Raw genomic sequence first — 72089 nt, 5'->3', positions numbered from 1 at the left:
CTGACCTGTGAGGTTTTGTGAGGTTTTTCCTGGGTTTTTTTGGTTTTTTTTTTTTGGTTTTTTTTTTTTTTTTTGGTTGTTGTTGTTGGGGTTTTTTTGGTTGTTTTTTTTTGGGTTTTTTTTTTTGTTTGTTTTGTTTTGTTTTGTTTTGTTTTTTTAAATTTATTTTATCCTCACCCTGCCTTGCTGAGGAAAGGGAATGATAGAGTGACTTGATGGGCACATGTTATCCAGCTGGGATCAACCCACCACAACGAAACAGGCACAAATCTTGTCCAGCTTGCAAGTCACAGACTCAGCCCTCCTTTTAGGCCGGTGCCCACGCATGTTTCGGATGCTTACTGCACAGATCTGACTGTGATAAGGAGTTTTCTTCTTCCAGCTTTTGGAAAGGAGCATGAAAACCAAACCCTAACCATCTACAGAGGCAGTTGAACCATGCTGCCACTATCATTCTTTTCTCTACAGCACTTCAGTGCACAGCAGGTACTTGAAACCCATAGTTTCAAGCACCCCATATGAACCCTGTACGAACTTGTTGACCTGGATTTTATAGTTTCAGTAAACAGAACCACATTAAGGAGGAAGGAGTCCAAGGTTTTATGTAAAGTTCTGCTAGATATGCCTTATCTGTGACGGGAAAGTTCTGTGACTTTCCCATCTTTCAGGTCTCACTCTCAATTTCAGCATTTCTTTAGGTCTTGTGATCTTATTTCTTATTTGGTTTAATGTTTTCTTCAAGCTACTACCTGTTTTCTTGCATTTTTATTTCCAGCTGGGGAATTCATCAGGTGTGTCAATAGACCATTACAATAGACAGAGAAGACTGTTTAGTTGTAGCCATACCTGTGCTTTTTTTTTGTTTTTCTTTTCATTTGTAGAGATTGAAGAAGGATGTTGAAATTTAATCAGTCTAAAAGCAGCCCTTCCTCCTTCCCCTTCTCCTTCTCCTTTCTCATTTCTTCTTCCTCTCCTCCTCCTGTCTTTCTCCCTTTTGTTCCACCTTTCCTCCCTTCCTCTCTTTTTTTTTTCCTTCTCTTCTTCCTTATCTGTAGAACCACTATGGAATTCAGTAAGATTTCTGAACTGATTGTAACTATATAACTAGATGTTAATAGAATTGTTCTTCTGTGTAAGGGCAAATAAAAGAGACATTGAAAGAGAAAATTTCCATGGAAACAATATCTCAGTAGCAATGAAAAATATTTCTCACCACAACATGCTAAAAATAACTTCACAAATAACTTCATAAAATTGGACTTTTTTATTGATAGTATGGCAGGAAAAACCATAATACTTTTCAGCTGGAGGATAATATGTTGCATTCTGAGTTCTGCATCACTAATTCTTTAATAGGATAACTTTGCATTTCCCAACCTGCTTTTTAAAGTCTATTCTGATGTTAGTTATTTCTATTCATCTAGACAGAGGGATTACAAAGCAAAGCGGGCTATAACGTGTTCTTGGTTCCTTGCCACTTCCCAAATTCTGCATTGTGGTTCTTTCATAGCAATCTTAAGATCAATTCTCCTGGGAAAGAGCAAGCAGCTTGTATCTGCACATTCTTCACTATTGCAAGGAAGTGATGTCTTCTTTTACCCTACTTACAATTTTTATGGAAAGGTTGATTGACAGTTCCTCTACAAGCTACAATAGAGCAGTTAAATTGGATAAGCAGTCCTTTGTGAGAACTCTCATTGTACCATATATTTTGCTTCTTCTATCATTGGACTTGTGAAATTCCCCTTGGGATCTCAGTTTTATGTTCGTATCTCCAATAGTCATGTACATCCTTGGTTTTTGGTTTCTTTTTCTTCTGCATTTAATTTTCAAGTACAAATATAAAAGCATATATCTGTGATGATTTGTGTCACTAATATTGCAAGTTGTACACAACTGGATTGCAGTCTGCAACTCTGTTTTTTCTGTAAGGGTTGTATGGTTGTACTTGTTTTCCCCTGGTGCTTCATTATTTCAGTGAAGTAAAATTTCAGTGGAATTATCTGTATAGGTGGTTTGTGTAGCTAACTGAAACATTGTAGCCATAGAGTGTCGGGTTCGGCTGTCTGTCTCTGCCCCGACACGGGTAGTGTGGTTCTTGGGTGGCACGCGTTTTAAAGGACGAGTCTGGACTCTTCAGCTTTTCGGTCTTCGGGTTGTTTATTATTTCTTATCTACAAAATTTTCTGTCTGCCCAACAGAGGTCTGATCTGCAAGCAGTCACAGGCACTCTCTGACCACCCACGGGGCGGTCAAGTCTTTTTATACTAATATCTACGTACATAATATTTACCTTTATTTCCCAATGCTTTTCACCCATGTTAGCAAGTGCACCTTCACCATAAACCAATCCCCAAATGCCAACATCACCACAGGAGATGGAGGACAAGAAGAAGGAAGAAGAAGGACAAGACACGCCCTGATCCCTCCATCTTGTCTCCATAACCCCCCTGTACCCAAAACCTTAAAGTCTATATTTCACTTTCTAAATGTGTCCCTTTTACACCTTTTACTCTAAAGTGATTCTCTTGTCCTCAAACTCTTGTTATTTCTGTGGATGGATCAAAATCAAGCCACCAGACACTCTTGGCAACATTCCAGGATTTTCGAGACCCCCAAGGGTTCTCCTGGCATCTCTGGACATCAGGAATGATGTGCTGAGATCCCACAATAGAGGAAGGAGTTAGTTTCTATGGAATAAAGTAGAACTGTAAAGATTATTTGATCAACAGATTTGTGCAGCAGGGCTTTGCGATCATCTGATGGGTCCTGTCTGACAAGGACTGAAAGGTTTAGAACAGAAAGAGCTAAAGTAAATACAAACACCTTTTCTTTTATTTTCGTCAGCCTATTTAAACAGAGATTTTCTGCTAGAGCAGTTTGAAGGAAGAGGAAATGTTCCTGTCTTGTTGCTGACTGCTGGGTCTTCAGGGTTTTTGAATGTATGGGCTTAGAAGTCCCATATGTAGGCCTGCTACTTATATAGCAACCTCTGGCTATGTTTGTTTTCTCCTTTGAGCAGGCAAAATTATGAGCTTGTAAGGGTCATGCAGAAGGGCAATTGCCCATAATTATTTTCTGTTTGTTTGTCTGTTTTTCTGAGAAATGTGTGTTTAAGCTTATAGTGGTAGTTGGAACTGGGTCTTACATAGAGATATCTGGGTTTTGGCTCTTGGAGGAAATGTTATAGTTGGTTTATGTTCTTAACTGGGAAAGACTGGATTCCACCCAGATGGTGGAAGTTTCAAAATGGGAGTCCCTAACTGCATCTCCTCAGTTACATGAGAGTGTCTACAACTGGGCACTTTATTGGGTGCTATAGTGGAGAACAATACAGATTGTGCTCTTATGGTATTTTCTCTGTCAAGGACCTGCTCCTCTGTGGCTATTTGTGAGCCACTCCCAAGAAGAAGCCTGTTACTAACTTAAGTGCCTTAAGAAATGACCTGCAGAAAATTAGGGAACCTTTTACAATTCAAATATGTAAATACCTAAGCACAAACAATGCCTTTAGGAAGTTAGGGTTAATAGACCAAGACTACATAGTCTTCTCCAGTCATATGATGGTAAAGCAAATTTAATGTTCTTTTGAAATTATGGGAAAAAATAGTTTGAGATGTAAGATGGGACACACAATAATGAAATAATGATTACTTTGTCATATTGATAAAAAAATTATTCTAAAGGTCAATGTATTTTTTTCTTCAACATTTTATCCACCTATGTAGTAACACTTGCTTTTGGATCAGTACAACTAAAAGTTGAATATCTGTGACATATTCATGTACTGGTGGGAAAGAATAGACCTAGAATTTGTATCCTGAAGAAGAAATTGAGATAGAACTCTGAAATGAAAGTTTGACTGAATTAAGAGATTGGAGGTTTAGTACATTCTCTTATTTACAACTTTCAGATGGAATGAAGTGAACACAAGAGCTGAGATCATTGAAAAGGACCAATAGTGAGGTGAAAAGAAAATTAAACCAGTTTTAAATGGAATTTTTAGGTTAGGTAAGGACAGGCCGAAACCTTGTTAGCCATACTGCACAGGGTCTCATGGCTGACAAAATAGATAGGGTCAGGACTCATCCATCTTGTCAGTCTGAAATGCCTTTAGTCTACTAATGGCCTTTTCTGTAAGAGTAAATTCTTTTTAAAAATAGTCTTAATATGCAGGTTGGGGGGTTTGATGTAAATATGTTCTAATTAGGTATATATGCATTGATTAAATGACTTTAATTTCTTTGTGCTTTGAAGTTTTGTGGCAATCTCATTGGTGATCATGCTTAAAAAGACTTGCTTTGAGTAGACCATCTTCTCCGCACAGTGGATAAAAAATACCGTGATCTTCAGCATCTGCAGTCAGAACTCCTTTTAAATGGATTTTGGAATGTCAGATTGAACATACCCTCCTGCCTGTGATCCAAAGCAGTCACCCATGTGAAAGGTTTTCAGCCTCTATTTGTTTGTGCTCTTGGCTCCACTGGCAGTGTAGGTTTTGCACAGATGATTTAGGCTGACTGTCAATAAGTTTGCTGCTGTTAAAGATGCTGGTAGCAGCTTAAACAGAATGTGTAGACCATAACTTGGAAACCTTCAATTTAAGAAACTGCTACATGACAGTTACCCTATTTGAAATATTAAATAGTATGTAGGATGACAGACTTGAAATGGGCTTGTAGTAATGAGCATCTTATGCAATAATTATCTTAACTAGATCCCTTTCTTTGTGTTACCTGAGCCTAGATCCAGAAAAGCATATATTTATGTGTGTCTTCACTGATTGTTCATTTGACTCCACTGGTGACTACCAGCCAAGATCTAGTAGCCATTTGCATTGCATGTACCTAAGGTTTACTCTAGCAGAGTCTAGCTTGATTCTGTAAGATGTGAATGTCCTCCAAGGGGTTAACCTTGCTCCTGTGGAGTTTGGAAAGTGGATCAATGCTGAAGGGCTATTTGTGGACTGCAAATGTAGGTGCTTAATTCCAAAACATGGAAATTCGAACTGGCCATTGCCTGTCACCCATATTGTCTGTTCTAACCAGCAGAATTCTGCAAGTGGGCATAGGTCTGACCTGAGTGTGCCCAGAGATACTGACAAACTCACAGACTGAAAGGGTCACTAGAATACATAAATTAGAAATTGACTCCCAAATCATCTAACCCACTGCATATATTCAGAGACTGTGACTGAAGAAAACCTGCCCTAAACCCCAACTGTGATGATGAGTCTCCTTTAACAGCTAACCTGATGGTTAAACCTCTCACCTGTTAGATAGGGCACATGACTCTGGTTTCCTTTTTTAGGAGATTCAACCCTCTACTTTCTGGTGAAATATGAACCCCTGAGGTATTTGGTATTCAGTTCTTGTAGCCTCTTCTGATGAAAACTAAGGAAAAAAGTCATTCTGTGGAAACACAGTGTTCATCTAAGTGAGGCCATATCCAGGGTGTACATCCAGCAGCACTGGTGGATGCCTGAACATATGCTGGGACTCTCCTCCCAGGCTGATAAGGAGGGCTCTTTCTACTTGAGCTGCTTCATTTTTTCAATTAATCAATTCTCTCACAAAGGATATGAGACTTTATTTGTCCTGTGTTTCCCAGAAGTGGTTTTCTTCTGTTCTTGCAATGGCAAGAGGATTTTAATTTTTTTTTTAAGTGTTATGGAATGTTACTGTCATTTGGGATAGGTTGGTTGTTTTCCTTGTGTTTATATAAATAAGTGATCAGTGTTTCATTCAAAGCCAAAACAAACCTGAGAAGACAGTCCAATCTAAATGAAAGGATTGCAGGCACTATTAACTCTTCTCCAATGTGGTACCAGATGTTGCTTGAGGGAGTGGGTCAAACACTGCCAGAGATGTAGCTCTCCTCAGCACAAGGAAATGCTGCAAACTGGTCCCAGTGCTGCTAACAATTGTTTTGGTCCTCAGGTGCTGGCAGCATTTAGAGCCTTGGGGTAAACAAACCTGCCAGCACTTTCAACACTGTTATCTACTTAGAGCAGACCTAATCAACACTGCTTAAAATGCTAAAGGTCTTCTGTGCTCTCTACTATAGCTTCCAGCTTTACTGAGGAGACAAATCAGTCAAGACTTTAGATTTTGACATGGTTTAGAGCCTTTGCAGCTTACAGAGTGTAGTAACACATTTAACTACTCCTTAAGAGCTGGGATGATGGTGAGAACCACAGGAGGCTTGGAAGGGATGTAAGGGGTGTCATGTGGTGGGCCCTGAAGAAAACCTGATCATAATCTTTATCCAGGCAGAAGGCTACTATTTGGGAATTGCCATCAGTCATCATCAATGATGTAACACAAATCTTCTGTTACAGCGCAATAAAAATGATTATACATATTCTTTTCAATGAAAAGTTAGTAAATGAGCTGCTCTTCCTAATTTTAAAGTAGATAATGAACCAGACTGTATCCATATAGCCTTGTGGATTTCAGTTGTAGCGGAACACACTTGCACAGTTTTAAAACATAAATAACTCTATTAATATATTTGTATTCCCTGTGTCAAAGTCTTAGCTTCTGTGACATAAATCTGTACAACATTTTGATCTGTAAATCCTCTCACATGGTGATTTGCACTGTAAACCACAGGTTTTTTTTTCAATATGCAATGTACTGCAAAGTGGAAAAAATCTTTTTAAGAATCAGAGATAAATAAAAATATGTTATAAAGTGCAACTGGAAAACTGCATGGGGCCTTCTATTGTGCCTTATATGACATAAAAATATATTTTAACCCAGGATAATAAGGACACAAAGCTTGGTGAAGGCCCTTGGCTATTTTGTTAATACCTTGGCTGTCTGATTTGCTATGTTTGCTTTGGTTTTTATGCTACTTTAACTGATTATTTATTATCTTTTAATATTAATATATTAATAAATTTTATTTTAAGCTTTTGTTTTCTTTATGTTATTTGTATACCTTTCACACTATATTTTGTCATATTATTATCAGAATGTAAACTTTAAAGGTTTGACTGGAATTTTTTCTAGCTTGTTAAGAGAGATTCTTGGGGAAATTCTCATTTCACTTCAACTGGCATTTCTCTTTCAAGTTTGGGATAACATTGCTAAAAATGGAGATTTAGTCTACACAGAAATTATTGTCACTGACCTTTTGTATTGCTACTCCGCCAAGTTCAGAGTACTGCAGAGTTGCCTTTTTTTCTTTTCAAGTTTAATTTGTTGCTAAGTTCTCACCACCATATTTGGTGCCATTGTTTCACTTATTCTTTGTACTTTTGTTTTCTGACTAGATTTAGAGCAATGATTGAAAACAGAAAAGTTCTAAGCATGCTTTGTGGGGTACTAAAGCAGTATTTAATTTCTGGCAACATATTGTAGGTATTATCTCAGCTGTATTTCAAAAATACTTAATATGGGTAGGAGGAAGGAAGATGAGAAAGAGGCACTCTTGCTCTCCCTTACATGGTTGTAGAAGACAGACAAGGTTATGGAAGGAGCAAATAACATCTCTTTTATAGACTATTCAAAGATTTTTGTGAGACCACAGGGTAGCTGTTGTCTATTTGCTCATCCTGAAATAGATGTTGGAAAACAATGGAGAAGTGGGAAAAAGGTCACTAGCTGGTCTGATGAATTAATATTTTACCTGCAAAAACATGCACCAGTTGACTTCCCCTCCTCCTTTACTGGCACAGCAGCTTATCTCAGGAAGATGCTGTGAGTAGCAGAATGTTTCCACAAAAAACCTCAAGCACCCAGAAGGTTAAGTAATTGGTTTGTTCTTCCATGTTTTGCAAAAAATAAAAAATAAAAAAAGCCCTAAGCATGGTTCCAAACATGCAGGTCTTCCAAAGGTAAGCTTTAGACAGTACAGATGATGGAAGAAGTTCAGGAGGAGGAAGGTGTGAACAAAAACTGGGTAAGGCAGTAAGGCTGCAGTGAGGTACTGAGTTTTAGATATGGCTTGAAAGAAAGAAAGATGCTTGGCTGAGTGAGGTAGGAAACATTAAAGAAAGTAAAATTTGAAAGAGGCAGAAAGATAAAAGAAATTAAGAAAGAAACCAAAGCTGAGTGTAGTAAAACTTGAAGTTTTACTGTTCTTCAATTCAATAATACACTTATTATTTATTACACTTATTGGGTTTTTACCCTTTCAGAATGTCCATCTCTTCAGTTATCTGGCTTTTCAGGGTCTTTCTCCAGAATTATTTCATTTTGAAATGAGTTATGTACTAAACATTAGTTTCAATATATTTGTGTTTAAAGCCACTAGGCAGTACCAATTCTAATTCCTCTTTTCTCTATCCTGATAGTGGAAGAGAAGGTAAAAGCAATTTTTTTTCTGTTTGTTCATGAAGCCAAAATGAACAAGGTTGAGATCTGAGACTTGTGACTCAGAACCTGAATAGCAACTACTTTTTAGCTGGGAGAAAAAAAATACATTGATCTGAGACTTGGCTTGGCAGGTTTTACATTTTCATTAAATATTGATATTCAAACATCATCTTTGTTTACACTGCATGCTGCTTCCTCTAGGTTTTAAACAAGGTGGAATTTTGCAGATAGTGTTGAAGTCAGAAGTTCATAGCAACTTATTTATATGTGATAGGAGTTTGTCAGTGGCTTGTGAACAATATGGAGATATTCTGGTATTGTTAATGACACCTCAAAGCTGCGGGGTTCTTGATATCAGATTTCTGACTTCAGTCACCTTAGAGAAGCTTCTAATTAAATCATAGCCCAATAAATAATCTGCATAAATGTCATGCTATGTGTGATCAATGCACTAGGGTGCAATCACTAAGGACATCAACATTTGAAATGGAATTAATCTGCAGTCTTGTTCTAGTTGTTTGTATTGTGTTTGCTTTCCAGTGAAACATGTTCTATAGTTCTTAGGTTTGGTTTTCCTGTTTTCAATAGATTAATAAATTTGCCTTTGTATTTTCATCAGGGCCTAGGGAAAGGCAGAAGGAAGGCTAAGAGGAAACAATTTCAAGGTGTTTAGAGGTACCATTTTTAGCTATTGTGAAGATAAGCAAGGTCCTGCTTGTGTGTTTAGGTTCCCAAATCAGGGTCAGATCCTGCCTTGAGGCTGTTACAGCAACTAAGTTGGCTGCTGTTGGCTTTTGCTTCCCTGTGGATGGATGTGCAGGAACTGCACAACCGAAGTCACTTGTAACATGACTGCAAGCAGATCTCACTTGGGGTGCAATGGAAAGGGGAAGAGCTACCTCAATTGTACTTCTCCCTTTTTCTTCTAATAAAATCACAAGAGAGACAATTAAATCAGCACTTTTTCACTTCTCAGTGATATCAGTACCCTGTGAGTTCATGGGAACATAAAGTTCAGGATACCTCCACACTCAGCGATTCGAGAGGCAGTGCATGTGTCATGGTGATAAAGTTTGCATGTTGCAGAACCACATAAATGTACACTGCCAAACAAAGAAGTTTGGCAGTGTACATTTATGTGGTTCTGACTGCCACAGAGATGAGAGCATGGAGCTCATGAATACCTACTTCAAAGATATATGACACTAAAAGCAGGTTAGAAGGCATAAGCGTGTATAACTCCATTTAATATCTTCCCATAGCCGCCCACTTGGAGCTCTTCTTGCTTGCACTGTGTGCCTACAATAATTTTGGCTTACCCTATTGTCATCTGCAGTGCTAGAGCCCCCTGTGTCATATCACATATAGCTATTTCTTATATACAGAGGATCCTGGCAGACATTATCCGCTTACTAAAAGGAAGCTCGTTGAATCTGCTGCAGTTTCAAGTTACTGAGTACCACCCAGATTATACAACTGAGAAACACCCAGATTATTCAATCACAGCCTCCTACCACCCTCCTTTCAGAAGGCACTCCAATTGCTCCAGCCATCATCCACATTCTGCACTCTACTAGACTGGATCCACTACTTTTCCCTAAGAGGGCAAAACTCATCCAAGATACAGAGATATCTGTTAAGCAAGCTTGATGGACTATTAGAATAATTTATCAAAGGAGACAGTGGATTTTCTGTTCAGCTCTTACAGACTGTTTTTCTATTTCATAGACATGAAAGTAGTCCAATCAGAAGCTCTATCCAGAAATTAGTTGGATTAAAATTGATGACCTAGATTAACACGGTGAATATATTTGTTTTGTAAACAGAGTCCATGCAATAATCTGCTTATATCTAGCTGCAAAGAATAGGTTGGCATCAATGTAATTTAAATAAAATAAATCTAAGCATAAATGCAAACTGCAAAGATCATCCCTGAAGTCGGTACACCTATTCTGGTGTAAACTGGCACAGGTTTGCAGTGAATCACAAGCAAGTCATAAATACTGTTCTAAAATGAAAGTAGTCATATGGAATATTGATATCAAAAGCAAGGAGTAAAGGTGAATTAGTATTACCAGCTCATTTTGTTTACCACAGCAATGACTGGCTGTGGAGGGAAAAAATTACTTGATAGTTTATCATGAGTAAGTTTTTCCATTGTATCTTTTATGCCCACACGCAGCAATCGAAGATGCAATGAGTTGTAAAATGGTTTCTGAGATTGCATCCACTGGCAGGCTCAGGGCAGGGGTTGGTGTGTACCTGCTGCTGCCTGGGGCTGAGCTCTGCAGGGAGGGATGCCAGGACACCCCACCGTCCCAGGGCTGCTCCTGCTCTGGGCTCCAGACTGGACATTAGGACCCATCACCAGCACCAAATCTGTTTACAGTGCTAACAGAGGCCTAGCATTTGAATGCCAATTGTGTCAGCCAGCAGATCTGAGGAAAGCAGGAGAAAGAAGGCTGAGTGAAGCCTGGGTATTCTGTAGTAGGAAAAATGACAATAAATTAACTATCTTGCACAGGAGTCACAGAAATCTGGGCATCTGAACAAAGAAGGAATGGGTTGTTGAGCCAGTCTTTCCACTGGACAAAATAACTGGTATAGATAATGCCCTGAAGACAACCACCATCCCTTCCACTTTGTGTCCATTTTTTTGAAGGTACTTGATATTTGTCTAAAAGGGGGAGAGGGAAAGGCAGGATGAGAGCTGGGACATCATTCTGAGCAGACAAATCTAGCTTGTCTGTCATCGATTCCATGTGCTTGGTTTATTTGCATGCTAGCCTTCAGCTCTAGGTTCATTAATTAGTTGTTTGTTTGGGCTTTTTTCCCCCATTTTGTTTGACACTGCTGAGAGATATCTTGCATCTGTTTCTTAAGTTGAATGTTTTGTGGGGAGAGAATCCTCTCTGACTGCACGTAACATGCAAACTCAGCAGCTCAGCTTTTCTTCTTCTCATGCTTTCCTGAAACGTCAGACAGCAACATTCAGATCTGTACAATGACAGGGCAGGATCAGCCTAAAAGAGACACAATTCTAGTTTCTTTCCAGCTGGTTGACCAAGTTTTTGGTCACTTTTAACAGTAAGTTAAACCACATTTCTGTAAGTGTATGAGAATTTTGCCACCCTGACAAGAGTAGGTATGGAAATTAATGTACAAAGCCAGCTTGACCACTACTCTTCAACAATGTAAAACTGTTTGATTAATCTGGGTTTACACTGCTTCATATTGCCAAATAAAATAAAGCTAGATTTGATAAAAACTAATACATAAGATAATAATTTAAAATTTATAACAGGACACATTTTCCCATATTATCTGATTGTCTGCATGTTTCCCTACTGTTAAGAATACATCCTAAGACATGTGATAACAATGGGAATTTCAGTTACTGTGTGCATTACTGAAGAGATCATATGATTTTGTTTAGACTTGAGAGAAAAGAGTGGTGAGGAAGCAGTGCTAGATTCAAGAGATTATAAAAAATGTATTTATAGCAGTTATGTTTGACTGGCATAAGCTGTGTAATTACTCAATGCCCAAGGGGAGCACTCCTCTTTTCTGGCATGATTTACCTATCATAATAAAGGCCATGAAGAAAGAAATGGGACTTGAGCTGACACAGAATTGTGAGTTTGAGTGACCTCTGAATGTTCAATGTGGCTTTGTCTACAACAGTACACAATAAGTCATATATAAATTAATATAATTTCTGGATTGCAATAAGTTCTGTGATGTCTACCCTCAGACATAAAGTGCACAGTTTGTGGCCTCTGCAGGGTAGCATGGAGGAGAGGAGAGGCAGCTGGGTATAAAATAAGGCCACAGTGCATGATCATAAGCAAAAAAAAAATTCAAGTTACTAAGACTTCAGTGGCTTTAATGGCTTTTTTAGTCTTGAGCACTTTGCTAGAAAGAATAGAGAAAACATGCATTGACTGAGAATTCATTTTGCAGATGTGTGAACTCTTTTCTGCAAAATGCTGTTTGATCAGTTTTGACCGCACCTTTCCTGTCTTCTAAAAAAAGCTGAAAACATAAATGAGGAATTGTGGTTAGAAACTGACAACACTTATTTGGTTGCATGGTTACAGGCTGCGAGCATATAATGTCTGTTAGGGTAAATGGATTTACATTATTATCAGCTCTCAGTGTTTTGTGAGGTTGTTTCTATGTACAGTTTCTAGAAGCTGTTGTGTAGGTGAACAGAGACTTAAACTACAATTAGTGTTTTGCTGAACAACTGCTGAGTTTAATCAAAAAGGAAAAGGAATGACTGAAATAGTAAGTAAAGTTCTATATGTTGCAAATGAGAATAATGTTTACATCTTACTGTAATTTCTTTGGAGCATTAATGGGATTTGGCTCTGCATTTTTTGAGGGGAAAAGGGAATGAAACATGTCTTAAAGTAGCAATTGCAGAACATAAACTGTGCACGACTGTCCCTGAATATTCTTAGTATCTTGAACCTTGACAACAGGGCAGATTTACCATATCTTTAGAGCATGCCTGGCCTTTAGGTTAACCTGGTTTGGATGAGCTTAGCATTCAGGATACATGGTACAGCTGCTTCCACTTACAAATATTTCACAATATGAAAATAAAGTAAGTACCTTCAAAAAAATGGACACAAAGAGCAATATCAGAAGTCTGGCATTTGAAATGCAGTGTAGGCTCAGGTATCTATACTAAATAGAATAAATTAAAATAAATAATATAAAAATAGACCAGTATGACCTGAACAGGATCCTCAAATTATTAATGAACCTAAGTTTCCTGGAAAAAGTCCCATGCAGGGACATGCAGTTTGGTAGTTAACATAATATCCTGTGAGAGGGAAGGGGCTACTCAGCTTCAGCTCCCCATTGGGTACATTGCAGGAATAAAAAGTAATGTAAAATTCAGAAAGTTTCCTGGAAACAGATGATATAGTAATCCTTCAAACAATATGCTGTTGATTTAGAAACAAAATGGAGCAGCAGCTGAAATGAAAGTGAGGGAACAGGACAAATGTCACAGACACTGTTGTGTAAATCCTAATGGTATTTCCAGATTGTTCTTACCCTCACTGCAGTCACTGATAAGTTTGTTGGTTGCTCTCAGAAGGATGAATAGAAGCAGTTGGGGTGTGTGTAAGTGCCAAACCTGTCTATCAGAACTTTACTTTTACAGTGGCTTTGATTTGTAAGGGTTCAAACTATACCAAGCCTCACTAGATCCCTAAAATTAATTTGTTTGCAGGGAAAAGGTTGACTCATTATCCAGTGGTCATGATGTGTTCAACCATACAGCTACCAGCCTTGGGATGAAGACATCTATCTATTCAATCTGTCTGCAGAGAGAGTAACAACATGGCACTATTCTAGAACTGTCCTCTCATTCTTACTAGCACAGTAAATGAAGCATAAGATTTTTCTCAGACAGTCCTAAAAGGGCATTTTTGCAGCAGACCATTGTACTGTGCAAACTGGTGTAACACTCATTCACTGAAATAGAAATTGGCTGATTTATGGAGAAGGTGTCATTTGAAAATCTTCTTGCAGAAGTCTGCACTGCTGCAAAACTCTTGGGTAAAAATGCAACCAGGCCAATAGAAAGAAAAAAAGCCAAAACATTTTAAGATTATTACATTAATTTTGCAAAGTATCAATGTACATACTGCTAAAATGAGTTGTAAAAGATGGGCTAATGACAAAATGATGTATTAGATGATGGAATTAAAACCAGGTGCTTGCTGCATTAAGAACACTTGATAGTTCAACATCATCATCTATATATTTATCAGCATAGTGATGGAGATGGCATGTAATTTGCTTCTGAAAGTACTCTCCTGCAATCCTTGGGTCTTCAAAAGCCATTAAAGCAAATTAGCCACAAAAATCTAGAGATCAAAAATAGGCTGCCAAATAGCTGGGCATGGATTTTCAAGCCCATAGGTATAGTAAAACCAGATAAAAATCTTAATGTGTCCCTGCAGTTGCAATCCATGGCAAACATCAAGTCTGGCAATGATGATAGTATAATTGAAACCTATGCAAAAAATCTATATCTTTAATAGACATTACACATTAAGTTCAGTAACAGTTAATGTTTTCTTTTTTTTTTAAGTGGCAAAAGAGTTTTGTTTGTTTGGTTGTTTTTTTGAGGCAATACAGCTGTTACTGGTAGTCAGCAGAAATTGGATGTAGTTTAGAAAAGTTTTGTCTGCTTAATCTAGCTCTGGTATATATAAGCATGCATGTCTGTAGAGTCTGCAATGTTAAAGACAAGAAAAACATTTGGCAGAGAGGAGTTATCTGAAAGGGAGGTTACAGACTGCATAATGTTGGTAAAGAAAGCTCACACTGTTTATGTCTGCACCATATGGCCCATGTGTTTATGAAGTAGTTCAATACTTATCTCATTCCTACCCAACATTCTCTTCCTCTTATTCTCATCTTCATTTCCTTGTTTATGGATGAGACAAGCATGAGAACTGGAGTTTCATATGAAGCTATAATTCCCCTTACTGTTTTTTTTTACTATTGTTTTTGCAATAGTCAGCATCTTAACTACTCAGAAATGTATACAATCTTTAAACATATGAACAGAAATTCCTTAAGCCCTGTTGATAATTGAGTTAATTGGAAGTATGGTAAAAGGGAATAGGACCACTTGTGCCTAAAAAATTAATCCAGAGGAACAAAAAATGTTCAACCACTGGATTGAGTTGATGGTGAGCAGTTGGATGTTAAATGGTCAAGAGTGAAGTTTAATAAAACCATCATCCAGCTGAAGAGGGACACTGATTCAACCAAATCATGTTTGGTTTATTTGCTGCTAGCTTGGCTGATGATATCGGTAGCCAGCCAGAGAAATAATGAAATCCTGTTGCTGCTGCATTACTGTCCTTGCCTAAGAACTACTGTTTATATTTACTATCTCTACCCCATTTTATATCAGATAATTAAGACATACAAGCAGAAACTGTTTCATATTATCCTTGTGTAATCCCACAGGCCTCCCCTGGCACTACTAATGCTGTTGAGAGAGGCAGTATTGGAAGCACCAGAAAGATGGAAACCTGTGCTTTTAAACCTACACATGCATACCTGTTTTCACATTTGCATATACATTCTGGCATATATGAGAAGATGGATCAGGCTGACAGCCTGATTTAGCAGCATCAAACTGTTAAAGATTGAGGATGAGCCAGTGGAATGACCTGCTTGAAAGGAAGGCCATCAGCATCCTGGATTGTGCTAACTGCAGCACAGGCAGTAGATGGAACTGATTATTCTCGTTTACTTGTGAGACTACCTCTAGATATTTCATCCAGTTTTAGGCCTCCCAATACAGGAAAGTCATAATGAGCAAGTTCAGCAGAGGACCACCAAGTTGGTTGGGGCTGGAGGGTCTGACCTGTGAGAAGAGACTAGGGAACCAAGGCTAGTTCAGCCTACTCAAAAGAAGATTTCAGGCAAACCTAGCAGCTGCCTTCCACTCCCACAGTGCTCTGTACCTACAGAGTATCAAGAAGACAGAGCCAGGCTATACATGGGAGTGCATGGTGGGTGGACAAAAAACAGTGGCTGTTTATCAAGGGTTTCTACCTAATAAGTATTTTTTTTTTTTGCCATGTGGACAGTCAAGCAGTGGTTACCTACAGAGGTTGTGCAGTCTCCATCCTTTGAGGTTTCCAAGGCCTGACTAGATATAAGGCTCTGAGTAATGCAGTCTGATCTCAAAGGTGAATCCATTTTGAGTGAGTGTTTGGACTATAGACTTTCTGAGATCCCTTTCAACCAGACTTATTCAGTGATTTTATGATTCTTTGATTCTACATGGATAAACACATTTCCTACACTGAACTCTAAATTAAGCCCTACTTCATCAAAGGAAAAATGGGAGACTATTCTGCCATTATTTGTGCTCTGGCTGTGATTACAAAAGTAAGATGTTTCTCAGAGGAAATTTCTCTCTGAACAAACATCTATATCTGTGTGCTTCTTGCTTCACTAAACAGGTAAGAGTGATGTTAAGTGCTCAAGGTTGCTCAATGGGTCTGTGGCAGAGGGAGATAACTCAGATCTCTTGGGTCCCACTCTATTTTGAATTTAGTTGTGAAGACATGGTCCTCACAAGTTTTCAGTTCTCTTATTCAGTAATATACACACTTGTGCCCAAAACACCCCATTGAAAACAATCTTTAATTAAAGCTGCTGTTTTAATAGAAAAGGCTTTCATTTTTCTTTTTTTTGAAAAATACATAAACTGGTTCAGCAATAGGATCAAATCGTGTTCTATTTTAGAGAAGGGCTAACTTGTGCCAATCATTTATATATTCTCATCTCTGATAGTCATAGTATCATAAACGTGCTTTCAATTTATTCTAGCTCTGGGTGAGAATCACATCATGTGTAGGTACAAACACATAGAAAAGACTGTTCTGCCTGTGGAGAGTTTTCATGATCAGCTAGATGGCTGATTATTAGAGACATATGACATCCATATTTCAACTAAGCTTTAAATTCATGAGCTGACATTCCTTAGAGATGTCCCTACACAGAGGTCTTTGGGTTGATACATGCTAACCTCTGTTCAGTTTTAAAACCCACCCAAAGCCAAATGTAACAAATGCAACAAAGCAGAAGTGCAATTGTTCCTTGTTTGTTAGCTGAGTCCTCTTCAATGATATGAACCACCTGTCTCTTCACTGGACCTCCAGTAATACTCTACAGTCTTCCAATTTTCCCATTCTGGTATGGAATTAGTTCCTTCAGCTATCCTCAAGTCAGCGCCTGATTACCTGACAACTATGCCTGTCCATTTTACTTTCACCAGGGAAATAGCAGATGGCATTGATAGAATTTTGACCATTTCTATTCTGCCTGGAATCTGTACAAGTTCTTCCTCCCAAACTGTTGGCCTGTTGAGATGAAGAAAACCATAGTTTGTCATTGTTTCTTTTTCTTCTTCTCATTGCAGCTGATCCAGAACACCTTCTCTTCTATTGTCTTGCCCATTGCCGCAGAATGAGTTTTCTTCTATTTGCCTCATCAGGTATTTGCTCCCATTATTTTAAAACCTATCACAGAAGTACAGAGCTCAGAATAATCTAATTACCTTATCAAGCATTCCATGTTGAGCCCCATGCTATTCTATTGAGGTGACTACTGTCAACTAAAATAGGTAGTAGGTTAATGCTGGCTTAAACACAAGTTTTTACAGTGCAATAGAGGTGCTCTGCTAATATATGTTATGTCATTCAACTTCCAAAATACCTGACGTGATCTTTCTTTTCTTTTTCAATTTGAAGATTGGCTGCTACCCAAACTGAAGAGAACAGCGGTAATAATAACTTTTGTTACAATACTTTATGGCTTCTGTCTTAGAAATGTACAATCATTTTGGAGAGCTATGCTAAAGAATTTCACCATTTACTTTGCTTTAAGTGCAAAATAAGGTCAAATTTGCAATTTCATATGCAAAATGGTTGATTTGATTAACCACTCATGCAACAAGTATTTAGGCAAAATAAAACTTGCTATTTAGAGGTGGTTTTTTTTGTGTATATCGACTTTTTCATGACAGGAGTGATATTGTTGTCTTGGTTTTGTAACTGAAGACTTACACTTGAAATTCAAATTAATTAAAGATAATCTGTAACAGAATCATACTATGTTAAAAGACCAAGAAAAGTAAGAAATTATTAGAATCGTCCTGGAGATTACTTTGATAACCTGGGTGGAGGAAGGGGAGGGAAGAAGAAGAGAGAGAGGGGGTTTTGTTTACATGGAATTATAGGCATTGAAGATGCCTATAATTGCCCCCATTGTGGCAGTGTAGCTAAAAACTCTGGTGTGGCTCTTAACAGTAGAAATAGATCCCATTGCCATGGAGGCTCTACCACCTTGGTGCTCGTGCAAGCAACTTCTACTGGAATAATGTATCCATTTCATGTGTCCAGAAGTCAAGAGAAGTCAAGAGAAGGAAACTGAGAAGAAGTGAAAGGAGCAATTATTGGGAGGACGATAAATGTGTTAGCAAGGCAGTTTTCGGTAGACACCTTGTCTGCATTTGAAGTAAAACATGTTCAGTTCTGAATTAATGAACATGTCGATTTTGGGGTTTGTGGGTTTCTTTTTGTGTTGTTTTGTTTTGTTTTTTTAGAAAAGATAATTAGATATCAGAATAATTTACCAAGGTGGATTCTTCATCACTAAAGCTTAAATAGAAAGTAGTTTGTTTGGTTTTGTTATTGTTTTTAGACATGCTGTAATTAAACCAGGAACAACTTGGGAAAAGTCCTGTAGCCTGTCAGGGATCAGAAATATCAGCCATTACACTTGGCAGACTGCTAGACAATTCCTAGCTTGCATAAGTTCTTATTATACTAAGGAGAAATATGGGAGTAGAGAAGGATGCTAATCCTGTTCCTACTCAGCTCACAGGGGTGATAGAACTGAAGAATAAGAAGAGACATCAGCCCCTAATTTCTTTTGCTACAAAAGCTATGGCAAGTATTAATATTTCATCATGGGTCTGAGTGACATTGCATGTATTTTTCTCAGAAGAAAAATTCTTGTTAACCAATGAGTGGAACTTTCAACTTTTCTTAAAACAGAAAAACCAACATCTTCCTAATCTTCTCCTTTCAAAGAGACATTTGAAAACAATGCAGTTTCACCCTGAAGGCTAAGAAAGTGATAGATAAAAGTATGCACATACATAATTAAAAAAAATAGTTGCGGCTTTTTTTTCGAGAGAAGCGATTCATAAATTTTACATGCTTGAGGTTGGTAGTGCTGTCACTAACACAGTTGATTAATACACTGATCTGGGTGCTAGACAAGTGCTTCTTCATCTGTAGAGAATGCAGAAAAGAGCAGATGCCACCCAGTTCAGATCACATGGGCAGGATATTGCTGCGGCACAACAAAGTAGTCTTTAGTCCTGAAATCACTTCAGATTCTTGGTAAGAGGGGGTTTTTCGGAGCTTTTTGGTTTGGGGTTTTTTTTAATGCCTGTGAAAATCATTCAATTGTGAGTTACAGTACAAGGCTCCAAAAAAGGTTTCTAAATCAGGTTGAGTCTTCAAAGAGCCCATAACAGTAAGAGACAAAGGCAGATTCTCACAGAAGGGACAGGCTCCTTCCAGCACTGCCCGCTGCCTTACACCACCTCCTGTCCTTACCGGTGTTGGCTTCACCGAGGGCTTGCCATAAAAGCTTACATGACAGCACTCATTAAGTCTGACTGGCTCCAAAAATATTCACTGCCTCTTTGCTTCTTATGCTCCAACCTGGACCCATAAATTAAGGCAATGGCTTCCTAAGGCTGTTTAGTAATTTAACAAGGAGCCAGTTCTTTGGAATGTAGGCTCCTCCAATGAGTTAGGGACCTATGAGGTATACGTGTCAATTAATAGTGTCACTTAATTAATAGTCAAGATAAACTAATGATGACTCACTGAGGTGACAGGGCACTGAGTTTTAATGCTGTATAACTCACAATAATAATTTCATATATTGTTGTTTCTTTTTTATTTCTCCATATTATCTTTGATTGTAAATATGTAATTTAAAAACTTAAAGACATTTCAAAGATTTTTTCTAGGCAGGTATAGCAATTTAATTAAATTTTACTTTCCTGACTTGTTAATTTCCAAATGTTTTTCTGAATGTTTTGGAGTTATTTGCATGCTTGTTTTGTTTGAGCAGATATTTTTAGTTCTTGTCCATTGTGGGTAGGCTCTGTCTTGATATACTTAGAGTTGTATATAGTTGTATGGTCAATTTATTTTGTACCATTACTTTCATATATATATATAATCATTAGTTAGTAATTGAAAACTAATTTATGTTTTAACTGGAAAAGTGTGATTCCTAAAAAGCAGTCCAACTAGAAGATAGCTTGAGACCTGCAAGTTGATAATATCGACATGAGTTAGTCAAAGTAAGTAAATCAACTTCTGTGTAAAGTACAATACAATATTTTTAACATATGTTAAATCTCAAAGTAGATCCTTAGGCAGCCAAGCTTGTGAAAAAGCTGTGAGGGGAGAAGCAGTGGACATACACAGAGCAGTAATTATATGATTTTCCATCTTGCTTAAAGGTCAGGTCCCTGACCTCATGTCCAGTCGCTCCAAGGTTTTCAAGCAGTGCAAGACAATGAGGAATCTGCTCTTAGTGCAATCTAATCCCTGTTATTACAGACTCCTACTCCCTTCTCCTTACAGCCAGAAAATTCTAAATTGTGAATAGACAGCTTCTACAGCACTCATATCCATTATTCTGCCTAAAGAGCTGTCTTAATTGGAGATTTGGATTATGAGGAAATCTGAGCTTCACCTTATGGATTCATCCCATTCTGGGCTGATGGAGTGGTCCTCATGAATCTGCTGTATTCTTGGGCAGCCAGAGGAACTAGCTGCCCAAGGTGATCCCAGACTGAGGAAGATCAAAATGGAGATATAAGAGCCTGTTCTTGTCTAAACCACAATCACAAAGACCTGAAAGTTCTTCAGGAATATGGAAATATCTGAATTGCATCCCCTGGAAGCATTCAAACTTGGACAGTTCTTGCATGCTAAGGCAAGATGCCAGAGGAGAGCCTTGAAGTCAGCGCACCTTTTGTTAAGGAGTACTATAAAGTATCGGTTTATGCAAGGAGTGTGCAAGGAGTATTATAAAGTATCGGTTTTGCCAGTGCTGTCTTCTGCCTGGAAATGGTGCCACTTACATTTCTGCCCCTAATCCCAGGTTCTCCCATCCTTTCATGATTGCAGCCACAGGTGAAAGCATCCTCTGATACTTCCTTCTTAGCAACACCTGCAGATCTGGATTTCTATGACTTTTAATACCCGTTTGTTGTCCCTGGCTCTACTACTGTGGACAACTTACTCCTTTACCTGTATGTAGAACTTGTCCCAGCTATAGTGCTATTGAATATATTATAATTCCTTAAGTAATTCTAGACCAGTTGAAAAAGCAGTCAACATCCCCCTAGTATGCCATATTCCATCGCTACTGCTTTTCCACCCTTTTTCTCATGAGGTTTTTAATATTATGTAAGCAGAAATTGAATGCTTTTGGTACCAACTAACCTTGATATTACCTAGACTAATGTTGCTTCATTCCTTCTGTTTCTATGGTTTTCTCCACATAATTGAAATTAAGGGTCTGTGCTTATTATTGCTGACAAACAAAGATCCCTCGTCCTCTATTCATGTTGTAAAGGTTAGCCTAATGACTTCATGAGAAAAAGAATTAAGGTAGCTGTGTGGGAAGAATTGGTTCAGAGTGAGAAATCTCAGTATCCTGGAGACAAAAAGGATTCCTCATATTCCATACTGCATAGAATTCTTGTTTCAAGATCTCTTCCAAGGCTTCAACATACACAGTGTTCTCAGGAATATATGTTTGAATTGCCCATGTAATTGTGCTCTGACCACAGAAAATATGTTAAATGACTGTGAGAAGCCCTTCTTTAACCTTGTATCTTAACACGGCACAAAGGCAGCTTTTCAATGTAGAAGACACATGAGCTTTTATCCAGAAATGTCAAAGCTTTATTTTGAAATATATATTTCTTTCCTATACTGGTGTCTTAAGTGCTGGATGGAATTCATACTGGCAGAATTGTTTGTAAATGTGTGTATATGCATATTAAGATATCCACATGCTTTTGAGTAATGGTGGAATTATAAACCTTGATACAAAGGAGGCTAAAAAAGGATTTTGATGTATCTGAGGAACTACTGGAATGTTAAATTCAAAGTTAAAATTTTCCAATACTAGCCTAGTTTTTAAAATTAAGTTCTTTGTGATATTATTGGTCTGTCATTAATATGGAGCTAAAGTGTTATGAACAAACAAAACTTTAAAATTGGAAGAATGATGCTGTTTGTAATTTTGAGGTAACTACTTTCAGATCCTTAAATAGATCTATTTTTTGAGAGTAGATCTTCATCACTTTATGGAAAACTGTCATCTGTAAAACTTTTCAGTGTGGGTATCAAAACACTGAGGTACATGAAACATCAGGTTATGCTCGGTTACATACTAGTGCCCAGAAAATTATTGCAAATAAGACTGTCTTATTGCAAATAATCTTGCTTATGCAGCATTTCATTTTGTAGTAACAGCAAACATTTCTAAAGCATGTTATTTATGTTCTTCTTTTTTACAGACTTTTTGGTAAGATTTTGTATTGATTCTAATCCGTTGATTGAATTTAGATCACTTTATTCTTATACCTTTGTTAGAAAGTATACCCACTTTCACAAAGAGGTAAAGCCATATCCAGGCTGAAATATTTGCAGAACACTTGAGGGAATTAATTATCCCACCACACTGAACTCGACTGACTGAGGTGAAGCAAATGGAAAACTCCCACATCTGGAAAGTTTAAAGAAGCAGAAATTTAAATGCTTGGGTTTATTTGCATTTGACCCATGCTTAGAATTTGCCACTGTAATTGAACATGTGACAGCCATGAAGTGTGCTAGCTGACTTCTGAGCATTGCTGCTATAATAAGCACTGTTCTGTTTCATGGCCAAATTCTCTTCATCAACAGAACATTTTAAAAGTTTCAACTGAAAAATTGCAGCAGCTTTCATGTTGGAAAAATTTTAGTAAGATGCTGGTTTTAGACAGCTTCATATTTCCTGGCAAGCAAGTAAAGCAGGTTGAAAAATTTTCCTCTTGGAAAATGTGGCTTTGCTGAAATAAGAACTTTCTGTGAGAAAATGTCAATTTCAATGCATATTTTTTATATTACAATTTGGGTAATCAAAACAAAGCCCTCCATGTTTCAAAGTGACAGTTTGAAACAAAGATACTTTTCTGTTCCAAATAATTGCTTGAATTAAAACAAACAAACAAAATAACAGGTCAAGTTGCTCAGGAAATTTTATTCCAATCAGAGGTCTGGTAACTTTTCACTTTGACATTTTCATTTTGAAACTTCTTATAGTTTTCATCCTAGGTTCTGGGTTTTTTTTGTTTTGGTGGGGTTTTTTTGGTTTTGGTTTTTTTTTTTTTTTTTTTTTTTTTTTTTGTTTTTTGTTTTTTTTTTTTGATACTCCAATTTTTCATCCTGTCTTGAAGTAGAAACTAATTTTCTATGGAACAAAATTTTGTTTCCTAGCTAGTTCTGCAAGAGACCAATCAATCTAAGATTTTCCACGGGAATAAGGGAGGAATACTTCATAAACATATGAATGTCAGTTACAATTACCTGACTGATCTCCCAAGCTGTTTTTGAAATAGATCAGGAGAAAACAATGTCATTATCAGATGTGATGTACCTCAGACTTTGTGCTCCTCAGACTATCCTGACGAGCAACATTACACATGGGAGGCTGTTTTAGATTTTCTTTTGTCTGGGTTATACAGACAAGCCCTTCAGAAAATATCTGGTTTTGAATCACTTCAGAAACCTTCCTCAGGTCTGTCACTAATGTCTGTGAGAACTGGGGACAATCTTTTCACGTGAGAAGAATATAAAGACCTCACCAACCCTTTTTGTTACCAAACTAATGCCATCCTGCATGACTGCAGCCCTTTAGTCTGATTTCTTTTTCTTGTTTAATGAAATTGTATTTGTTAGCATGTGTAGTCAAGGATCTAACAATCTGAAAAGTCATACCTGAGGAACGACCTCTCTCTTGATTTCCACTTTGCCTAGGAAATAACTTTTGTTCACTACAAGCCCTTCACAGCCACCTTCTATCATTTATTATAACTAATGATCTACTCAACAAAAAATTGTAAACCATACCTGAAGAACATTGCAGATGGCTAGTTGAATTACTATAATGGCTAGAGATGATCAAGAATTTTGTAGGAAATAAAGGATTCTCTAAACAGAGATTTTACTTGTCATGATCACTGCTATCTAGACTTCACTATCTGGCTCCCAGAAAGATGAGATTATTTTTCACTTGAGTTTTAGTCTCTGATGTTCTGAATATCTAGATATGCTGAAAAGTGTTTCTCTAAAAATAATACATCCATCTCACATATTTTGGGAAGATTAATCAGCAAAACTTGTGAATCCAACTAATTATGTCATAGTTTATAATTTTGACTTGGTGGCAGCAGATCAGCACCATTTTCTCTAGGAAATAACATTTAAAAAATATGTTTTGCAATGCAGAAGTGGTGCTAGAAACAGTATCAGTAAGCCTCGAATTTACTCTGTGATGTGGAGTACTGGAAGTTTTTGGAGAAGAAAATAAATCTGTGTTTGTTTCTGAAGGTCATACAGTTAAAAAGATGTATAATGCCATAAACAGCTTGTTTCAGAACAAGAATTTTCATTGCAGAAGATATGTGGTATTTTCCTCATTCTTTTCTGATTCATTCTGAGGGTAGACTTTACTGCATCATCTAAAAAGGGTGTTATTAGGCATAAATAACAAGGGACTGGTTCCTTAATAACAGAATAAAAATCTACAGTTTGATTAGCCAATCTGTGTTTCACAGAATGAATCAGAAAGCAGGATGATTCCTTGCAGATAGAACATCTTAAGAAAGGATTTTTGGAACAGCTCGTGGGACTAAGATTAAATGTCTTATACACACATACATGCCCATGCATCTTGGATATATCCCAAGATCTAGGATGTAATCACTGGAAAAGATTCAGCTTTCCCAAAATATTATAAATGGAAGTAAATAAATGCCCTGATGGTCAAGGGAAGGTAGCCTTGTGTAAGTTTTGCACTTTACAGCACTGCGGTTATCAGTGCTTGGCTAGGCAATAATTAGCATAGCTGTCTCTCAGTGATGGAATTTATACCTGGACACAACCCTCCACTGAGTTCATGGATGTTTTATTTCAGTTCCATCAGGGCTGACAACAGTCATGTGTTTTAAATTGTTGTCTCAGACTGGGCTGGTCAAGACACTTCCTCAGCAGTGATGTTTCAGAAAACTGAATCTGCAGAAATCAAAATGTAGGACAGAGTTCTTTATGAGACCTTATTCCTAAATCATATATCTGCTATGATTCTGTGAGGATTTTTATTCTACTTCTGGCATAAAAAATGCTCAGTTTCTTATAACATTGGAATGTTTGGATCTGCTTTGATTCATTAGCATTACATGAGGAAAGGAGGAAGCTGAAACTCAGGTTTTGCTCTGCTTGGATGCTTTCTTTCATGGTTTCCAAGAGGTGCCAAAGTTCAAAGTGGAAAAGTTATCTAATTGTGTATTTCTGTGAATCTTATAAAGAAACTATCTGTATGCTGTAAACCTTCTCTATCAATAGGAGCTCTAAGAGAGTATGGTTGACATGTCTTTTTATGTCACAGGAGTGACACTATCTAGCAAGCAGTTAAACCCATTTGGGGGAAAAATCTAGTTCCCTGCCATAATGCAGTAGGTTATTATCCAATTAAAAATGATCTGATAAAAACACTTTTTAAAATTTGTCACATTTTTTGCCTGTTTGTGATCCAGCCAAAGAATTTCTATCATTTTGTGAATGCAACCAAGATATAACTAACTGTTGCTAACTGTTGCCATACCAATATCTAGGAAGAAAAAGAACCTCCTCCACATGTACTACCCACACAGATCTGATGGGCACAGTTTGTGAAATGCCTTGGGAATAAAATGGTGTGGAGACTGATGGCATGCACATGCCTGCTGCAGTTGGATCTGCCTGGGACTTACATGCTCTGTGCGTGCATATGGAGTGTGCGTGAATCACTGAGGCATTGTATCTGCTCATTGTATCTGCTCACACACACAGCTCCCATTTAACTCACTTGCTACTTCTTTTCCTCAAGCTGTCAAATTCTGCCAGAGGAGCTGTGGGCCTGAATCTGGTTGTAGCTGTCTAACAGTACAACTTGCATAATCCCCACAGCAGAATGGCAAGATTATTCTTATTTTCCTTTGTTCCAACCTGAGGGCAGTTTTGCCTGTGTGACATCCTGAGATGTTTGATGTCTGTGTTCAGTGATACCTTTTCACTGACACTAGATCTTCTGACATTCTTATGTAAAATGAGGAAGTCTATATGATGCCACTTATATTTCACTTTAAGTATGACCACTAATTTTCCTTTTAAAGCAGCATTTCTTTTTCTCATCCTTTTCTCTGTGTTCTTGGCTGTTAGATTGTGAGCACTTTGGAACAGCATTCAACTATTTCTGGCTGATGGCAGTGGGCTTAGCACATCATGAAAACTAATACATACATATTTTAAAATGGATAAAGTTCTGAAGAAGTGTCTGAGCTACTTATTTCTCACTTATGTTATAAAACAGCAAAGAAAACAAAAGGCAAATCTCAGTAGTCCAAGGCAAACACTCAGTAGAAAAGAGAATGAAGAATTTATAGTTCCTTAATCTTTAGACTCTCAAAGATATTAAATTTACTACTCAGTTATAGTTGTCTTGTAATGCTAATGGTGTGATATGACTTACTGTTATAAATAAATACAGTCATTGAAACCTCAACATTGAAAAAATTAAGTCAGTTCAAGGCAAAATAAACTTTGCATGATAAGGGAGGATTTCTGCAAAATGAAAGGAAATTCCATGCTGCTTCATTTTCATATCAGTCAAAAAAATCCTTATATAAAATAAAATATCATTTGGTTGTGGGCTGTTTAAGACTTTTAACCCTTTCTTCCTCATTTAATCTACTATGAAATTCTTCTATTTTGTAAGCATAGAAAGCAAAGAAGAATAATGTCCCTTCCAAAATAAAAATTTCAAAAATATTTTGGCTTGTAAAGAGTTCTATTGATTTTTTTAGCTAACATTTTTCATCAGGTCCTATTCAACTTGTAGATAGCTTCTGCAATATGTGCCCCTTCCCTTCACTGAAAATGCCATTAAAAATAACAAGTAACTGATGACAGTAACTGGTCATCAATAGCATAGTACCTCCATTTTAACAATGGAGTCATGCTTTTATACATACTGTGTGCAAGGTTTTAAAAATCATGTTCCAATGTAATATATATGGTCATTTTGAATGCCTGTAATGCACTCTCTATTGAATTCAAGCTTTCAGCACTCACAAATATCTGTTCTCATATTTATGCAGTCCTGGTTTTACATATGTTTCTAGTAAACATATCTTCTAAGATATTTGATGGGAAAAAAGTTTAGGATAGATCTACCTCTCTGGGCAACCTGTTCCAGTGTTTCACCTCCCTCATAAAATAGAATTTCTTCCTGATATCTAGTCTGCATCAACCCTCCTTCAGTTTAAAACCATTATCCCTTGTCCTATTGCTACAGACCCTACTAAAATGTCTGCACCCATTCTTCTTCTGTGCCCCCTTTAAGTATTGACAGGCTTTAATGAGGTCTCTCTGGAATCTCCTCATCCCCAGGCTGAGCAACCCAAGCTCTATCAGACGTGGGAGAGGTGCTCCATCTCTCTGATCATTTTTGTGAATCCAACAGATCCACTGCTTTCCTGCGCTTAGCTCCCCAGAGCTGGTTGCAACAGCCCAAGTGCGGTCTCAGAAGGGCAGAATAGAGGGGCATAATCACCTTCCTAGACCTGCTGGCTGCTTTTGATGCAGCCAGAATATGGAAGCAATCTTCTAATCTAACTAGACATCATAGGATTCACCCATTTAGATCCACAGTGGCTCCAGCAACTCATGATGAAGAAAACTGCTCAGGGCATTTATGTCAGATTTGATAAAACTTCTGCTAAAGCATCCATTCAAATAGGTCAGAAGTTTTAATGGTAAATCTATCAGACATTTTTTCTGAGGTCATGAACTGTGAAGAATTTGTTCCTTCTGGCTGTCAGTAGGTCTGCTCTTCTGGAAAATAAAAGCAGTACTTAGCTAAGGATACAGCTTTCCTCTGGGACACACATACCACTTCATCTGATTTCACTGGGGCTTATGAAGTTCACCTGAGGCTTAAATAAGTCCGCTAATAATTAATTGTAAGGATTTTTAGGTTAACTTTAACTGTTCCAGTTAAAAGTTCAGATACAGAACCATTTATAGTAACATCCCAAGCAGCAGAAAGGCATCAGTCTCTTGTCACCTGGTATAGTTGTTACAAATACATGAATGGCAGCTGCCTGCTGAGATTAAAGGGGAAAAGATATTACACATGATTTCTCTATCTCCTCACTTCTGTGTTTGTGAGAAAGTTGGCTTCTGTTTTCCATAAAAAATTTCAGATTCAGTCAAGCCAGCATCTTGTGCCTTTACATGACCTCTTGAGTTACACAGGCATTGATATCAGGGGCCAAGAGTTAAGGGAAAACTTGACCCACACTATACCAGAGTGAACTGGGATCACTGAATGCACAATTTGTCCTGCTATTTGCTACATTACAGATGAGTATGAAACATTTGTGTGCCTGTTCTAATGGTGCACACAATTGTATAGGTTAGATTATATTTTAATGTTAACCTAATTTTGCACAGTTAATAAAAAATGAACATCTTTCCAGATTTGATAACAGGATATCATTGCCAATACACAAGTATTGCCCTTCAAGAAGTTAACTTCATAGTAGGTTCAGAGTTTTGCAAATGATGCCTCAAGTTCTGGTCTTGGTGCTGTATACTGCACTTTTATATATACTCCTTCATACTGACTTTCTGTTTACTTAATAGAAAGGTACTTAGCTTTTGGAACTTTACAGTTTTTGGCACACTAAAAGAAACCAACCTGCTTTATTAAATTCATGATTGAAGGAAATCACTCTAAGCCTAATAAGATTTATGTGTTTCCATTCAGTGTCAGCAGGGAGTCAGATTAAATCAAGGCTGAAGGTCTCAGCTGCATTCAAACCCTTGATCAAGCTACTAATGCTTCAGTAGGAAAAGTATGACAAGATGATTAGATGATTTAAATAGCCCTGTGCTTTTTGAGATGACAGATATCATGAAAGAAATTATTTTTGCAGCAAAAGTATGTATTTCTTATAATAATATTAATAAAATGTGGTGTCATGGCTCAACTCCAGCTGGAAACTAAGTACTGCACAGCTATTGGCTCACGCCCCTACCTCACAGTGGGATGGGGAGGAGAATTGGGAAAAGGTAAAATCTGTGAGTTGAGAACAACTTAAAAATTTACATAAAGTAGTATATATATATATATATATATATATATATATATATAAATAACACTAATACTGATAATAATGATAATAAGAACAAAAATAATAATATTAATACTAGTAATAATAGTAATTAAAAGGGAGATAACAAAAAGAGAGGAATAAAACCCAGGAAATACAAATGCTCAGTACAATTTGTCACTGCCTGCTGACTGATACCCAGGCAGTCCCTGAGCAGTGATCAGCCCCTCCTGCCAGGTTCCTGCAGTTTGTATGCTGAGTGCGATGTTCTCTGGCTAGTTCAGGCCAGCTGTCCTGGCCATGCTCTCTCCTGCCATCTTATGCATCTGCTCACTGTTAGGGCATGGGAAACTGAAAAGTCCTTGACAAAGAGTAAGCACTGCTGGGCAACAAATAATCAACATGTAATCAACACGTGGTTTGTCAAGTTTTTCAGTGCAGTTGTCTAATGAAAAGAATAATTTATTTTGTTTCATATGGTTACCTGTTACATAGATTTTCTATTACTAAAGACATAATACTTGATGCTTACACAAAGTTGTTCTCAAAGCATTTTACAAAAGAGATCTGTGTGATTGTCCCTTTCTATAAATATGGAATGGAATGTATTTAATGTTGCATTTATTGAATGATATGTCAGGATTTCAACATCTATTCTGATCTAGAGTGACTAATGAATAGACACCTACCTTTTGAGGTCTTATTCCACAAATATTGTTTAAGTACAGCTAAAAGGAAGGAGCCATTTAACCAACACCGAGCATTTGGAAGAATTTTCTTGTACCATTTGAAGATTAGATAGTGTTACTTGGTGTTCTTTCATGAGGAATGGTCCAAAAACTGCCTGTGAAGGTCTACAAACTGACTCACCCACTTTTCCTTGCAAAATAAGACCAATGGTGCACCAATGCTTTAGTACCTGGTGCATACATGAGACTTATAGTCAAGGATGGATGTCAGATGGATGCTGGACTTAGAAACATGTCTTTTACAATTTTATTGGAATTAAATGTATCTTCATTCTACTACAATGTATGCAAATCAGACTTGGATTCTAGGCCACTAAGAGCCTACTGAAGAAATCCAGGGAAATTGAGTGAAATCTTGGGAATCTTATTTTCATGGGTTCATGTGATGACAGTATTATATTTCTGATAAAGCACACACTTTGAAAGCCAAAATTATTAATATGCCTTTCTTTTGCCTCAGTGTTTGCAAACCAAAAGTGCAATCCCTGACAGTAAGTCTGGGAGCTAAAATCTGTAGATAATGGATCCATTTGTAATTAAGTCAAAAGATAAGCTAAGCATTAAGGAGTATGGTAGATATAGAAGGTTAAAACTTCCCTAAACTTTATCCAGGCTAAGCTCCTTTCTAAACCATGTTTCTCTTCCTTCATTAGCTGAGAGATCTTTGCTGGCTTTGTCAGTTTGAAATGCCATGCAGCTTATTACAAAAGATGGGCATTGCTATAAAATGAATGAACAAATCAAACTCAGTGTTGGCAACAAGGTATTTCCTAGTCCTCACTATGACTAAATGACAACCTGTGACACTGAAAGCTGGCAGTAAAGTAGATTTTAGACATTTACTAGCCTTACTGAAATTTTATCCTGTATTCTAAACTAGACTTTGTGCACAGGCATCAAACACTTGGAGTAGCAATAACCAAGGACTAACCACGTGTTGCTAAAATTTTTCTGTACTGAAAGAGGTAGTAGAAAACTACTTTTGGGATTCTCACATGGAGTACAAGTAGCCCTAACACTCTTCCAGACAAGATGGATGTGTAGGGTAGGGAAGATCATGGATTAACACCTCATTGGAGTAGATCTCTTCACATAGGGAAGGCCTTCTAGATACAGAGACATCATTGTTGATAATGTCATGGAATTGTCTGAACTGTAATCACACTGCTTCTGCCTGGGATGGCCTGGGATCGCCTGGGAGATAAAATCTTTCCCTTTGCTATTAGCAAACTGATAGCTGAGAACTCTCCTTATAATGTTCCAGGTCACTGAAACCTATTTTCCTCTCAATGGACACCGTAAAAAAAGGTGATGAGCAGGTGGACAAAATGATTATTCAAAATATATCACTCAGGACTGTGTAGTCAAGGATCCTCTGATGAAGCAAAATGTTGTGGGATGATATAAATTGTCAGTCTTCTCCTTTGCTGCTACTTGCCAGTTTGTTGTTGCTGTATAATATTATCAGTCTACTGGAGAATGTTGATATATACAGATAACAAGTTTCCATGGTTTATCCCAATCAGATAAATAGTGGCCATCTTAAATACAGTTCCCTCTTTAATTTCAAAGGTACGGGTACACAGTTCTGTTTGGGCTGTAAAAATTGCAAATAATGCAGAGGCTGAAGCAAGAAATCACAAACACATGACATTCTAGATGCAGTCAAGTGAATACTGACTGACCATTTACAGGTCTCTGGAAATAAATTCTGTGTGATTCAGGAGTCTCAATCACAGAAGTGTCTTAAAATACGTAAAAATGTCCCTTAGGAAGTACAAACATACAAGAATAATTTATTCTATATGTAGGAAGCAAGAAATTATATGTTTTATATATGTACAAAATGTTTATCATTACAGAAAATGTGGGAAGGGTTAAAGGGATGGAAGTTAAAAGGAAACTCTCCCTTTCTTTTGTGAGTAAATCAGTAAGGGTGTACTTTGCAAAACTATCCAGTGAACTGAATGAGCTTTCCAACACTACTTTAGGCTACTGATGGCAAAACAAAATACTTATGCATCTATTTTGTTACAGGTCATGAAATGCCATGTTTGCATAGAACTTGTTTAATGGTGAAGGTCTGGTAACAGAATTTCACTTCTTCCTGCCTGAATATCCTCTTAACATGAATGCCTTTTCTCAAGCAGCAGTCTTGGCTAAGGCTCTGCAGGGACTGGCCAAGCTCACCCAAGTGAGGTAAGAAAGTTGTGGATGGCAGATGTCAGGAGCAAAGGCAGCTGCGTGACGTGGGGCTGCCGTGGAAGGAGCAGCTGCCTGCCAAGCCCTGTGAGCAGCGATGTGCTTGAGGTATGTGTGAAGCACAGAATTCTGTGCTGCAGTTGCAGGGCTGCTCTGCTCCGTTCTGTGCTCACACATGAAATGTGCCTCCAAGTACCCGAGATAGAATTGGAGCAGTGTGAGACCAAGAAGCACATGTGCATCCCTAGCACCAAGCAGCCTTAGATAACTTGAATGGACTCCAAAGTGAGAGGAACTCATGTCTGCTGTGATAAAAGAGCCAAATGATTATGGGCTAGACTGATAACTGGCAGTACAGAGGCACAAGGTGGACTCTGACACACACCGTGGCTGCCCTAAATTTAATGCTCACCCCTCCTATCCATAACTGCAGGGACCCATTATCTCCCAGGAATAAATAAAGAGGAATCAGAGTCTGTCAGTGTCCATCCCATTCCTGTCTCTTCAGAATCATATAGACCTCAGACTCAGAGTTCAAGAGCTTTTCAGATGCTAACTACTAATTTACAAAGAGATAGGAACCTGCTGTGACTTTCAAATAAATAACAATGACTCAATAATAGCAATAGATCCTAAAATGTCCTGGCTTTAGCTTATCTCTGTGACTTGCAAACTACTAAGTGGCATACACACCCACACAAACTCCTGAGCATGAGTAGAACACATGGTTCATGCTCACCCAGCCTCTTTCTTTGCAATCCACTCTCAGGGATCTCCATTCTGCCTTCTAACTCCTTCAGTGTTTGAGGTTTTAATCCTTAATGTCTCCACATGTTGCTTTTTATTTGGTAAGCAGTACCAACAGTAATGGATTAGATGTCTTTTTTTAATAAGTTGCCATGATTGTTTATGAAATGTAATATCTATATGGGACTTCTCTGAATATTTGATTTTGCTGCTATGAAAGAACAAAGACCACTGTTTGCACATTGTCCACTAGTGTTAGTGGAAACAATAAGCTAATAGCCTTGTCCATAATTCTAGGAAGCCTTATTCTTCCTTTGTTTTTATGATAATTCAGAATTAAACACCCACATACCTGTGCAAAATGCAGGAAGGGAATCCTTATCTGATAGCATTTGTCTCCTTCCAGAGACATTGCTTCCTAGTCCAGATTGGGCAGCTGCTGCAGGTGAGCACAGGGGTGCTTGTACAAGTCCCCCTGTGTGGTACCAATAGATGGCTGCCTGCTCCTTGAGCCTCTCCATCCAGTGGGTCTGAAATCATTGCTTTTATCCTGGCAATAGCAAATCTGCTGTGCAACTGACCTGTTATTACACTTCATCTGTTGGAATACACACACAGGCAGAGACATGCTGCAGCTCTTCTTTGTGCTAAATGGAGGGTGAGAGGGTGAGTGGAGGACAGAAATTGCTATTGTTTTTAGACTGTTCACAGAAATGATGAAAAAAGAACCATACATTCAGATAAAATTTGAAATATCTTTAATTCAAACCCACATGACAATGAAGATATTGTAACCCCTCACCTACGTATTTCATACAAAGTGAGCCAACAGAGCAATGAGGATAAAAATTGCTGTACATCTCCTTGCTTAATCACTCTTCCCTGCAGCTCTGAACAACAAATTAGACTTTTTAACATTCAAAACAATTCTTTCCTAACAAATGCTGTCTGAAGGAGTTCCTGCAGACAAGCCTTCTTTTCCTATGGAAAGGTTCAGGAATGTTACTGGCTACTTGGATACAAAGCTGAGGCTCCTTGGTGACTGTAAATCAGTCCCATCTTGTTAATGTCAGTAAGGCTATGCTAATTTATGCTTGCTCAAGTACTCGAACCTGCCAACGGGCACCTGGTTAAATAGGCATGTTTAACCTGCTGGAGTTGCTCAGAAACAATTAAAGCAGCAGACACTCCATTCGATGTGGAAAGGATGCACAGTTCAAGTCCATCTCTTCCTTCACCACCAGCAGCATTTGGGTCCCCCTGCCAGTAAAGCCTCTGATGGAAATGTGAAGGCAGAGTACTCTAGATGCCAGCAATGTGCACTGGGAGCAATTGAAGAAGGAAGCTGAAGGCTTGCTGAGACCTTGTCCTGCTGTGCCCTGTGCTGAATGATGTTATTATCCAAACTTCCCCCATTATTATCCTTGCAGTCCTTACTTTTGCCTTCTTGACCTGCCGTATTTCCTTGGTCTCTTTAGCTCTTGAACAAATTTTCACTTTTTTATCATTACAAAAGAAAAAATAGCAGAAAAACCGTTACAGAAGAGAAAAAGCCCAAAAACCAAAACCACAAACAAAACAAAACAAAAAAGACAAAGAAACAAAAAATCCACAAACCCCACCAAAAAAACCCAAACCAACCCCCTCCCCCCCCAACAAGAAACCCAATCGAGCAAACAAAAAAACCCAGAAAACCACCTGACCTGATGTTGCTATTGCTGCTAGCTCTGCTCACATACCTCATGCTTTTCCTTTCCTTTGTATTGTCTACTTGGACTGTATACTCTGAGCACTGTTTGCAGCTAAGTGCTGAACAAATAACGGGGTCTAAATCTTGGTTTGTCCTCGGGCATTGCCACAACAAGAAGGCATTTCAATTAAGAGCAGTATTGTAAAAGCGTGCCTGTTCTTAATGACAGATTGTCTTTCCTAGGTCCTACCAACACAAACAAAGCAAAGAGAGACCAGAATACTCATTATGAACAATGCTTTCAGTGCAATCCTGCTATTTCATTTTCACCCACTTCTTTTCCATGCAAAATGTACCTTTTTAACAACAGTTAAATATTATCATGAAACTAAGCAAAAAAGTACTATTCTAATGTGGCAAATTGTGCCCTTGCAGAACTGAAGACAGAAATGATAAAAGAAGCATATCAAGCAATTTGATTAATGCTTAAGATAATATACCACATGAAGGAATAGTTAAAAAAAAGAATACTGCAAATTTGCAATATAACTTTATGGTGGCAAGGTAGTTAATTTTTCTGTGTTTTTTGCTTTGTTTTGTTTGTTTTTTTCTTTTCATTCTTGTTAGCATCTACTTTTCTGTCTTTACATGGGACACTACTTTCATACCAAAATAACAGTCTTTTGTTAGGGTTTTATGTGGGTTGTGAGATGATTTTGGTTGCTTTGTGTTCATGCCAGTGGCTGCTACTGTTCTCCCGACTGAAAATATTTAGTGGAAAGCTTTTACCTGGGCAACACCATTAAAGAAACACATAAATTTGAAATGCTAGGGTACTCATTCACATGGAAAGGGAATGGAAGTATGGATGATTTTTGCCACTCAAATCAATGATATTCTGCTATCTTTCTTTATTAGATGGAGATATGAGACATCTCACCTAACTGTAAACACTCACACTGTAGATATCTCCTTTGACCAAATTATGCTAGTCCTTTTATAGTCAATGGAAAGAACTGCCCTATCTTAGCCATTTCCTTTCAGATGACAGAGATTGCACCCTCTGAGTGCCTGTTTCTCCCTCTTAGCTCTACAGGCTGTTTAGCCTACAAGCTCAGATGGGGAGGTTTGCATTATAGATATTTGTATTTTGTCAACTCAGTCCTTTTCTTTAGTGTCAGATCTGTAAGGATTGAAGAAAATGCACAGTCTGAAAGACCTCACAATGTATAAATTTCTCCTTCTGTGCATGCCAGGCTTGGACCAGAGCTGAGTTACAGCTTCTGAGTTTGAGGCAAAATGAAAATTTCTGTGCAGTGGGAAGGACAGTCAGAGCAGGGTCTGCAGCACAAGAAGGAACAGGGCAAAGTTGGAAAATTTAGAGGACTTGGCTTAATCCTCACAGCTCTCACCCCAGGCTCTGACACCTCCCTCAGCTGCAGCAGGCAGCCTGGTCTCCAGCCCTCTGGCACAGGGAATCAATCCGGCTCTGAGCCCCTGGCCTTTCTGACACCTCTGCTGATTGCTGCTCCTGGTGTCCCTGACATGAGACTAGCTGTGACCTGAGACAAGAAGAGGAACACCTGCTTCCAGACCAGGTGTTCTCAGGGATAAGTCCTCTTTCCTCGCTGATCTGTCCAGCTGCATGTTTTATTTGCCACTTACTTGAAAGACTGTGATAAGCAGCAATTAGTAGAAGATAGCACAAGCAGGCATCTGCCTCCCTTAGGAATGAAGGCAACAAAATATTGTGAAGGAATTTGCTTCCCTTAGAAACTTAATTCTATTTAAAGACCTTCTTGTCATTTCAATAACTAATCTCAGGAGGAGGGATGTGGCTTGAGGGCTATGGGAACAGTTAATTCCTGACTGCCACTTGCTCCTTATGAAGAGTAAATCCTTCATGGTTCTCTCTTCCTCAATCTCTCTTTCACTCTCACAAAGATGCCTGAATCTAATATAATAGTGAATATTAAGGGCTCTCTAATTTTTTAGAGGTCATGTTAAGCCTCACAAAACCAATGCAGGAGAGAAATTATTACTATTTTGTATGTCTATGACCAAAAAACCACTCTGGGATTGTTTGTGGGAATTAAATTATAGGTCAAATTCACAGAAGAGACTCAGAGTTGACAGAAAAGCCCAAAATACTTGTTTAAATAGTTAAAGAATTATGTCTACTTTTCTAGTCCGTAATCTTTACATTTTGCAATTTTTTTTATTTTAAAGACATTTTTTTATTCAAAGAAAACAGATTCCACAAACAAGGACATAAACATATTTGTGTTCTGAGCCAGTCTGAACCAATCTTTTTCATGAAACCTAAAAGGCCATTATTCATAAAATTGTACTTAGAAAAACTGGAGGCAGATGAGAGAAACACTTTTCCCCCAGGCTCCTTGGAGACCAGTGAAGCTGCTAGTAGCTTGCTTTAATGCAGAACTGGAAAAGGGCTCTGCCTACCCACACAGTGTAGCTGTATTTATCTGAAAGTCTTCCTATTATTTGCCTTGGATACAATTAATTATTTTGTACCTAAGGTGTTCTGTGGCATACCATTACATCACATTAGCCTTGTGCTTGACATCAGACTGATGCAATGTGATACGTTAGGAGTCTTACCAGGGCTGTTTTAATTAGGCAAGGTGTTTCATTCTCTTAGCAAATATTGGCTTTGAGTTGCCTGTACAAGGCCATAAAATACAAGCACATCAATGCTCCCAACTAAATGTCAGATGGGGTATCCTACACTCTGCTGATTAATTATATAATACTTAGATCATTTAGCTAATCTGTTGAATGCGTATCACACAGTTAATGAAAGACTTCAAAGCTGCAGGCAGACTTAAGAAATGAATCATCGAGTACGGCACAGTCTTCATTACTCATTGCAGAACTGCAGCATTCGTAGTTACTAAGTTTGAGCTGGGAGAGTTGCAAATGGCAGGGTTACCCTGCCAAACTCTGCTTGTTCTTTCTTTTCTGCCTGTTCGAGGAGTCACACGCAGTAGGGTGAATAGATACTCTGGCTGCTTTTCAGAAGGGCAGAGATTGATCCCTGAAGCACTGATGGGAAGGGGATTCATCAGTATTGTTCCATTTTCTAGAGTGCTGCAGCACCCATGAACCAGGCTCTTCTCTTGCATTGCTGCCCTGGGCAAAATTATAGGGCAGTATAGGAAAACAATAATGCTTGCCCAAGCAGAAAAATTCTGGGAAGGCCTAGAACCTGTAGACATCCGTGAGATTTTGGTTTTTGGTTTTTTTTCCCCACATGGATGTACAATGATTAGCAAACAGACTGAAAAGTCAAGACATTGTCATCATCATCACCTATTGTCACGGCTCAAATAGCTCATTCCATTTTCAGAGTGGGTTTTTTTCAGCCTATTAGCAGCAATTAAAGGTATCAGTTTATCAGTTGACTTCTAAAAGGACCATGAGTATTTTTTTCCATAACTCTGAGGGGTGGAGTTTATTCGGTTTCTCTGGGATGGTGGAGGAGAAGAGGAGAAAAGTTTGTTTTTTTTTTTTTTTGTTTTGTTTTTTTTTTTTAAGGAAAATATCTGGGACCATGGAATAGAAAGCTTCATTGAACAACAGCTCATTGATGTTTTGTGATCTGGCCCATTAGATCTGGTCTGGAAACCTTAAGCTTGTAGCAAAGATACTTTGTGAAGGCTTGGGTGAAATGCAAATTAGAATTGGTAAGGAAGAAAGGTATATGGGTTGGGAGGGCAAAAATAAAATCTATTTAGTTACTGTGATTTAGCTGATCAGGCAACTCCTCACTCACAGATTGCCTGTGGAAAGAAATTATGTGAGTGTTGTGAGGTACTATCACAAAGAAATCAAAGCCAATAGAAATAGAAACTCTCCTCTGGAGTACACCTAGGAGGCTTCAGAGGGACATTCATCCCCATATCTCTCACATCACTGTTCTGCACCATTATCGGTGCTCAGTAGCACTGGGGGTCATCCTGCCCCGGTCTCCCTTTGTGGGAGGACTTGCGAATTCTCTCCCTATCTGACTCACCCGAAGGAAGCTGGAATAGCTAACAATCACCTACTCTTGTTTTTTAAAATTGCCTCTGGCTGAAGGAGATTAAGCAGTATGTGAGCTATCTCTCTGTCCCCTAACCCTCCAACGGGGGAGTGGAAACAAACATCTGGGGTGAGAGTGTCCTATCCACTCCAGACACTTTCTGAGCTAATTTCCGTTGGGGTATGGGGGATATACAGCAAAACGCAGCATACATCTCCTCCCCCTGTTAAAAAAATTCCTGTATGTGGTCAGAACAGAGTTTTTTATCTCATCTGAAAGATAACACCTCCAGGAGAGCATCTTAGGAGAGCAATCTAGTACTGAGTCAGAGGGAAGAGAATGAGTCACTGCAGCACTTAGATTTTTCTTGGAAGTTTCTTACTAAAGCATTGCCCCAGTCTGACACTGTTTAGTAGATGACATCAGAGAGACTGGAGTTTATGTTAAATTCAGAATGGATAAAAGCTAAGATCCCAGGAAAATGTTTTTAAAAGAGTGGCTAATTTTTGTGGGGCAGTTAAAGAGCACTTAATTGGGGGTATATTCATCATGCACTTACTGCAAAACCAGAGTAAACAACAGCAAAAAAAAATCAGAAGGGAAGATTAACCAGAAATCTTAGGCTGTGAAATAGGATAGATACAGCATGTGTCACATTGCAGACTGTTCTTTCCTTTAGCAATGGCACACAAAGTGAACTCATTATAATTGAATTGTATTTGGCTAGGAAAAGTGCCTTTTTTTTTTTTTAATCTTACTTTGCAGCTACCTGATTTTTGCAGTAAAGCTGCATGCAATCCTGTGAAGGATCCCCTCAACAACAGCAAGACATCAATGGCAATACCAGGTTGTCATTGTGGAGTGGTGCTCTGGTGATTATCAGTGAATTGACAATGATTAGTGACTCACTGTTGCTCATTCTTAATCCAGCCCACTCCACCACTGCTTGTACTGCCTTGTGGGAAGCAAATCTAAGCACATGCAGAGGAAGAAGCTTCAGTGTTATTTTGCTGGCAGCCTTCTAGAAACCTCCTTTGCACTGTAAATGCTTGTTTGCTGCCCACGGAGTTTGCCATTCGGCTAGATTTTCTTCCAGCCCTACAGGGACTTCAGAGGGTAGACATTGTATATTATTGCCAAATGGTAAAAAAGATAAAAATTATTTAAGCCAGTGAAGCACATGTGTGTATTGTGAAGATAGCGCATGTTGTGAATGAAAAATGTGCTGGCAAGAATCACTGCTGTCAATCTCCTGAGGAATCTCCCTGTGCTGAAGAGATCAGCTCCTGTGGACCATGGTGGTACCTACCTCAGCATCCTTAAGAAAGGACCCAAACCCAGAAAGGTTCATATAAGCTTATTTTCTCCTGCTTCAGGCTTGAAGTGACATGACATGCAGACAACTGTAGATGGACAGAAGTTCTGTTTGCTCTGCCTTCTAGTTTTCTTCTTTACCTCTAGTAAATCTCAGATGAGGTTGAAAGAGTAATGTGACTGCTGCCTGGCTCATGTGCCTTGACTCATTCCAGTCAGATGTGTCAGAACAGCCTATAGGCCAAACATCCCCTCACCAGACATCACAATTGTATGACACCAAGAAAGGAGAGTAGAAGGGCAGATGAGAAACTGAGAAAATTCAGCTTCAGAAGGGCTTTTAACAACTTGAGCTGGAAAAGCTGGAAATGAACCTGCCAGTGGAAATATCTGATATTCACTGCATCTGTTTCAGTTCTCTTAAAATTCTATGAAAGCTGTCCCTCTCCTGGTATTGCCTTCTGCCTCTGTTGTGCCAACATATTTCCTCCATGAAGCTGTGCAATAAAACCTGAACTTCCTTTATAATTAAGTACTCAAGGTGCAAGCAAATAAAGGCCCAATGTATTTTCAACAGGCAATTCTTTAAAAGATAGAGAGGAGAAGAAGCTGCCTATACAAATGGCTGTCTTTTTTGTATAGGCTTCATATTTAAAGCAACATTTCTCAGAAATCATACTGAAGGCAAAAACATGCTAAATAGCTATATGTTCAACAGCATTGTCTCTGGAAAGAAAAAAAACATTTCTCGTACTTGAATGAATTTATAAAACAAGGCAAAGTGGTTTACAATCACTTTGAGAAAAAAGGGGTAGGTGTGCTACAGGGTCTCTAGTCTTTGACATTGCTCTTCATGCCAAACATATTTTGTCACATTTGCTCTCATTGCTTTGAGCTGTTTCCTGGCAAATTGAGCAAGTTCTGCTTACTGCAGCTATACATCTTGAACAAACATGAATTTGTTTATATATACAGTTTTGAAGGATGGAGTGAAAGCTGGCATTTCAAGGCACATTTCAAGAGTTTGCATCCATGGTTCTTGGCAGACTGGTACATCCTGAAAAAAAAAATTGTTTCTGCCTCAATGGTATGGAAAACCTCAGCTATAATAAATGGGCAGCCACAGGTAAAGTGGCATCCACACAGCTGCCTGCCAGACACTCTAGGCAGGTGTCCAGGCATAGAATCATAAGATGGTTTGGGTTGGAAGGGACCTTAAGGATCACCTAGTTCCAACCGCTCTGCCATGGGCAGGAATGCTGACCACGAGCCCAGATTGCTCAAAGCCCCACTCAACTTGGCTTCCAGGGATGGGGCATCCAAAATTTCTCTGTGCTACACGTTCCAGTGCCTTACCACCCTCACAGTTGAGAATTTCTTCCAAATATCTAATCTAAACCTGCCCCCTTTAAGTGTAAATCCATTTCCCTTTGTCTTGTTGCTACATGCTCTTGTCAAATCTCCTTCTCTGGCCTCCTAGTAGGTCCCCTTCAGGTGCTGTAATGCTGCTATGAGGTTATCTTGGAGCCTTTTCCTTTCCAGACCAAATAACCCCTGTTCCAGGAGTTGGAACCCCAACTTTCTCAACCTGTTTTCATAGAAGAGGTTCTTCAGCCCTCTGATTATCTTCATGGCCCTCCTCTGGACTTGCTCCAACAGGTTGACATCTTTCTTATATTGGAAAGATGTCAACTTTCTGCCACTAGAGCTGGATGCAGTACTCCAAGCAGGTACTTATGGGAGCAAAGTAGAAGGGGAAAGACACCTCCCTCAACCTCCTGGTCACACTTCTTTTACTGCCAGGCCAGGACATGGCTGGCTTTCTGGGCTGCCAGTGCACATTGACAGCTCATGCTGAGCTTCTCATCAATCCACAAGTCCTTCTCTTCAGGGCTGCTCTCAATCCATTCTCTGCCCAGCCTGTATTTATGTTTGGGATTGCACCAACTCACATGCAGAGCTTGCACTTGACCTTGCTGAATTTCATAGGTGTGCATCTACTGAACAGGTCAGCATGTCTGCTTCTGCTCTGTGATGCCTGCAGCTGGTCAGCAGCCACAGACCAGACTGAGCAGCAGTGGCACAGAGTGTTGGAGTGGGATGGAGACCTTGGCTTTGTGGTGCATAAATGGAACAGTGCAGATCACGCTGAAATCTTGTGTGGTGTGTGAAGTGAGGCGTGTCTGCCTGAGGCGGCCATGGCTTACCACCACCACTTCTCTGTGCCCTTCCTCAACAGCCACAGGGGCTGAGAAACCTCAGCTTCAGCTTCAGACATAACTCCAGGCAGCATCAACAAGTGTCCCAAGGACACAGGCTCTGCTGTGCTCCTCACGCTTGTTGGACCAGGCTCTCCCCCTGCTGCAGTTGAAACCAAGGGACAAAACGCCCATGGAAACTAATGGGAACATGGGCAAGCCCACTTCCCATATGGTGCCTGTCAACCACGTGCTTAGGAAACATCTGATATATTTTTATTCAGATCATGTGCTTGGTATAATGACTGAGATTTGTTAAGTCCTGAGACTGTAGACCTCAAGTAATTCCCAAGTTTTGTATAAATATCCATCTTTGTTCTTTTGTGAGAGAATCACATGCCAGCGTGAGAACTCATATGATTTTGGGTGCAACTTAGAGAAGCCATCTGATTTAAGGTATACTTAAGTGCTCCACAGCAAACTCTGCGACTCCATTAGGGCAGTATTTCTTTACATAAACCTGATGTGGAAGTAGCTTTGGTCTTTTGATGAATAATTGAGAAATACTGAGGCTGAATCTTATAATTTTTTACATTTCTGTGGGTTTTTTATAGCTGTAGAATATCTACCACCATGGCAGCTTAGTAATTGTGAAGCTATAATGCTATCAATCACTTTTGTTGCAAAATGAATTATATTGTTTATAATATTTATTTATTGATAATGTTTGAAACATAAACAGGAAAACTTTTATACAAAATATTAGCTGAGAGCATAACCTTTGCAATTAAAATATTTTTTGCAATAAAGCTGCAATAACATAAAATCATTGGAATGATATTAAATCGTGGTATCTCTTCTTCACCGATTAATATCTTGTTATGTAGATCATTTAAGTTTAAACAGGTCCCTGAACTTTGGGTAGATAACCAAAATGTTAATATGACATTATAGTGGACAGGATTTATCTGTTAAGAAACACACGTACTGTTTTATGTCCCCTTGACTTTGAGAAAATGTATCACATTATAACTGAAATTGTTCAGAGTACAACGGAGCATAAAAGAAAAATGATTCTGAATGAGGCACAGGCACAAGTTGACTTTCATGCTTCCTAAGGACAGAGGCTCAAGGAAAATGTGCATCATCTTTGTTGGCTTGCTTTTACCTTCTGGAGTGATCTGGAAGTCCCCCACTCATGGATTGCACTTAAGTGGACTAGATGCAAATAGTATATGGCTTAAGAAAGATGCAAAAAACAAAGGTACCTTCCCAAAACTTATTTATAGTAAATTGCTGACAGTGTCACCAAAGCAGAGATCATCTTGTGTTTTCTTATCTTCACAGTATAATTAAGGAAATTTTTTCCCATTTTACTGTTTCATAATTGTTATACTATATCAATTCTATTTTGCCGGTAGGTTTGTGAGCAATAAATGGTTGGTGAAGGAAAAGAACAGAACTGCACAGCAGCTATATTTATAGGAAGCCAGAATTAATTTAATTTAATATAATTTATTCTATTCAGGATAAAAATTAATATCTAACTGAAACAGCTAAGAACCTATCTTGAGTGGACAAAAATCTTCATTTACTTCCACTGCACCCAGAGTGATTTCCCACTCTGCTGCCTAAAGCTCATTCTTCACAGTTAATAATAAACATCATTGACTAAATGATGACTGCAGTTCCTCTGCTAGAATCACAAGCGATCACTTATGTTCCAGTCAGTGCTGTTCTTCCAGAGTGCACTCTGCATTACCAGATCCTCTGCTTGATCACTGGCTTCAGCCACCATCAAACTCACTTAAAGTAAAGATGTAAACATTTTCCAAGTAGTTGTGGAACACCTAATAAACTTGAGTGTTATCCTTGCTCTTCAGTTAGTCACTGCCTATTTACCATAAGGAAAAAAGGGACTTTGACCTCTAGAATAGAATTTCAGGGACGATCTCATCCAGAACATCTGAAAAATGTGTCACCTCAAGTCACTAACCAATTTAACCTTTACTGTGTTTCATACTTAACAGGGAAAACAATTCCCTCTATTTGTGTCCTAAGGGTATGGGAGAGATACTGATATAATTTACAGTGTATTCTGGTAGATAAGGTTTCATTTTCATCTTTGGTATTTGAAGATGCTGAGTCTAATGACACTGTATAAAAATGACACTCTCTTCTAATTTGGTAATGCAAAAGGTGAATGATGATGAACTTCTGAAAGTAGTTAGCTACCATTAGTAGAAAATACTGGCTTGACTTCTTAATAAATAGGTGGTTAAGTCCTGGAGTATTAATCAAAATAGTTGTTAGGATCTGAGAAAATCTAGAGGTTATTTGAAAGACTTGTGCTTTGGCTTTTTTTTTCCCCAAAATGGATTGGAGAAACTCTTCATGTCTTGTATGTTAATTCTCCAACAGCATGAAATGGCTGTATATCCTGACATACCATTTGAAGCACTTCTTGGATCTATGGTTGCAAGGCATCCATTTTAAAAGTTAATGTTAATAAAGGCTTGGTTATGAGTGAGTGAAAAACATGCCTGATTTACTACCCAGTATATCTCCTTAATCTAGACAACTTGTGTCCTGTGCACATGTCACTGAGAAAGTACCTCCTTCCTTGATAATTCTCTACTCTCTTGTAATCTAAGAAATAGTTTACCATAAAAACAACAAGCTTTCCATGATAAATGCAATAGGAAAATGTTTAAGTTCCAAAACTATTTGTCTTTCTGGCAATGCCAGGCACACACCAGCCATGCAACATGATATAGTGTCATGCCATGCAGCAGAAGGGGAGTCACTCATGGCAGCCTTGGGGTGGTCCTGGAAGGCCTTGAGCAGAGCCCTGAGAGGCTGTGCCTACCTTCCTGCCTGAAGCCTAAGCACCAGAAATACTGGATGTTATGTTTCTGTCTCAAGTAATTAATTAATGAAGGCAGAAATAATTAATGATGAATGTAACAGAAGTACAGTGTAGGTACTGAGGTTAACAAGTTTATCTTATTTCTCACCATCCATTATCTGTACATCTCTGTTATTAATGGGATAAATTGCCTAATCAAGAATTGGGCAAGTATATTCCAAAGCCTATGACTATTGCAATATTCCAGTTACAATTTTGGCAATGTGAAAGATGTGTGGTAAGTCATCAAAGTGATTGCTGAAGCAAGAGTGTTGCAGGTAGCACCAAAAAAATCCATTACCCAGAAATAATTTTGTCTTCAGGACTCCCCATTATAAAGTGGGAATACTGTCTAAAGAACAGCAAAATAATTATTTTTTTCTAGTTCAATCTGGATGCTGATGCTATTCTTGTCAAAGTGAATGCGAAAAAATCCATTTCATAGGCAGACTTCAGCATGACTTCAGTTTCTGTTCAAGTGTTGGTAGAAGGTGCTTAGGATACCTTAGGAAAAAAATTACCAACTCAGTGAACCAGGTTCAGAACCTGGAGGAAAAGAAATCATTCTTACTTCTACTTTAAAAAAAATTAAAGAAAACAAAATCTTTCCTGTTATTAAAAAACAAATTTGCCAAGAGCATCTGGACTTTCCAAATGTTTAGCATGTGGATGACTCACCAGCTTTATGCTAAGATATTATGCTGTTATTTCAAAACCAAAATACCAGCTTTGACATTTTTACATGTTGTACAGAGATCCATAGTCTTTTGCCTTATTCTATATTATTTCAGCTTTTAAAAATCTAGAAAGAATCTTGGATTAAATGTGATGCTGATTTTGAATCTCTTATAAAATGATTTTTCTCTGACAAATAATTTGTTAGAGGAATTGTATTTTTAAAAGCCTTTATTTTTCTTGCTTGGCCAGACTCTCATTTTAGATGAATTATACCTGTTGCAGAAACTGAAATTAAAGGAGTTTTCTAATGAGCTCAGGACTTAGAACGAACCAAAGGCTTTCCTGAACAGGGCAAATTAAGATGGTCTTTCTAGAACTTCTCTGATCATTGGGCCTTGCTAGAAGGCAATTTGAAATGCAGCTCTTCCACCACTGGCCAACAAGACTTAACTGCCCAGAAACGTAATTTTTATAGAGGGTGGAGAAAAGGAAAGATTAAAAATATCTTTTTATGTATGTGCGTGCATATATATATATATACACATACAGACATACATATATATATTTTTATATATATGTGTGTGTGTATGTATCTATATTTTGTAATTTTTGAGACCTTTCATCAATATGAGTGGTTTATAGCAGATCTGGGTCTTTGATTTCTGATGTCTGTACAAAAAGCAAAGTAAAATGCCCTCCTTAAAGTATTTAGGTCTGCAGGGCTTCATTTTGGCTTCTGTGACTGAGTTTAATTTTTGTGCATAAGGAATTATATGTGCTCAAAAAAAAAATATACACTAAACCCCTCAGTTTGGTCATGCAAATTGACTTGGAGTAAAATAAACTGGGAGTCTTGAATGGCTAGTACCAGGAAGATGAAGGTGACCTAAGCCAAGGAAGGGAAACTGCATTGCTGAGACACATGTATTTCTTTTGATTTTTGTTACAATGAAGCATGGAGTTTCATACGAAACAAATGAAAAACTTTGTCCTCAGAGCTTTCCAGATCTTCAGATAAGAGTGATCTTTTGGCTAGTGTAATAGAAAGAGCAAGGCTGACCTATCTTCTGCAACAGCATCTGGGGATCTTTAGGTTAGCTCAGACTGACAAGATGATCTCAGGATGAAGAAGGAAATGGGTATACAAGGCTTCTCTATCTCCCTGGTTTAGTGCTCAGGTTGTGCTATAAAATGTGTGTATATTTACAAAATTCAGAGAATGATTTTTAATGTATGGAGACCTACATCACAAATACAGGAATTCAGGTCTCTGTGTACATAAAATAAGAAACTTTGAAATTGCTCTGGACTATTTTTCATTATACACTTTCTTTAGCTACATAGGCTTGTTAATTTTACATTTCCCTGAGTTCTCTCCAAAAAGAAGAAATGGCTACTTTTTACCGTAGGTGTATTTATATCTAGTTCAGATTTCAAATGATTTCTATTTCTTTTATTAAGAGTCTTGATTGTAGCAGCAAGATCCAAGAGTACAGAGCCTATCTAGCAACTGTCATATTATATTTTTTGTCCTGTTCCCAGAAGTTGTTCTCAACATAGGCACTGAAACACAGGTGTCTACAGGTCTGAATAAAAGAGGTATAGGTTGGAGAAGAGACCAAAATCCTCTGAAAAAGGCTGCATCATTTTGGCAGTGTCCCATCAAAGTAAACTAGAACTATTTAGCTACACTTTAGTGTCATAACTGGCCTGGACATGCAGATATAACAATTTAACTTTATAATCTCCCTGTCTGTGGTTATTGCTATTTTCCTGTGGCTCTGTAAATGTTGCGGTTTAAGCCCAGCTGGCAACTGATTCCCAAACAGCCACTCACTTACTGTGCTCCCCAGTGGGATAGTGGAGAGAACTGGAAGGGCAAACGTGAGAAAATCTGTGGATTGAGATAAAGATAGTTTAATAGGACAGAAGAGGAAGAAGATAATTATATTGATAAAATTACTAATAATAGTAATATACAAAACTAGTAATGTACAATTCAAGCATTCCTCACCTTGCTGACCTGCCAGTTCCCAAGCCGCAGTGGCCCTCAGCCAGCTTTCCCCCATGTACATGGTGAGCATGATGCCACATGCCATGGAATACCCCTCCGGCCAGTTTGGGTCACCTGCCCTGGCTGTGTCCCCTATCAGATTCCTGTGCCCCTCCAGCCTTCTCACTGGCAGGGCATGAGAAGCTGAGAAGTCTTTGACTTACTCTAAACTCTGCTTGGGAACAAAATAATCATATTAAATCCAAATCACCACACTATACTAGCTTTATCTCTATTCCAAACAAAACCATGGCAGTAAATAATGTAATTGGGTATGTGAGGGACAACTGTCCCTTTCCTGGGGAGCAGACTGCCTTTCTTGAGCCCTGAAAATCCCTTTGCCTTCCCTGCTTCTATGCCTGCTATCCATTGCATGCCATTAGGTATACAGTTCCCTCTCAGTAGCTAATGAGACTTAAATAAACATACTGAGAGACTAACATGGCCTCTAGAGTTTAATAAATGATGCTGATTCTGGTTTCAATTACACTGGTGTAAATCTGGAACATCACCACTGCTTACAGTTGAATTAGTCTAGATTTATATCACAGCTGAATTTAGTCCATAGATTTCATTTTTTTTAACCCACTGGAATTTTATCACGGTGATTTAAGCCTTTTAAAATGCTAAATATAAAGATAATTCAATAGATCAGGTTCTGTACGTAATTTTTTTTCCATATCTCTTTGCACACTGGAGTTCTATTTATATTTTTATGTTTTTAAACTTTACTCTTCCAATAATCAAGCAACTGATAACTGATAGCATTGCATATTATAATTAGAATATAATTTTTTTCCTTAGCTCTTTGATTTTGCCCTTGAATTTTTGTGCTTTTGGCTACAAGTAATGTACAGCCAAAGTTTTTAAGCACAATTTGACATCCAGTTCAGGATTAAAATAAAGTGATTTGATGGATGGAAAAAGCATAATGCATCTTAAACTAGTCAAAAGAACAAAGTACTGTTTTGTTCTAAAAAGCAAGTAGTGCCATCTATTCTATGATCACATCACCAGTGTTATAATGAATAATGTGTTCAGAATCTGCCAAAAATCAAAGGTGAGTCAATAGAAAAAAAGTTGAGACGGGAGATGCGGCCAGTGAGCTCACAGGCAACACAGACCTTTGAGTCTTTGTTGCCTGTGAGCTCACAGCAACTTTTTACCACAGTCTTCCCTTTAGATATAAATGAGTTCTTTTAAGTTCTTCTTACCTCAGACAGACTATGAGCAGCCATAATTATATAAATTATAAGGAGGCAAATTTCTATGCATTCTAATTCTAAGATGGAAATGCCAAAGGTTCATGAAAAATCATGATTTTAATCTTGTTTGAAGCTGATTCAGCTCAGTAATGTTAGAATTTGGTGAAAAAGGAGAATATAAATTGACCTAGTAAAGGTATTAGTGAGCAGGAATCTTGGATTGTAGGATTCTTGAGAACATAAAACATGAAGGCGACCTAAACTGACTGGGTTAAATGCGATTGCCAGTCTTGATGAAGCCATGATCTTCAGCAATGCTGAGGACAGGAATCCATAGATCTCATAATAGTTACCCATATCTTCTTGTTATAATAAGAAATAGTGTGTAGGAAGGGGGAGGGGGAAGAAGATATAAAAATGTGTGCAACAGAAGCCATTTAAAAGGCAAGATTTGCCAACTATCGTTACCATAGTTACCTTGCATTATAATTATAGGAGAAAGATCTGTGGTGGACTTATTTAACTATGTGTGGGATGTATTGGTGATTGGATGATGACCCTTGTTCTCTGAAATAAAGATGAGACATAGCGTCTCCCAGTGCATCAGGCTAATGGAAATGAAATATCATACTCATTAAAAATATCAACCTGTCAGTGCAATAATTAACAATTATGTTTATTTCAAGATAGCTGGTCACATACCCTGGAGATGCAGAATTGAAAGTTTCTTAAAAACAGGAAAAAGAAGATTAGCTGAGTGCTTTAGTGTTAATTTTCAAACCCACTGAGTCAGGACGTGTGCTTCTAGAGAGCTGACACACACTTCTATTGAAGAATTAAAGTACACTGACAAGTCTAGATTAATTATGAGAATTGGAGTCTGCTTGTTAAAGCTGTATATGTAAGACACTGGTTCTTTGCTCTTCCTGTTTGTAAACTGATCATTCCTGAGACATGCATGCTCTCTTTCTATATCTCAGAACTTCGTGATGTTTGTTTGTTTTTTGGTTTTTTTTGGTTTGTTTGTTTGGTTGTTGTTGTTTTTGCTTATTTTGGAAAAAAAGATAATTGAGTGTTTTTCAGAACAAACTTAACAGCATAAGAGAGCATGCATTTTCCAGCTGCCTTGCCTTTTCATACTGGCCCAGATCTGGTGTAAGGCTTAGAAGATGCAGAAATTCTGGCATTGCCATATCATATGGCATTGAAACTATTCTTTGGATCCTTATGCCTGGTACAGCTATGGAATAGCTGCATATTATTTGCCTTTGCCTTGATTATTGTTCTACCATTTGTCCTGGAGACAGTGAAATACAGGACTGCACAAGGCAAAGGTACATGCTAACTCAGATGCCTAGGAACTGCTACTCAAAGAATCTCAAAGAAGCAAACATTTTGAACTTAAAAATATACAGTGTCAAGTCTTTAATCCTTCACAATTGGCTTCCTCCTCAAGATGACCATTTTTCCCCTTTTCCTCATACATACCATTATGAAAACCCAACAGCTGAACAGAACATAAAAACAGTGATTAGTTGAGAGAGGGATTGTTTTGTAGCCTGGTGGATTTTGAGTCACAGCTGCATTGGCCTTTTCAGATGCTTAGATATGTTTGTTGTGGTCAAACAACTGATCTTGCTGTGAGGTGGCTAATTTGGGACCTGCTAACACCATCATCATGACAGCCCAAGCTAGATGCCCTTGTGTTTGTCTGCTTCTGGGGCATATTTTGCAGCCTCCTTTGGGCTGGTGGCTGCCTCTTCTACTGCTGAGATTAGGACCTGAAATAAAGTTTAAATTACACTAGGTATGTCTGCAAGGGTTAGAATGCACTCCTGCAAATGTAAATATAAAACACTCTGTACCATGTTATGATTCATGCTTAACTTTCTATTAGTTCGGCATTTTCTATGGCAACATTACTACTTTTTTTTTAGATATCTTTGTTTCACACAATTATTTAATGAGAAAAATCAGCCTGCCTAGTCTCCTGTTTTTCTAGCATGGTTATTTCTATTTTTATCACCCAAATCATGGCATACTGTGAAAAAAAGAAACACTCTAGCAGTGCTCACTATAGAGAGAAAAAGTAGTTTACATAAGGTATCCATAGGGCTATCTAGGGCATTGAACACTTACCACTCCCTGCTTGATTGGTTTTTAGACCCTCATCATGGCTCCAGGGGAGGAGCTATCACAGCATCAACAGTTCTGCCACCTCCCTCTTCTGAGTTTCTCTTCTATTGTGTTTATTCTAGCCTGGTTTCCAAATTTTATTTAAGTCTACATTAAAGATGCCCTGAAATATGAAAAAAATCCCCATTGTGAAATATTTTGCTTTTGTTCACTAAATTTTTTCATGGCAGAAAAAATCTGGACACACTTAATCCATTTTGCATCTGTTATTTGTTTTCTGCTCTACCACTGACACAGATATATCAATTAGATTGATATTTGGGGATATCTTTTAGATTGTTCTACTTTTAGGACATATTTTTAAGTTAGTGTAAATTGTAGTAACTTTCGATTGTGCTGGGCTGTGGCCAGACAAAATATATTGATAGTCTCTGTGTACTGAACATTCACTCACCCTACACCTAGAATAAAACACAGAAGTGGGAAGGAAGCAGTCTGGCATTTTTCCTACTGTGCAAAAGAATTCTTATTCTACTCACATACTGCTATGTCAAAGAAACCAGTAAATCTGTTTCAGGTCAGCATTTTAATCTTTTTTTCTTTGTGATGAAGGCATAAAGGTCCAATATTTCATGGCAGTGAAAAAATATATTGATGGAAATTATTTTTATGGTTCTCACAATGTCTCATTAGTCTCCATAACATGATAAAGCAATTCAGAGAAGGAATCCATGGCACCCTCACTGTACTTCCCAGTTTCTATCCTTTCTTTATGGGCTGACATTTCCTGGAGATATTAACTAAGAACTGGAAAGACTAAATTATTCCATATTTGCTGCATGACCATGGAGTTTACAGAATCTCTGAAGTCACTTGATACTATTTCTGCAATCTTCTGCAAATCTTAACAGCCTGAATATGTACAAAAATATCTGTTAGTTAATTTTCAGTGGGGGAGGCTGTAGCTTTTGATTGATGCTCCACATTCATGAATGACTAAATTTGATTCTGATAAGCCTTTTGTCCAGGTGATCAGCCATGATAGAGGGTGGGGGAACATTTAGCCTTTCATTTTGGGTAGCCTCCATTTTACTCAACAGAAGTGGTAAGTATCACAGATTATTCTGTGCTAAGTGTAAGGCTGTTAAGATGTAACTGCAGAACTGTCTTCATTTTGAAGTGTGTTTTCCTTTTTTATCCATAGCAGTAGTGCAGTAATGAACATGAATAATTTATTATTGCTGTAAAACCAGATGCTAAACTGTTGCACAAGCAAATAGTTTGCTTATGCAAGGGAGATAATAGGGCCTTAAACTCATTTTGCACATATTAATATTGCCTGCATATCCACAATGTACCTTGCAATTCTGGTCAAAAACCTCACATTGAAAAGGAATCAGTCTCACTGAGTTCTCTGATTTAAGGCATCAGATTATTTACTTATTTACTTATTTACTTATTTACTTATTTACTTATTTACTTATTTATTAATTTATTTCAGAATCTCTTAAAAATGCATGTTCAGGATGTAATCCAGCAAATCCATACTGGATGAGAAAAGCATAGTAGTTCATTGGTCTACTCTATGGGAATTATTATTGAACAGAATTTGCAAGCCTAGAGTCTTAAATTTGAAACATCTCTGTGGGCATGACAATGTCCAATTGCAGTTGTCCAAGGAGAGAGAGTTCAGTGAGGTGAGCCTATGTCAAACATTCAGCACCTTGAATCTCAGTAAGATTTGAATCTTTTTACACTTTCTGTCTTGTATTTTACTCCTCCATCTGCAGTTTTGAATATTCAAGCACAAGCTGAGAGAGGGAGTACATTATTTTGGGCTACTGGTATTTAGTTTGAAGTTGTCAGTCAGCCTACAGTCAGTGTACAGTGAAGAATAAACACTGCCACAATCTGAAAAAAAACACTCATTACTGTTGATACAAAATTAATTTATACAAAATAATCCCAAATTAAATGCTAATAGTTCTCAGATTGTTTATTAAATTTTGGTTCATGTTGACTTCCTCACAGGGTTCTGCAGTAGTGTAACCAGAATTACACGTGGTGCTTCAGTAAAAATTACTTCCTAAAAAATCACTTTTCTGACAGTTTCCTCAAGGTCAGTAGCAATTTGCCTGCAGTGAATTTAAAAAATGCAATTTTGTTTTGCTTTGTATGAATCCTTCACACAATTGGATTTAGCCTTAACACTCCAAAGCTGCTACTCATATGAAACAGGAACATCTGCACATGCTCAGTCCCTTGTCAACAAAATAAACTCAACCTTCAGAAACTGCTCAAAGAAAACTGTAAAACTTCACACATATCCAGTAGCTCTTACGGTATCATCAGCTCTGGAAGAAATAGAAGAAAATTTATAGATTACTTCTAAATAAATTAAAATTTCCCAAAGAACATGAGATATGAAGATGCTTATACAAAAACTTAGGAATTAAATTTTCAAAGCAGTGTCATTGTCAAGTTGTGGAGAATTGGGAAGCATATTGCCTTCTCTATTTGAACAAGGGAAGGTGATTTTTCAGAAAGTTAGATGTCACAGTGACTTCAGCTAAGCTGATGGTTGAAGTTTGGCCTGAGGATTGTTGGTCTGGTGCCATGTTGATGTGGTGGCCACCTGTTTGATTGGTTTTTTGGCACTGTGATGGAATTGCTTATAAGAAGCCATGCTGAACTGTAGAGAGGTAAGTGGAATGCTTTAAAACTGGAAAATACTAGATTATCAAGATAGAAAAAATTCCATAAAAAGCATTTCTTTTGAGAAAAGGGTTTGCTAAGAGGGCAACTCATATCCAGTGTGAAATTTCTATTCAGAAAGAGAAGAGGTAAATACAGAACTCTATAAATACAAACATCTGTAAATACAGATGCCTCTCAGGGTGCTGTAATATCTCTTTCAGCTGGCTGCTGTTCTGAGGAGTCCTGAGTCTTGAAGAACACCATACACTGGGTATTTTCTGGCTTGTTCTTTAAAGCTAGCTGGATTATATTTTTTATGCTAATTTAGGAGAAAACAATAATGAAAGTATTTTTTCCCCCCAGTTCTTAATGGTTGTTGATACTGCTGTTCATTAGTTCTCTGGTTTGTACCTGCTTAAAATTATGATTCAAGCAGTTTTTAAAAGATAATTAACATATATTTGTTTGATAAGTTTGTTAGCTGTATGTGACACAGAACATTCTTATGCATCTGTTTGAATATGTAATATTTCTTCTTTCAAATATAAGATTAATTTTGCAGTGTTAGTAAAGCAAATTAGTTTACTATAATTAGAGGAAATCAGACAAAGATGTAAGATCAATCTGAAAACTTCAAGCAGGTCTTTTGAGGGCAATGAGTGGTGAAAAATGCACAGTCTGATGTTCATCATCCTTATTATGGAAGATAGTACTTCTAGCTAGGCAGTGAACTCTGCCAGAAGCAAACCCCCTGAAACCTAAAACCTATGCAGAAGAGAAGTCATTGCTAAGGAAAAATGTAGAGCAGCGCTGTCATTACAGGTGTAACTGAGGGGTGGTCTCTTGGTTTATGTTGCCATTGTGTGAAACTGGAAATTCTGCTTTCGGAGATTGTTCCACGAAGGTTAATTTCTTATACAAATCACTTTCTTGTTGAAATGAATTATTATTGGGTATGTGCCCAAGTCAAGATTGAGTTTGGGCAGGTTTAGCCCCCTGCAGAACTTTCTGTGAATGTGTTTTAATAAGAAATCCACTTATTTCTAGTTAGTCAGATTCGTGTTCTTGTCCTACTATCCATAACCAAAACAGCTGAAGAGTGAAATAGCTGTATACTTAATGTCGAGGTTTTACTTTGACTAGCTTGTAAGATTTTAATTTTTCAGCTTTTCAATATAATTTTAAATGTTGACAAGAGAACCTTTGTGTGGGTTTGATATTAAGGTAGATACATGCTTTTTCTAGTCATCTAACATCAGCTTCAGAAAGCAGTCCTTATGTTTTCACTGAATGTCTTCTGGACTTCCAAACTGAACCAACATAACTTGATCCTGCAGAACTGCTTGCTATGTGAATCTTTTGTTGGCTTTACTTCGATACTTTGATATGCATTGAAATCACAGGCACTTTTAGCTCCAAACTGCCATCAACTAAATTATGAATCAGAATAATCATATTAAATCAACAAGGCTCTGTTGATACAAATACAAGAGCACTTTAAATACTGAACACAATCCCTTCACATGACCTTAGAGTTCATCTCACAACTCTTGGTTTACTTTTGTCTTCTGCAGTGTGGTGATTCTAAGCTGCTCTGTTCATTGTCGAACCACTTTGAGCAGCACCCTGCTTCTCAGTACTAAGTTGTGTGAAAGAAATAAATGGATGCAATCCTTTTCAGCCTTGCCTCTTGACAGACCTATACTTCAGGGGAAGATCAATGTTTTCCGCATTTCTGAAGTCACTAATCTTTATATAACTTTCTGTACTTTGAAGGAAAGGATCATTCCCATTTCTACTTGCATTTTAAAATTATCTTCTTACTAAGGTTATAGTACTTTACTGTTAGGCTTTGACCTGCTAAACAGCCATAAACTGTAAAGTGCAGCTTCAACATTGCTGATAGTAAGAGGTGAAAGATATGTCCATTCCATGTTTGCAAATACAGTCTTATATAAGGCAATGGGAACTGCCTATGCATACTGGATACAGAAATTTGTCCTGAATCAGAATGAATGTATAAAAAAATCTGAGAGTACAGGACTTACAGAAAATGTTGACTCCAATGCAACAATTTACATGTAAGTCAGGAAAGCAGTGACTATTTGCTGTCACCATTTGTTAGTCTATGTGAAATGAGAGAGTAAGTCCTGCCAGTTTTGTTTTCTGACTAATCCCATTCCTGCTCAGCTACGGGAGTTGAGAATGTGACTGAATAATGAAATATTTCCCATGCTCAAAATCAAGCTGGTGGTTTAGTACCTTGATGAGTCAGGTGTCATAACAGAAAGCACTATAAGTCTTAAGGCTTGTTGGCATGTCTATAGGTAGGCTCAGCCAAGAGGACAAAAAAGGAAAGGTCTTCTCAGTCCAGGAAGCTTGTTGGCAGCGTAATGTGGGAGCTTACCCTGTCACTGCCTATGCTGTGCTGGAAGATTAATGGTTATTTTATTCTGACTGCCTTCAAGAAGGAAAATGTGCTACAGCTTCTTTAAGAACGGAGAGACATTTGTGTGTGCATATCTGTACAAATGCTCAATTATATATAAAATGCATGCACACATGTACACGGCACACACATACAGACTCTCATAAGTGGCTCCGCTCCTAAGGGGATTCACAAGAAAATAAAGTCTCACCAGTCTTTCTCTGCACCTTACAGCTATCACCTCTCAATGAACATTTTTCCTTTTTTTTTTAAATAATATTTTTTCATCGCAAAGGGAATAAAACTAATTAAGAGATTAAGAGCAGCTAACAACAAATTTGAAGTATTAAGAATTGTAAACCTTGTGTCTAACCAGATGTTTTTCAAGATATTTATCATTATGAATTTTCTTCATGAGAAAGTACTGTACAAAGTACATCTGATAAATTCCTATAGTTAAAAGGAAGTGAAAAATATTTATTTTATGATTTCTAAGGACTAGGTTTTCAATGACTGTTTTATTTTGTTTATATGTCTCAAAGCACACACATAGACAGACAAGAATTTAAAGTTCTTTCCCAAGGTCTTCAAAGCCAAGAGTTTATGCCTACTTTTGAAAGCAGAGGCCTTATTCACAGCTCAGAGGAAGAGTAAACCATAGGACTCTCTGGGAGAAATCAGTTACCATGATTTTGTGGTTGAGCTGGCTAATCACACACATGAGAAAAGAGGGAGGCTCGTGGTAACAGTTACACATTGTCTGGGTGTTGTGCCCTAGGTAAGGCTTCAGGGGCATCAGCAGACACTGGATCATCCATAGCCAAATGCCTGTAGCCAAACAAGGGGGTAGAATGATCCTTTTGTAATTTTCTTTGCTCTGAACACAATTGAGGACTCATATGCTAGATTCTCATGTCCAGAATGCAGCGCTCACTTGTATTGAAGCATGATTTTCTTCTGGTGCCCCACCACCTGTCACTGCCTGGTTGGTTAGCTGCCAAAGGCCTCCTATAACAGCCTGGAAAGGTGTATTGAAAAACAGAGCTTCATGTTTGTAGGTGTGACACGGCAGAAACTATTGTCGTAAAAAGTCTCGCTGCCTAGAGTGGAGCAACCACTGGGCCTTACAGGGAAAATCCTTAGCTGTTCTCTAATGGCCACAGAGATTGCAAGTTCACAAGGGTAGTGAATTGCCTTAATGTAAGTAACGCATACCTAAAGCATACACAGAGAGTCAAATGTCACGGTACACCCATTTGATGTGTTTTATGTTATACCTATGGCGACTAATGAGTTACATATTATTATGCCAATAAATGGAATAATAAGTGATGCATTTCGAGGGTTCAACCTAATGATCTTAGAAATCCTTTCCAACTTTAATTATTCTATGTTTCTATTCTGAATTAACTGAAAAATGCATTACTTATGGAATAAGCTAATACTGACAATCATGGTTAGCCTGTTGGGTGTTCAGCTGAGGTACTCAGAAAAATACTAATTCACCGAAATGTGAACAGGCAGACTGTCCTCTCTGAAAATGGAGCAGCTCTGAGATGCTCCACCTTAGGCAGGCAGAAATCTAGATGTCCCAGGAAGTTAGATACTTTGCAGTTCCACTTGTTTTGGGTTTTGTTTTCTTTTTTACAAATGAGGCACAGGGAGAAACCAATTTGTAAAACAGACCATTTCTCTTTCAATGTTTCATGAAAAAACCTTCTTGCATGAACTGTACCTGGGATCACCATACAGAATCACTAAGTACATGCCTGGAATCTAATAGCAGAAGGCTGTAAGTTCACTCCAAATTCTCAAGAATTTGAAACAAGCTACTCTACCTTCTCCTCTGTGTTTTTATCTCCTTAATTAACCTTTATGTTGTTTCAAAATATTTAATACCTATCTAAATTTAATTTAACCTACAACAAATAAGACTGTAAGAAAAAGAAACTCATATTTGTACTATTACACTAATAGGCTTAATAACAATAATCCACTAACATCTGCAATCATAAAATAAAAACTTCATTATCATTTCAATACAGTTAATACAAAACCTCAGGTTCGCCAGTACACCAGCTGTGTCCTGGTGCTCAACAACACAAAACAGCAATTCATGCAAAATTACCAGTCTTTGTTACTGACTCTTTTTCCTGGCTCCAGTCCCAAAATATTCCTGCTGTTCAGGTCTTTTGTTTCCTCTCACTGGAAGCCTTTTATTTTCTAGGAGAATATAAAAGATCATCTCCAAGAACGACTTCAGTAGCCTTCTTACCTCAATTATCATGCCTCTAGCTCTTTCTTCCTTCCTTCCTCACAGTCAAGAGACAAGTGTTTAGTTAAAGGTCTCTACTGGTTTGGACAAAGTGCTTCTTTGTGCAGTGCTGCTGGCATTGCTCTAGACATGCCCATAATATTCCCCAGAACCTCTAATCACCTTGGAAATATAGAGCATTGGGAAAAAAATATTCATTTAACAATTACGTTTTCTGACATTCCTTTAAGGATGGAAAATGCTCAGATGAGCAAATCAACCACTATCTAATGCTTGCCTTTGAATTAGTGTTTAGCTGGAAACTTATGGCCTTAATCATAGGCAAGGCATCAACGTACTGGGCACGGTGCATGGCTTTCTAGGAAAAGTTCCTCAGAAGGAGTTTCCTACTAAAAGACATTCAAAGGCAAAAGACTAAGAGGAGATAGGCTCAGGATTAAATACATTTGTCCTGGATTTGAGCCAGTAATTCCAAACTAGTCCCATTGCATGGGACCTACCAGTTCAGTCACTAGAAGCAGCTTTCCAGCATGCACTGTAAACCTGCCCTAGAGAGGTGACAATGATTGGTGAGCTTGTGGTGCTGAAATATCATTCATGTCCCTCTCAAATAGCTTTTCATCTCTGCCAAGTAGGCAGCCAGAGTAAGGACAGTTTATGTTTCAGACTGCTGGGTTACCCTAGCATTTCCTCTCCATCTCACTCAGTTGGCTGAGGCAATTGTGTGTTTGCAAACTGAGATAATGGGTGTCTTCCTAGCAGTTCTTTTGGGAGGGGAGGAAGGGCAAAGGAAGTAAAAATGTTTGCATGTCAGTTGTCTGCATCTGTTATTCCCCAAAGCCTACTGAGAATGTAAAAAGAGGAATGAACTTTTGAGATAATGTCCTATTATGTTGCAGACCACATATCTCAAGCTGCCATTAAGATGAGATTCAGCAGTGGTGGACAACAGAAGAGTCTAAAATAATTATCCAATATGAGAGGATTGGCATCTTTCCTGAAAGCATCCTGCACTGTACCTTGGTAGAAAGAGGACACAAACTGCCTTAGATCAATGCTCTGGCTACTCTGGTTTTATTTTGGGAAGCACAAGAGTTTCCATGCCCCATGGTAATATGAATAATAGTGTCCAAATGAACAATCATTTAAGAACAAAAGTTTCCCAGGTGACAGGATACATGCCTCTTTACACTGATCATTTAATCACTCACTAAGAGGGAGAATAAAGACAGTCCACTGGTGTCTGGAGCACAAGAGTCTGTAAACAGTGTAGTTTTCTCACTAAGTATGTGAAATGACTTGAGATATTTAAAGGTATTTTAATCTCATTGGGAAGCGAATAACACTATGTTTTGAAATTACTTCTAAAATAAGTATCAGAATCGTGTTTGGACAAGTAACATGTCTGTAAAATGGGCAAAACACTTGTGACTTGAACTCATGAAGGGTGGGGAGCCAGATGCTATACTGCAGTCAGCCATTGTTCTGTTAGACAAATCACTTCCTCAGTGTTATCTCCTCCTGTCATTCCCTATCTTGTTTATTTGTATTGCAGACTCCTTACAGCAAGACACATTTCCTAGTGTCTGGGCAATGGCTAATATTTACTCCTTGTTCGTTGTCATGATGTTTTCAGATCTAAAGTGACTCTTATGGATCAGGTTCAAGGGTAAACTGCACAGTGCTTTTAGTGCTGTGGAACAAATTCAGGTGTGTTTGCACTGAAGATGTACTCCAGTCCATTTATCACTGGTACTGTGTAAAAATCAAAAGAGTTATAAATTTGGCTTTTAAAGTCCCACTTTTCTAAAAACCCTGAGTGGTTTTTTGTTGCTGTATAGTGATTTTTTTTGTTGCTGTATAGTGAATTTTTCATTTCAGCTAAGTTCATATTTTCAAACCTGCAAAAATTTATCACAATGCCCAGGATTATAAATCCTTAATTATGGGAACTTCTGTTAATTTTTATGTTTAAGAAATAAAGTCCGGGAGATGTCCAACCAGCTCTAGACTTGTTATGCATTAAATGTGGGATTTTTCATGTTTTAGATACCTAATTAAAACTTGATCACAAAAGACAATTTAATACTGCAACAAAGAATTGCAGAAATGAAAGATTAAAAAAAGTATTTTTCAGTTTGATTCAAGAATGTCAGACCAAATCATTTGGTTAACATCTTTATGACTCTTCCATTCGGCTATCATTGCTATGTCTAAAGGTCAATCTCTTTACCCCATAATACAGATTTATTTTGTTTGCATAGCTGATTCAGTCTTTCCTTCCTGAGTCAGATGTAACAATCTCCCTTTGACCTTCTCTGTAGGTGTTGTAGGCAAAATCCTGCACAAGTTGTTAAGAGCAAACATGCACAGACTTTCCACTTTGACTATGGATTCAATAGAAGTAGGAGAAAGAGTCCAGTGACAGCATAGGACTATGGAAGCATCCCACAGGATTGGGATGCTGTCCCGAGCTCTTGGGAAATAAGGATCCTCTTCTAGGAATACAGTGGAGCTAACGCTAATGCATTACTTAGGCAGAGATTAGCACTTTGAAATACCATGTATTTGATAATCTTTATATAGACCAAAGAGACAGCTTGATGGATGACTATTCTGATGTTAGCCTGTCTTAATGACTCTCAACAAACTTGATATTTATCCTCTTTTTTCACAATTTCTATTCTATAATAGTGATAAGACAGTAAGCAGAGTGTTTCCAACCAATGGAAACAGTGGAAATCACTTAGTCTTCATTTATGTTTCAGACTGAGGATCAAAACAATTGCTTAGATATACCATGGCCATTCACTGTCCTGTCTCTTCAGCAAATCACAGGCCGCCTCCAATTTTTAACTGAATGAGGTAATTTTCTTTCAAATGGTACCCATAATTCACATGATGACCTCAAAATATGAATCTAAGCCTGCTGTTCAAGAAGGATGGGTAGTTCAGCATAATCCAATGGAAACCAAATAGTCTGTCTTTTCTGTGTGATTGGCACTAAGGTTCTGTTATGAGAAACAGAAATTTTAGGTATTATTAGTTTAGGATTTGGGACACCTGAATTCAGTTTCCTGTGATACCTGTCATGTCCCCTGGGATACTGGATGAGTGTAGATCCAGCAAAGGACTTTGTTGCCCTGCAAGGCACCATCCAGACCTACAGACTGCACTTTTGTTTATGGTAGTAGTTAGGCTTCCTACGTAGTGACCTGTTATAAATGAGATAGAAAGTAGATTTCCCATTAAGGACAAAGACTTAGGTGCCTGACAGCACTTTAGATCTTTGGTGCCTGAATAAGAGTGGCAGACAAAAACTTCCATTCATTCAGGTAGTGACCAGAGAAAAGTGCCTGCATTTCTGTGAATGAACGGGGCAAATTTCTTTATTCTTTTGGTTTTTCTTTCTGTGTCCTACACAGTACAAATGATAAATCAAACCATAATTTCTTCAGTAGCTGTCATCTTCTCCAAGTTCAGATTTTAAGACAGCATGACTGCAATTACTTAACTCTTTGAGAAAGTCTACCTTTTAAGTGTGAAAACCTACCACAAAATTTCCAGAAGACACTTTTTTTCTTCAATTTTCCTCAGCTCTTTAGGTGAAATATCTGGATGAATGTTGTCAGGTATTGTATATTACTGTAATTCTACTGTGTTTCTACACTCATTTATTCATACTGAGAGTCTTGGTAAGTGTATCTGTTCCTACCTTTTGCTTCAGCAAGGCAAGCCTTTTCTTTGTGGTCATGAGTCCGGCAGAATGCAGGAAAAGCTTGAACCATCTCTGTTATAGCTCACTGTGTGCTTGCCAAATCCTACTATGATTCCAAGCAAAAGATCAGTTGCTCTTTCCAGCTTGCTATGTCTTACCTATTTCATGGATGTGTTGCAGGCTGTTCAGTTTGCAAGTACCTCTCAAAGCACCTAGTAAACTCAGATTGTTGAAGCACCAAAACAGCCCAAAATGTCTTCCAAAGCATTTCTCTGGTATGGCAATCCATCTTCTTCTGAGTACTGCTGGAGTTTCTTGTGTTCCATTCTGTCATCTCCGACCATGTCCTCCCCATTCTTCTGCCTGAGGGCAGAAGGTGTGGGGAAGGTAAAGAGAAAAAGTTTATCCTATACCTGGTTTGAACAATATATATGTTGTTTACTTCTTGTGGATGTCAACACATTTTTTTTTTTTTTAGCACTACCCCTTGATAAGGCAGTTTCAGCATTCAGAGGCATGGGCAAATCACAGTTCTGCAGTGCATATAAATCCCAGCACAGCTGGATATGCAATCTTTAGTTTCCATATTTCTGTAAGTAGCCAATTCCTGGAGCCATCTCACAGAAAGGACATCTTTGTCCCAGGGGCATTCTAGCAAGTAAAACCTGTTACTGTGAGTTCCTGTTCCTGAGCTAAATAAATGCAAAAGCAGTGGATACAGAATAGAAAAGCTGTTCAGGGATTTGATCCAATAGAACCACTCAGAGCCAAGCACTTCTGACCAGTAGTCCTATGCTGTGCATCTTACATGTTAGTCATAAGGATCATCTGGAAATGATATAGATTTTGCAAGCAATATGATATGCTGAAAAAAACTTGCTAGCATCAGTATGTGAAGAACCTGACTTAGCCCTCTAGTCCATTCAAAATTTCTGATTTTGAAATTGTCCTACATGAACAAATGAGTGGATTTCAATGCATATTTACACACAATTGCTTGTACTTCAAAAGGTGTATATATGACATTATTATTTTATGTCACTAGCTATGACTAAGCCTTGATCTTACCATCGGTCTGCACAGTTTTTATTCAAGTCTTTCTTGCTTAGAGATGGACTCTGATTTTTAATAGGCTTATCTATTTTATTTACAATACCAACAAATAGATATAAATATATACGAAGTGCAAAAAATTATTTTTCTGTGGCTGCATAAAGGATTTTTCAAACTGTGGTTCTGAGCAAACAGTGGAAATGGATAGAACAGGGAAAGGAATGTCCATTTTAAAGTGAGCTTGTAAGACTTTGCATGCCCAACACTGACAAAAATATGTTTTTGCATACTGCATGCTTGGTATGCACTAGCTCCTGTCCCAGTTCTAAGGAGGCTACCATGTTTTCTGCATAGTGGCAGTTCTGCAAAAATAAGTTACCTTTTTCTTCTAAAATCCTGCATGGATATCAGAATTTTCCACTGCATTTCTGTGACTGAGCTGTACATGAACGGTACTGACAAAAAGCAAATATTAAGCAGGGCATCCATTGGTATTTATGTTAGAATTCATTTGTATTACATTGGAGAAGGCATTGGAAGTCATGGAAGAAAGAGAGAGAAATCCCTTTCAAAAGAGCTCTGTCACAGAGCACACATATTATCCTGCCTGTGATGTTATTATACCTGTTTTAAGCAACATTAGCAGGCATATTGTGCATCTATGAATACTAAAAAATAGGAAAAAAAGATTATTTTAGACACTTATTTGAACTGAGACTAATTTTTGGTCTCTTTTTGCTGCCTTTAAGGAGTCCTTGTTCATGAATATGCTTTGTGGGTAATAGGAAATTTAATTAAAAAATCATTAATTATGTTGCATCTTGCTCTTGCTACCTTTTGTTCAGTCAGGTAGGAATTAAAAGACACAGAGAGGGAATATTCATAATTTTGCTCAGGTATGTTAATCCTGCTTACTGTCAGATACCCACCTGAATTTTCCCTAAGAGTCCAAGGTCTGGTGATTTCTTCAGAACTCTCCCCTTGTAAAAATTTTGCCCACCAAAAGGAGTAGAAAACACATTGCTATGCTCAGTAATTACTCACAGTAAATGAACACAGGTCAACTTTTTGTCAATATTTGTGTTAGGTTTTTGTTACAAACCTTGTCACCTACTGAGCTTATGTAGTGAATTAAATAAAGGGGACCAAAGCATTATCAAGAAGTATTCCCAACCAGAAAATAATCCAACTTTATCATGTTAATGCCTTAGCTCTATTCTGCAGTTTTCATGACACAGTATCTATAAATTTGGGTTGCATGCCCTTCGTCTTTCTAGCCACAACACTCAGATTTATGACAGCATAGATTTCCCATTGGAACAGATGGTTTACTGCAGCAGAATTTATTAAAGCTTCATTTCCCAGACCCTTTTCTGCAGCACTTTTGCTCATTCCCCTCCCTTTCCCAACGTGACAGAGCATTGTATGTCTCTGACACTGAAATTAGCACAAAGACGTGTGGTTCCCTGCAAATCTGCTCTGCATAAATAATCATTGAGATTGCTGACCTGCTAAGGCTCCTAGCTGGCAATCACACAGCAAAGCCTGTAATTTCTCCTACTTGGTGCTGCTCCACCATTTCCTTATCCTGACTTCTATGCTGTTATGCATCTCCCATGTCTGACATCAGAGAAAATAATCAGCTGTGACTGAGGAACATTATCATTCTATGTCTTATATGTAAGTATCTTGGCTTAGTAAGAAAAGAGATAGGTATCAGAAAAAGGATGTGACTCAACAAAATTAGGCCAAGTTAAAAGTGTTTAGGTTTTCAGGAAGTATTATAATTTCAGTTTTTCCATAAATCAGATTTGTAACAGATGGGTGAAATGTAGGTCAAATGCAGCAGACATCTTCGTAAGCATTTGCTTTAATGGTTTCCTTGATAATTTCTGCCTCCCTTGTCACATGATAAAGGACGGTTCAAATCAGTCCATGCAGACCACTTGCAATAAACAAGGGGTACTGACTGAGAGAGCAATCCTGCAAAATGAAGGGCAGGATTGTGGCATTCACTTTTGCCTCAGGCCAATTTCATCCTGGATGCACACTGGATAAAGCAACAGCATTGCAGGCAGGCAGAATTTGCACCCCTGTTAGTAAGTACTGTGACACATTTTATAAACAAGATTACACACACCGAGGTAAAGTTCTTAAAATCACACGGCACCAAAAGGCCAACCTAGGACAGAGTAGCAGCCTTGGCTTTGAATTTCCCACCTCTTCCCAGCTGAGTACCTGAGATTTACATGTCTGCCTTTGTATTTTGAAAAAAAGCTATATGGGACACATAGCCACCTCCTCAAAACAGTATTTTGTTTATTCTCAGTCATTTCCTTTTAATGGCTCACAGCCCTTTCAGTAAATATATATATGTATATGAGAATTTAAATGATCAGAGTTTTAAATTAGGTATCCCTTGGAGTTGTGAGGGCTCACTGCATAAATCCATCATTGGTCACAGGCATGAGGGATGTAGCTGCTCCTTTGGAGCTTTAAGAGGCTCTGATGCTGATGCTGTGCCTGCTGCACATGCTGCTGGCTCTCATCTCATGACGTACACAGAGCTCCGTGAACACGGCTCTGCCCCTGCAGCTGCTCAGTGCACTGCTGGGCAGAGAGAAAATATACATCTCTGCTACTTATGTGAGTTAGCTTTAAGTGTAAAAATAAACACACACAAAACCATTCAAAATAATCTGTCATGTTACCCTTTCTTCATGAATACCATTCTCTATCAGTTGTTTTCCTCACATCTGATATATTTCCCTAAATTAGAGACCATGTTTCTTGTTTTACATCAGTAATTGTGTGCCACCAGGATTTGAATCCACAGGAAAAGGTCAGTTAAACCCAGAAATTATTTTTCTAATTTATTTCTAAATTTGCTTAGTTCTGAGTCTGAGAATACTGAAAATATTCTGAGAATACTGACCAATTGTTTTGAATATTGTCATTTTTTATAGACTTCATTTGTTTATGTACTCTACCAAGAGAAGCCAGCCAGTAAAACTCTTGGCTATGTGCTTAATTAAACAGAATTACCATTCACCTTAAAGCTATACTTAAGTACTTCTCTTGCAGGCATCTCTGGGTAGAGCTGCTAATAGGAAATTACAGTTACTGATACAGAAAGATGTACTGATTTCAAAATCCCTGCCTTAGAATACTTTGCAACCTGTATGGAAAGCAATTCTTGAACAAGACTCATCTCCATAGGCCAAAGGCAGGTAAGAAATGACATTGTTTCCCTGCTGTACTCTTGGGAGGCACTGCTTTGAAGTGCAAGTCAAACCTGTCATGGGACAGGTGAAGGCCAGGCTGAGTGTCCCTCTGCAAGCCTTGCATTAAGAGGGGTGCAACAGGAAGCCTCTGTTTGGGGCCTAAGGACAACATCCACTGGAACTGAAATCAATCGTAATCTTTCCATGGCACAAATTAGCTTTGGCTATTATCCAATAGGAAAATAAATTGTAGCTCACTGATGGAGTGAGTGGAACTGATCATCTTTGCTGCCAAACTGTCTGTTTAAAAGGAATATGCAAAGTCCCATTTCCCCTCACACAGCAGAAACTTGTTAAGAAGCCAGTCTTTTGGTGATACTTCTAAGCTCTCCTCTGGGAACACTCATCCCGTAAATGTCTTTTCGGGCATTTCTGAAGGATAGCTGCCAGTATTTGTTCTGGCTCTGTTTCTGATTCTTCCTTGCTCTCTTCTCCCGTGTTGCACTAAATTCATTTGCTGGTTCTTCTCTAATACATACAGTAATAATAAGAGCAAGAAACAAGGAAGCTGGATAGGGTCATAAAAGCCTTTAATGAAGACGCCACTCTGGTTTCACCAGTAGTTACTCAGAGATGTTTGTAGCCTTCTTATCTTACCCTAAAAAACCTTGCAACTCTCTTTTCATTAAAGAGATTTAATCCAATTTATCACACCTACGTGTTATATGGTCTTCCTTCTGGATCACATAAAATCAGAGAAGTATCTTTTGTCTCTCTTTGGTTTTTGGCAATTGGGTGTACTGGTGAACTGTTGTTGACTGGAAGGGCCATCCATGTAAAAGGCTACACACTCCTCTTCATCACAACTCCAGGCTGAACACTCTTTTGACATTATAAGCAGTTTGGGATACATACTGATCAAATATAAAAATATCTGATAGAAAATTGCCTGTATAGAATAAATATCTCACAGGTTAGTTACCTCACTTTTATGAGAAGGGGAAGAATATTGTGACTTGTGACTATGCCTAAGCCCTGAATGATGGGCCATTTAAATATGATGTAAAAACTCTGCAATAAACATATCTTCATGTTGAAAGACTCACATTTTGAGGATGGAGGGTAACAGCCATTTCGCTTTTCTCCACCTCCAAGAGGGTTAGAAATTAACTCTTTCTCCTTTTCACATTCTCACTATTGTAGCACACAGCAAAAAAAAAATTCTCGTGCCTCCTTGCTTGGTGTCTCCCTGAAATTATGCATAGTAACGGATTATCAAAGCAGAACTGCTCTTATTGGTAAGGATATTTTTCAAAATGGATCTTTGAAATGGCATGGAAATTGTGCTCTGGCTTTTAAACAGTGCTGATATGGATTTGATAAGGTGCACAGGCAGGGTTGGAATCACAGTTCCCAGAGCTGTGTCTCTTTTCCAGGACACTCGCACCACCAAGAAGGGCAGTGATCTATCCTGTGATACAGCTCCACAGCCACATGGCATGTTATCTCAGCTTCCACCATTTAAAAACAGCCCAAATTCAAAAACTAGAGAATAGAAATTAGTCTGACAAAGATGACATTTCTCAGGACTGGCTATCTTCAAAATGCATTCTGTTGATAACAATTTTTGAGTCCTTGATTTCCTTTCTGGGCAAGCAATTTGTGCACATTTTCCTGGGGAGGGAATTTCCCTTTGGAAGGCAGTGAGAGAGATTGGAGAAATGATGAAAAGTTTGCAGAAGCTGGCCAGCTGCCTAATCCTTAGAAAAGTTTCAGGTAAGATGTTTTAGAGAGGGACACCTGCATGTCCATAAACACCCATGCATTCATTTACACATCACACAGAAATGTCAGCCACAATCTAGGCCTCACTGTTCCCTGTAAAGATAGAGTTCATGCCTAAAATATAATAAACTCCACAGCTGATGGCATCTGAAAGGTGGTAGATCTATGTACAGATCGATGATATTCAATTTATACTCTGAAAAACTATTTTTCTGCCTTTATTGGAGTAATGCTTGAATAAAGATTATAAACCAATTTTTAATGACAATGTATACCTTAATATCTTATTTGAGCAACAACAGAGAAGGAGAGGAATAAAGAGACTTTATTTTTTTTCTTCAGTCCTTGTTGTACATTTAATCTATTTCCATTATTGTAACTGAAAAGCAGCAGACATTAATAGACAAAATGTTGCTCATGCTGCATTTTATTTTTTTTGTTAGTGAGTGCTACTCACTTCAATTTCAAATCCAATTCAGACTGTAGATTATTAATAAAGTTGACTGATGAAACAAATTCCACCCTTTGTAATCTTAACCTCTGAAAGATTTACTAAATTCTCATGTTCTTCAATCTTATGTGACTAACACAGTCAGAAGAAAATATAAAAATTGCAGTTGGGCAGATAAGATTTAGATTAAGAGAACCATTACCTCATAACAGCACTAGGAAGAGAATACAAATGTTAAATTGAGTTTGGATGTTGCTCAAAGCAGAATGTAAAGTGGTGGGAAGAGCCTGTGAACCCCCTGCTGCTGGGCGAATCACTTTTCCTAGTGTAGCAGCAGTACTTAGATAATCAAAATAATACACTATACATTTCTATTTCAGTTAATCAGGAATAATTGTGAATAAACTTCCTACAAAATATTTTCCTCCACCGAGCATGGCATTTTGTACAGAAAATTGCCACCCTATGGTTTTCAAAGGGCTTGAGCCATGTGAACATTTTCTGTGAGGGGTTGGGTTTGAAGGGTAGGTGCCTCTGGACAGATGGCCCACCAGATGGGTAAGGATGGGAGCCTGCCACCAGTATCTCATGGCCAAGGGTGGTTCAGGCTGAGCCCTTGACTGTGGATTAGACTGTTATTTGTGGAGCAATGTGCTGGACCAGTTTCCCATCCCATGCAAGTTCTCAGGTCATCAGCAGAACCTCAGGCTCCACCTGCAAAGCTGACCATGTGGTTCGACATCTTCAGATACCAGCCCCAGGTTGTGCTTGAGAGGTGATCCAGTGGCCCTAATCTGCTGAGAAATTTCTCTGTGTAAACCACAAATTGTTCTTCTTTCATACTTCCCTCTCCATCTCTTCTTTCTTCCTCTACTCATCAGGTGCAGAAGGGAGGTTTGTTGGCTGAAGAGAAGGTAAGGAGGGGAGGAATAACACACCTCCCTGTACTTGTTTGATCTTGGAGATGCTGATGCAGAAGGCAGAGCCACGTTGTCTCTGTTCTCATGAAGAATCTGTAGCTAACATTCCTCAGGCGACAAATATTCAACTGGGAGCTTTAGGAAACAGAAACCCCAGGTCTTCTGGGGTCATCACTCAAAGAAGTTAAGAGTAGTAAAAAAATAGAGACAGTGTTCTGGCTCTATTTGCCAAGCTATTTCCTCGTGTTGGTTGTTTTTGCCTGTTGCTGGAAATGCAAAGGGCCCAGAAATGGTTGTGGACATGTTTGTAAATGCTGGTGTCAGCTCTCCTTTCAAGTTCATCCAAAGCTAGAAAGAAGAGTAATCTGAGAATCGATTTTTGCTTCTGTTGAGCTCTGAAATATACGTCAGATTTGAGCTTCAAAGAAACTGCTTATTCACCCACTCAGGATTCCACTTTTTATATTCTCCTTTGCATTTTAACTGGACCCAGTGGACTGTTCTTTCAAGCAGAGAAATCAGACAGCTGAATACCAGCAGCTTTTGTGACATGTGTGCTGTGGTAAACAGCCCTTGTTTCTTCTGTTGCTGCATAAAGCCTGAACTGAGTGCTTTTTTCCAAAAGGAGTTAATATTATGCTTTCTCAGATTATTTTTTTAAATTGATATATATGATGGTACATAACTGTTGACTAGGCACTTACAAAAATTCTTCAGTCACAGTGAAAAATCTCAATGATACAGTTGCTCATGTTACAGAGTACCAATCATTACAGAGTTATAAATGATAGCCATTACTTTGGATGATCTGTGGTTCACATTTCCTGAAGATGAAGTGAATGCCTACATTCAATGGCCAATATATCTAAAATGAAGCATAATCTTCAAATATTTACGTTATTCTGAATCTTTGAGAAAAATATGTAGGGCCAGCTGTAGGTCAGAGTCCTGTCTGGAGCAGCACAAAATCATGGAGTTTGCAGTAAAATTGCTCCTTATTCTGAAGAGGAGACCTAATTCCCAGGCAGCAAGCAAGTAACAGAGGTGATTATCCAGTACCTTGTGATTATCATAATACTCGTCTGTCACTGTGATATTGTCAGCCAGCACAGGATCCATTTACTGTGCCACCTTACAGCCATCAGCAAGGAGCACAGTGGATCCCAGCTAAGGCATGTATCAGCATCTATTGTGGCCAAGGAACAAAATGCTTCTCCTACCTGTGGAAATTTATACTAATAAACCAGAGTGCATCACTTGCCTGGAGTGGTAAATCCTTGCTCAGGCAGATTTCTTTCCTGCAGCCAGGCTCAGTAGCAGGGTGACAATGCAGGAGACCATGCGTACAACTTAGATCTGATCTTGTACAAAGCTATCTCCTATTAGATTTATAGCCAGGAGCTGTTGAAACAAGCAGGGCTTATATTTATTTCCTTCAAGTGTTGATGTGAACACACTTCACTCATGAGTCTGTTTGCACAACGTAATTAGGAAGGATGTCAGCTTGCCTGACTGAGTTAAGTTTCACAGCTCTTATGTCCTTAAGACTGCCTCTGCTGCCTCTGCTACTGGAGCAGCAAGAGGAGTTAGCTGAGTGCATAGCTCACTCTCAGGAGCAGGCCAGTGGATGTGGCCATGGATATTCTCCTTTCTGTGCCTTTGTTCTTCAGGTACCCTCGTGCCGTGTTGCCAATTCAGGCCATAAGGAGTTTTGGGGCAGGGATTGTTTCTATTGATATGTAGAGTGACATGGTACACTAGTTTGAAGTCCTCACCAGCTCTGTACATATTACTAAATCAGAATCACTATAGTAACACCAGCATGCCGTTTGACCATTAAAATTGTGAAAGTTAATTTATTCAGGCAAATGGCATGTTGACAAAGTTATGTTGTCTCCCAGCTCTTCACACTCTGCTGTGCCATATAACTACAGAATATATTAAACAGCATTTAGGCTGAAGGGACCTTGATGATGAACAAGACTTCTATATACTCCTATAATAGAAACTAAGGATATCATCGAGTGGTGACCAAATTATTTTCATCAGGGATAAGGTGTACATTAGTAATTGTTCAGTAGTGCTCTGGATAACAAATATGTTGCCTTCATGGTCCAAGAGGGTTAAAATCTGGGAGAAAGAAAAGAAAGAAAGAAAGAAAGAAAGAAAGAAAGAAAGAAAGAAAGAAAGAAAGAAAGAAAGAAAGA

Source organism: Molothrus aeneus, chromosome 5 (genome assembly GCF_037042795.1).
Source record: "Molothrus aeneus isolate 106 chromosome 5, BPBGC_Maene_1.0, whole genome shotgun sequence".
NCBI classification, from domain to species: domain Eukaryota; kingdom Metazoa; phylum Chordata; class Aves; order Passeriformes; family Icteridae; genus Molothrus; species Molothrus aeneus.
This window is presented reverse-complemented; position numbering follows the sequence as displayed.